The 60,004-nt window shown below is 39.4% G+C and overlaps 5 protein-coding genes and 1 long non-coding RNA gene across 6 annotated transcripts; all 6 read left to right on the top strand.

Moving 5' to 3' along the window:
* Positions 1-10,392: 10,392 nt before the first annotated feature.
* Positions 10,393-15,676, top strand: LOC131993952 (major histocompatibility complex class I-related gene protein-like). Its single transcript, XM_059360030.1, has 8 exons — positions 10,393-10,499; positions 10,652-10,671; positions 10,802-11,068; positions 12,150-12,428; positions 13,499-13,816; positions 13,973-14,077; positions 14,802-14,819; positions 14,974-15,676. The coding sequence occupies exons 1-8, from the start codon at positions 10,393-10,395 to the stop codon at positions 15,012-15,014; spliced, it is 1,155 nt and encodes a 384-aa protein (XP_059216013.1). The 3' UTR covers positions 15,015-15,676.
* Positions 15,677-18,399: 2,723 nt separating this feature from the next.
* On the top strand, positions 18,400-22,790 carry LOC131958727 (uncharacterized). The gene is made up of 3 exons (XR_009389261.1): positions 18,400-18,669; positions 21,994-22,096; positions 22,685-22,790. It is a non-coding gene; the product is annotated as an uncharacterized LOC131958727 (long non-coding RNA).
* A 409-nt stretch (positions 22,791-23,199) lies between these two features.
* Positions 23,200-26,076, top strand: LOC131993951 (NLR family CARD domain-containing protein 3-like). The gene is made up of 5 exons (XM_059360029.1): positions 23,200-23,267; positions 23,591-23,666; positions 23,829-23,949; positions 23,983-24,057; positions 24,311-26,076. Exons 1-5 carry the CDS (start codon positions 23,200-23,202, stop codon positions 26,074-26,076), a joined length of 2,106 nt encoding a protein of 701 aa, XP_059216012.1.
* Positions 26,077-26,430: 354 nt separating this feature from the next.
* On the top strand, positions 26,431-27,767 carry LOC131958726 (stonustoxin subunit beta-like). Its single transcript, XM_059323901.1, has 2 exons — positions 26,431-26,476; positions 27,125-27,767. The coding sequence occupies exons 1-2, from the start codon at positions 26,431-26,433 to the stop codon at positions 27,661-27,663; spliced, it is 585 nt and encodes a 194-aa protein (XP_059179884.1). The 3' UTR covers positions 27,664-27,767.
* A 7,220-nt stretch (positions 27,768-34,987) lies between these two features.
* Positions 34,988-41,702, top strand: LOC131993950 (major histocompatibility complex class I-related gene protein-like). The gene is made up of 6 exons (XM_059360028.1): positions 34,988-35,240; positions 36,834-37,112; positions 39,807-40,124; positions 40,290-40,394; positions 40,633-40,650; positions 41,253-41,702. Exons 1-6 carry the CDS (start codon positions 34,988-34,990, stop codon positions 41,291-41,293), a joined length of 1,014 nt encoding a protein of 337 aa, XP_059216011.1. The 3' UTR covers positions 41,294-41,702.
* Positions 41,703-48,879: 7,177 nt separating this feature from the next.
* Positions 48,880-53,451, top strand: LOC131993949 (NLR family CARD domain-containing protein 3-like). The gene is made up of 5 exons (XM_059360027.1): positions 48,880-48,968; positions 50,042-50,146; positions 50,939-51,017; positions 51,176-51,404; positions 51,638-53,451. Exons 1-5 carry the CDS (start codon positions 48,880-48,882, stop codon positions 53,449-53,451), a joined length of 2,316 nt encoding a protein of 771 aa, XP_059216010.1.
* Positions 53,452-60,004: the final 6,553 nt, after the last annotated feature.

The raw sequence follows: 60,004 nt of genomic DNA, 5'->3' as shown, positions 1-60,004 counted from the left end.
AGCCATCGAGCTAGCTAGCAAATGAGCTAGCTAGCATTTGCTTCCTGGGACAAGCAGTGCAGTGGACTGTCCATCAAGGTATGTCTAAATATTTTATTTCACCTGTTATAATTATGAATAAAATATGCTATGAACATCATAAAGGCTAAAGAGAAAAACAATCATCATGGGCCTTGGCGGAAAAGTAAATTAGCAAGATAGCAAAAATAGGTACTTAAGCTAGCTAGTTAGCTTGGAACATGTATCAGTGGCTGTTGGGTGTGAAAGTTTAATAAGACACTGTTAAATTATGTCCTGTGGAATGTGGACATCCCTCTCTGCACACACACACACACACACACACACAGGCACACACACACTATATGTAATATGTCTCCTTTGCCCATGTGGTTCTTTTTTTCTTTTTTTTAAATGTATTTTATAACTCCATCACAGTTAGTCAGGCGGCTTAGGACCAGATTTGAGAAGAAAGGGGACACCAAACATTTTCCACATGCTCTCTATCACCAAAGGTTTCAACTTTTGGTAGGAGCCACTTCATCAAGATTGCAGATAGGAGATGGCAGCCATATAAGCCATAAGTCTATGAGAACCAATATATCTTCCAAGCCACTTAGAAGGTCAATCTTGGTGTCAAAATATACATTTTCTGGGTCAAAGAATCATTTAAAGCTATTGAGAATATCACTGGATGACTCACTGTAAATAATTTGTTGATCAAGATCTGACATGAGATGAAAGCATACCCTTGATTTTTTTGAGCAGTGTACATGGCAGCTAATCCACACTCTCCCGTGAACATTGATTCCAAACAGTTTTAACTCAGGATACCCTGCTGCAGCACTTGAAGCGAGTTGCCCAGTCTGAGTGAAAATGAACATATCTTTTTGATCAAATAATCATCTAGTGATATTCTCAATAGCTTTAAATGATTCCTGGACCCAGAAAATGTATATTTTGACACCAAGATTGACCTTCTAAGTGGCTTGGAAGATATAGCATTTCTCATAGACTTTATATGGATGCCATCACCGCAATCTTGATGAAGTGGATGAAGTGAAACCTATAATGATAGAGAGTATGTGGAAAAAATGTGGTGCTTTTGTCTGGCGTGTCCCCTTTATTTGGCTAAGCCGCCTGACTAAGTCACACACCTCAGTACAAGGATTTTGCCAGAAAGAGTAACCTGCTGCAAGTAACCCTAGTAGAATTTTTAAAATGTATGATTTTTTTCTCTGTCTAAATGTGTTTTGTTTTTATTGTTGCAGGTCATACAATATTGAAAATTATTTTTTCTTTTTAAGGAGCAACAGAAGAATACAAGCCAAAGGGGAGGCCGTAGCCTGTGAATGGGAATATCAAGACCTAATAAAATGTTATACAAAGTTAATGTTCTTTTCTATTAGACTGTAATAAAGCTTTTGTCACTTTAACATGTCTCTAAATTATATTTGTGGTGCTGAAAACATGAAACAGCAGCTGTAGGGTAGGCAAAGCATTCCATGCCAGTAACCACCGGCCATTAAATTAAATGGCCATTTTTAAAAATGGCCGCCACAACCATCAGAATTTTTTTTTGCGATGGCCCAATATCCAGATTCCTTAAACATGTATTCAGCAATGAGTGTACCAAATTTGATGCTTTTATCACAAAATGAACGATTGTTCAGCTAATCCGCCCCACTACACAGGGGATGCACATTTTTGGGGGGTGCTACCCACACGTTTAGCCCCGTTGCTCATTCCATGAATGCACGATCCTTACAAGCTGTACCTCGTTGTAAAGGTGACTAATCAGGCTTTCCAACAATATACAATTCATCACCAGTTGGTATTATTAAAAGGGCAGTTTTTATTCATCATTGATTTATTCGTATAATAAATGCCTGCCACGGCCACTAGGGGGCGCTTTTGAGGTGGCCCAATATCCAGATTTGTTCGAAACATATTCACCAACACATCTACCAAATTTCATGCTTTTATCACAAAGTGAACGATTGGTGTAAAATATTGAGCTAATCCGCCCCACTAAAAGACAGAAGTTCGTTAGCTTGTTTTGGTGTTGGCTACGGCCCACAGTAGCCTGATAGTTCACCAATAAAGCACCGTGAAACCAGCTGATGGTAGTGAATGTACTGAGGAACTGTACAATATATTAAATATACCAACAATCACCTGCTATGCTAATTTCACTTGCCGGTTGGCGTTATGGTCGCGTCGGGCTCCTTCTGAGAAGCTTCATCTTCATCTGGCTGTTTGTTTTTTTCTCCGACCTCTTCTGCTGAAGCTGCAGTGTCACCTGAAGCGTCTGTGGGTTCAGTGGCAGCTTCGGAAAACACTGAAAAAGTGTCTGGCGTTGTTTTTGTTTCATGTCGTTGTAATTCACTCGCTGATTTTCTCCTTCGTGCCGAGAATGCCCGCGAAATGAATTTGTTGCTGTTTTCATCAACGGAAGCCTCAGAGGTCTAAAAATCATGTGAACACAGACTGGGTTGATTTAATGAATTAATCAACATGTGAAAACTGACACAAAATGATGTTGTTACTTATGCTCGCAAATCAAGTGGATACATTAAAAAAAAAATCTAACGAGTATATAGAGTGTATACCTGCGTATCATGTAGAATAAACCACTGGAATAGACGCTGTAGTGCAGCCTGAGTAATACAGCGGGACCCAGTCTTTTTACACTCAAACACTCTTCAACAAACACACACGCTCAACAACAATGGCCGCGTTTCCCAGATTCGCTCTTAGCGCTTAAGAAGCTCTTAAGAGCGTCCCTAAGACGCTCTTAAGAGCGTCTTAGGGACGCTCTTAAGAGCGTCTTAGGGACGCTCTTAAGAGCGCTGTGAAAGAAGGAAGTGTTTCCCAGAGTCGTTCTTAGCTTAAGAAGGTCTTTCACTAAGAAGGAAGTGTAAGATCGCCCTGACCCACTCTTAACAGCCTTCTTAGCGACCAAACGCTCAGTGCAGCCGCATCAGGGAAAGTTATATCGGACACAAAGGAATACTAAAACCCTGCGTAATGATGAATGTGCGCTCATAGCTGCAGAACATTGACGCAAGAAAAATAATAGCATAAGAAGAAAAATAACGATATAAAAATAAAGAATTGCCCATGTGTTCCTGTAGCTACATAAATAAAATAAATCATCATTACTATCACTCTTTACGTTTTCACACACATTCGGCATCTGCATATGAGTTTACAGTAGCTATAAAAACATCAACAACCCTGTGGTATTTCACAGATATGAGGGAAACTGACAGGTGTAATTGAACTCAGCTCATCAAGAGGGTCTCCACCTGCAAGTCTATATTAAGGCGTTGCCGAAGTCCACGCGTGTGAGACACCATGGCTGCAATACAGCATATTCTCGCTGCGAACCAACAGCGTCGCCGTGACACCGATCCTCCTGCGCCATGCCCGGAGACACATCAGGATGCCCACCACGCGGGACGAGGTCCGCCAGTGGGGTATATATGCGTTAATGGCTTGATTACTACTCGGATACACCTGTTAGCTGTGATCACACACACACACACACACACACACACACACACACACACACACACACACACACACACACACACACGTAGCCTTATTGCACAGGTGTGTGGGGTGACTTAAGCGCTGATAAAGTGGTGGGTGATCGATTTGCCTGGCATCGATTGATTTATATTTCAGCACCACGGCGATGGACAGCTCCCACTAAGAGCTTCTTAAGAAGCTTCTTTGGCGGGATCCTAAGAAGGCAGTTAAGAACGCATCTGGGAAACACCCCTATCTTAGCGCTCCTTCTTAGCCGAACCCTTCTTAAGAGCCTTCTTAAGTCCTTAAGAACGAGCGAATCTGGGAAACGCGGCCAATGTGTTTACATGGTACAGCAGCTTCAGCACTGCTTCTGCTTTTTCTTGTCGCCATGGAAACCTTCAGAAAGCAGCTGTTTGTTTGTCCTGCAGCGCCTCCTGCTGGAGGAGAGCAGCAGTGAGCAGCAGTCACAGCAGTCAGTGCTGCAGCTCAGAGACAGTCAGCTAACAGGCTTCTCTTTCACTCATTCAATCAACCTGATGGAGGAGAGAAATTCCTCCAGGATGATAATCAGACACACACAACATCAGGACTGTAAACAGTTAACACCGTCTGTCTTTTCTCTCTCTCTCTCTTTATTTAAATACTTAATATCTTTAGTGCTCCTTCAGATGGTAAAGTGATGCAGATGAACCTGAACATGTTTCAGAGTGAGACAACAGATAAACTATGGTGGTGCTGTCTGACCAGGCAGAGGTTTTACAGTTATAACTAATGACTTCATTAATGGTTTGTAACAAGATCCTTGTTGGGACACTTGAACACAACACAGCTGTTAATGTTATCAGTTCAACTTTTGCTTTTCCTGCTGAGACAAGTCAGATATGTGCTGTGAAAAAGGCCTTTGACTTACAGAAAGTGACAGTAAATCGATTAATAAAAGAGTCAAGAGTGTCATTTCACACTGAATCATCAGGTCTGTACATGTTCATGTTAGTACGTCATTGTTTCAGGATAGAGGGGAAGCAAAACAATCTGTATCCACGACACCTTGTACATCTAAATAACTGTGAATTTGTTTGTCGTGTTTCATCTCAGAACTTTGACGTTTTCACCATGTGTTTATTTGAACAATCAGATCATTTAAAATTATCTTGTTCAGCGTTTGGTTGTACTAACAGACAGGAGTCGGCTGTTTCTGATGCTTACATGTTTGTTCAGCAGGATAATCTTCAGATATTAACACCACTTTTTTGATGTTTGAAGCATTAATGCAGCCGACAGAAGTAAAAAGCTAACGTTATGCTATAGCGAGCTATGCCGCAGTCGCATGAAAAAACACGACTAGAGGCTGTGAGGTGGACTAGTGAGACAGTTACTGTCCGTGTTCGGTGTGATGACGTTTAATATCCCAGACAAAACACTGTAGTCTCATTTAGCTACTTGTTAGCAACCCTCTTTTAAGGACGCATAAAAACTTCAAAATTCATGCATATTTATATGTATTACTAACCAGTGGTGGCTCCTGACAAATTTTGAAGGGTGGGCAACTGTTCTGACGATGACTAAGGTGACCCGTTTAATGGGAAAATTAATAGGCAGCAAGAGAATTGCCACATCTTGTTATTTTCTGGTCAACTTACATAGCAATACCAAATGTAACAGCTACAGTGAAAAGTTACATCCAGGAGTCTTCAATTAATAAAATTACCTTGGCTCTACAAATGAAGATCAACAGAGAAATAAACTGTGAATCAGTTTACCTTCAATATCTTTGAACATGGATGGATATGCTTGCTTTACCATTAATTATGAAGGGGAATACATTTAAGTCAAAAAGTCAAAAACAAGTATAAGTCAAAAACAAGTATTTATTTACAGTTCTTTAAAGTATTGGGTTTTTTTAAAATTACAAATAGCCGTAACATTGTAACAAATAGTTGATATAAATCCAAATAAAGGGGTAGTGCATTCAAATTGCTCAACATTGCACAAACAATACTTTGTATTTGCAGAAACATAGTAAATAGAGTAAATGCACAGATTGCCATATCAGTAACAACATTTTAAAGATTTTGTGCAGTTTAATTATCTTTAAGTGAAAATAAAGTGCACACATTCAACAGTGAACTATATACAAATATAATCTCTGGCCAATTGTATAGATTTGCAAAAATGAAAACAAATATAAACAGATGAACATATTGCCTGAAATCAGCATTTGAATGAAAAAAACATTTAAAAACCAACATCAACAGTTTTTAGATTTTGTGTGTATATTTATACATGTGTGTGTGTGTGTGACAGAGAGAGACTAAGAATGAGAGTATTACTACACTACATTACTTGTATTGAAATTTTGCTCATCTCTCTTTCAAAGCAGCAAAGTGATCAATAACCCTCTCATTGAAATCAGGCATGTTCCTGACTAGCTCCCTCTCCACGGAGAGCATGGCCAGTGCATTCAGACGTTCCTGGCCCATTGCATTGCGCAGGAACGTCTTGATTCTCTTCAGGGTAGAGAAACACCGCTCAGCTTCAGCCGTGGTCATGGGAGTGGTTATGAGAATGTTCAACAGAGCCACAGTCTCAGAAAAGGTCTCCTGGAGGTTGTATCTCTGCAGAACCTGGCACAGTGCCAGAGCACCACAACAGCCCTTGAATTCAGGATTCTCTTGGATGAGAGAATGTTCTGTCCTGAGTTTTGCCTTGTTCAGCATGGGATATGCCCTCAGAGTGGCATTCAGAGCCTCAACAGGAAAAGTATGGCAGTGCTGCTCAAACATCTCAGCCTGTAGTAGTGTGGCACTCACAAGGTGGTCGCTGAAGGAGAACCTTTCTTTGGCGTGAGCCAGGATTGTGCTGCAGATCTCCCTTGACAGCCTCTGCTTGTCCTCTTCTCCCAAGGCCCTCCTTGGTCTTGTGGCTCTTGTCACTACTTCCTGCTGCTGTTGAGATGAGTCTCTGAGGGCAAGCAGACCAACAGTGTTAGTACATGAAAATATGAGTGTCTGGTAGCATTTAGAAAAGTGAAGAAAATGCTCATTTCAAAACACCAATATTTATCTAGCTATTAGTAACAATAGTATCTAGGTTTACTGTATGTATATACAGTCACCAGCTACTTAATTAGATACACCTGTGCAATAACATTCAATACAACAGCTGCTATAACTTCTGCTTTTACAAAGCATTTACATTTTCAGCTTTATTGACATTGTCAGAAAAGTGATAATTCTACTTTATCTTCATTATTGATGTTGTAGTGAGTGGTGATGGCGGTGTTGTAATAAATTGCATTATCTTGAAAAGTGTTTCTAATATTTTGTATGTTAATAGAGTGGACAACAGCTGCAGAAAAAACTGGAAGTCCTCATCCTGCAGCATCCTCAGGAAGCCAGATGCCTCCCTCACTGTGGTGCTGTCAAATGAACCCGATGTCGTGATGGACTCAAAACACTGCATGAGGTCATCAAGGTCATCATGTTGAATCCATAACAGGTAGAAACTCAAAGAAACGCTCCTGCACCGCATGTTTTGAGTCAACGTATCTCAACACAAGCACCAGCTGCGTCTGTGTTGAAACGTCGGTGGTCTCATCCGCTTGGATGGCAACAAATTTAGCGGACTTGACCTCCTCCGTGCTATGTTCTCTGATGACCGCTAGCATGCTTTCCAGGAGCTCATTCTGCACGGTCTTTGACGTCCCCTTGAAAACTGTGGCAGTTTTCAGGTGGTCCTCAAACACCTCATCCAGCGATGCCACCAAGTCAACCAAGCCATGAAAAACGCCTGGGTTGTTGGAGCCCTCACTTTCATCTTTCCCTCTCAAAGCTAACTCAAACACGCCACAAAATTTGACACAGTCGATGAGGCGGGCTAGGATGTGCCGGTTCTTGCTCACCTCATCGTTGTGACGACGAACCGCTAGCCTGTAGCTCTCATCCAGCTGCATTACGATGTTCACCCGCCCAAACGCAGAAAATCTCAGACAACTGTCCATGTGGATCTTAGAGGACTCATGTTTCTTCACCTTTTCGGACAGATGGTGCATGTCGGTGACTCCTGTAGTTGTCCATGCGGTGGTGTCTGCCGTGCTGCCATCAGGGTGAAACCCCATGTTCTGCTACCCCATGTGCAGGGGTAGCAGAACAAAGCGTTAGCTGCTTCACAGACTGCTAGCCAAGTTTTCCGTTCATACCAGCTCCGCGAAAATCCTCGGTTATACGATTTCCCTCCCTTTGTAGAAACGTGTTTTATGTTTAAATTTGGTCTGGGAGGTCCTAATTGTTTCGTTGCCAATTTTTCTTCGTTACTACGACGACTGAAGGGGACTTCTTTCAGTGAAATGATAGAGTTGCTCCGTACACTTGCCATGATGTCCTTGAATGCGACTTGCGCGGTAGCTACGTGGGCTATGCTCACGTTACGTATGACGAAAGCACGTTAGGGCGAGCCCTCCCTGAACCCATAGAGAATGCATTGTAACGACTGAAATATGAAAAAAACTGACATTACATGAGAGTCGATGAGAGCAGTCAGGGCGATTTTCATCCTGACTGAAATCGCCCAAAATGGGCGGTACTTCATGAAGCACAGCCCTACGCTGATTGGATAATGACATACAGAGCAGCTCCAACTGTCTAGAACTGTCACAACCGCTATAACACTGTAAAGAATATGATAGAAAAAAAATCCCTCCTTTTCCCACTTTGGTGGTGCGTCGCCCGATCACCCTTATGAACAAACCGCCACTGTTACTAACGTATTGCTGTACAACAAAACTTGAGCATCTCTTCAGCTTGTGTTAACCACAGACCTTTTTTCAGGCATCTGTTGCACCCTCAAGTAGACATGACTCGGTCTCACAGTTCTGGCAACTTTATTTGTCCCGGTTCGGTTATACATCCACTTTTCTGACGAGGCTTACACACAGGAAAACAATGCTGCTCCTCTAGTGCGCTGGCCGATGACATCACAGATGAACTACGACCTCAGTCCCGAAAATATAAAATATAAGCAAAATGAAAATACAACTTCAATGTATTAGTAAAGTTATTAAATGATTAAATTATATTAAGATATTAAAATGTCAAATATTGAAATGTAAATTAAATAATAATATTTATATCTAGGTCTCAACACATCAAACCAAAGACCCATTCAGAATCCTCAGTGAGTGTGAAAGCTAAAATGCCACCATATTTCAGGGTATAAGAACTCATTCCTGTGCATGTGAGAGACAAAGTCATTCAGTGCTCATGCACCGCCTCTGGTAGACAGGAAGGATTAAATTAATACACTCATATTCACAGGAGTGAAACAAGTTTCCCAACTTCTGCACCAGCCGCCCAACTCTCCTCAGATCAGAGACAACTCCCTCTATGAGGAAGAAACACAAAAGACAAAACGGCTTGGTCATTTACCAACACGTCTTTATCAAAACAAGATGGGAAAGTTACTTTTTTTGCTTTTCTTCTGTCAAGTTTCATCTCCTGGTAAGATCACATTTGAACTCTTTACCTCACTTTATACTGAGCTCTGCATTTTATCTTAGAACACACCCATGATTTACTTTTACTTTTACCTCAAATTGGTAAGTGATAGGTTTCATAAAAAGAGTGTGATGATAACATATATGGAATTATAACACTGCACAACATCATATTCATTACTAGGCACACATTCAATAAAAACATTAAGAATATGGCTATAATATGTTCTGTCTATTAGGCCTATTGTGACTGTAAAAAGAAAAATAATTTTGTGTTCAGAGAAGCAACAGCTATTTAAAACAAATGTTAAAAATAAATATATCAAATCAAACATCAATCAATCAAAATTACTTTATTTATCCCCACGGGAAAATTCAGTGAGTCTGTTAGCTCTGTTAGAATGAGCCTGATGGCTGTAGGAGCGAAGGATATTTTGAATCTCTCCGTCCTGCAACGGAGAGAGGAACCGTCCACTGCTGTTTTTTTTGGTCCAAAAGGCTTTGTGTAGCGGATGATCCGGATATTTCAAGATGGCCTCGAACATGTTGACAGGTCATCTCTCCACCACCTCATCCAGTGTGTCCAACCTGGCTCCAACCACAGAACCAGCTCTTTAGACCAGTCTGTCCAACCGCCTTCATCTCTGTGTGTGATGCTGCCTCCCCAGCAGACTGCAGCATAAAACAACACACTACCACCATAGACTGATAAAACATCTGCAGCATCTTACTACACATGTCAAGAGATCTGAGCTGCCTTAAGAAAAAGAGGCGGCTCTGCCCCTTTTTGTAGAGAGCGTCTGTGTTTAGGGACCAGTCCAACTTATTATCCAGGTATACACCTAGATACTTATAACTTGGCACCACCTCCATGTCCACCCCACAGGTATTCACTGGCTGAAGAGGGGGCTTGAACCTGCGGAAATCTCTGATCATTTCCTCTTTGAGGTGTTCAGTAGGAGATAGTTCTTGTGACTCCAGTCACTGAAGGCTTTTATCAGATCCCTATATTCAGATTCCTGTCCATTCCTGATACACGCCACAATAGCAGTGTCGTCCGAGTACTTCTGGATGTGGCAGGACTCAGAGTTGTATTTGAAATCCGCTCTGTACAGTGTGAACAGGAATGGAGCCAGAACAGTGCCTTGTGGAGCCCCTGTGCTGCTCATTAATGTCCCAGAAACACAGTTCCCCAACCTGACATACTGTGGTCTTCCTGTCAGGTAATCTGTGATCCAGGAGATAAAGGAAAGATCCACTCCCATCTCTGTCAGCTTGTTTTTAAGTATGTTGGGTTGGATGGTGTTGAATGCGCTTGAAAAATCAAAGAACACGATTCCCACATAAGCACCAGTTTCCTCCAGATGTGCAAGGGCACAGTGAAGCATGTAGAGGACAGCATCATTCGCTCCGATGTGTTGTTTGTATGCAAACTGCAGAGGGTTGAGTTTGTCTTTGAACTCAGCTCTCAGTAGGCGTAGAATCAGCCGCTCCAAGGTCTTCATGATGTGAGAAGTGAGGCCTACTGGCCTGTAGTCATTAAGTTCAGCTGGACATTTTATTTTTGGCACCGGCACTACACAGGAAATTTTCCATAGTGCCTCAACCCCATCTCTGTGACAGACAAGGGTGGAGGCTCATGTGTAAGGTGGGGGGTGGATGCTGCTTTGGAGATGTACACATGTTGAAGAGGAGGAGGAGGAGGAGGAGGAGGAGGAAGAGAAGCAACATTGGAATTACATTAAAATTTCTTGAATCCTGTTTGTTCCACAGCAAAACATTCCCTGGTGTTTTACATCATGCTGTCTTCTGGAGTCCCAAACATCCCAGAATTTATGATGAGAGCAAACATTGATGATGTGAATGTTGCTTACTATGACAGCAACATAAAAGCAAATGAACCCAGACAAGCTCGGTTAAAGAAGATAATAGAAGATCATCCACGTTTTGGGAAAATCATGCTTCAGCGCTCCAGGGATTATCACCAGCTATACAAAGCTGCAACTGACATTATCAAGCAACACACAAATGAAAGTGGAGGTAGGTTGATATATGTATTTTTTAAATGTGCTTTTATAGAAACCTAATGATGACCAGGGTGGGGGAGTACCTCATGGAATGCTAGTGACATATTTTAAATACAAAATATTAGGAAATCTATTCTGTTACAGTTTAAGTGCATGGTATTCTAAAGGGATTAATAATTACCTCCAACAAGGAGGTTAAGTTTCCAGTTCAGTTTTTTTTTTGTGTGTGTCTGCCAGCATCTGATGTCATGAAACTTGTTGAGAGGGTGTAGGAGGCCTACTCTGGGCCAAGAAATGTTATTGGAGCACTTCCTAATTACGGGGCAGATACATTTATTGTTTTTCACTTTTGTCACATTTTGAGGGAGGGCTAAGTTTTAGTTAAAGAAGGAATAGTTAATGTCAATAACTATTCCTGTAACATGTATTTAAACCATATACTGTATATATAACCACATACTGTATAAATAAGATTTAAACATGTAGCCTATGTAAACACCATTGTATTATCCACAATCAGTGAGATATCTGTTCTTGGCATGAAATACCTTTGAAATAAAACAAGTTCAGTGAAAGCACTGTCTCTATGACATGTATGAGGACAACACGTTTGAAAACAAGTGGAGCCACATTTTCAGTCCTGCTCAGTCTTGTCTCAGGTTTTAAGGAAAACAGATGGTTGATATGTATTTGGCATTTTAATATAAAATTATTACATGATTTTACCGCCTGTGAAAATGTTTAACTTTTCTGGTCTCTGGACGGGCTGACGACTGCTGTGTCTCAGATGGTGTCAAGAAAGATCAATCTTACTGCATCCAGACAGATCCATGTTTCTAATGAGAGGTGTTTCCTGGGGGAAGCTGATGTACAGTGATGCTTGCTGTGTATGGTAGACTGGGGAAGGGTTGAGCTGTCCTGTTCCATTTAGGAGAGGGATCAGGCTGCCTAGTCTCAGGCCAGCTTCACAGCTATTGATGAAAAATATGTTTTTTGATGTTGTGCAAATAAAAGTTAATTAAAATTTTAAAAAGTCTCTCTCTCTCTCTCTCTCTCTCTCTCTCTCTCTCTCTCTCTCTCTCTCTCTCTCTCAGGTGTTCAGATTAACCAGCAGATTGTGGACTGTGAATGGGATCATGAGACTGAAAATGTAGATGGTTATAACTTGTATGCTTATAATGGAGAGGACTTTATGTCATTTGACATGAAGACAGGGACATGGACCGCTCTAAACCCATGGGGTCAAATCATTAAAGAGGAATGGGACAAATCTGAAGATAACTATGTCTTTTGGAAGAGATATCTTGCCAGTTATTGTCCAATGTGGCTGAAAAAGTATTTACACTATGGGCAGAGTGTTCTCCAGAGAACAGGTAAATACATCTCTTCTGTTTCTAATTAAAGTAACTTTATAGTAAACATACTTCTTCTCACACCTTTCTTCATCTCTATTACCTTCCCTTTCATTTAAATTAGATTATTAACCCATTAAGCTTGTTTTGGAGTGTAATAGTAAGAAAAAGGCAGGCTTTGGTAGCCAAGCAACCAGGGCCAGGTGGCTGCCACCAATCAGAGCAGAGCAATCAAATGCAGCTGCTCCTGTGACATTTTACGCCACTGAGAGAGAGAGAAAAAATGCTGAAAGTGCCCCTCAGACAAGAAAGGATTTTTGGCCAAACCGTAGTTCCTATCATTGAACCGATTTCACTTTGAGCATCCTGAGTTCTTCCTGAACGTCTACATGTGCGTTTTGTGAAGAAAAATTAAAAACGTTTTTTTAGAGTGATCAGAAGAAACTGGTACCTCTGCTTTCCTCCAGAAATTTTCCCGCCTTTATAGCATGGCGGTTTATGAGGCTGTGGGTGCGTGTTGGTGGCACATCTGTGCGTCCTATGCCCAAACTATAGTTATTTTCCTAAGTGTCTATGTATAAATTATTTCTATGGAGTGGCATCTGTGGCCTCAAGCGCAGTTTCCAAATTATTATTATTATTATTTTTTAATTTCTCTCCTTCTGCACTCTAGCTATGATGTCATCCACTCTAGCCTTTCCATTAGGTTACATTGGGGAGATTTTTTGGTGTGTTTTTGCCAAATAATTTGAAAACTGTTTGCTGAAATCCTTAGAAGTCATAGCACACTTGTCATGGCCTAGCCAGTCAATTTAATACCTTTTTAGTGTATGTGCGACCAAAACTCCGGGAGGAGTAGTCGACCGAAAAAAATCACGGAAGAAACGTAAGAATAAGAAGAAGCCCGGTTTATAGTATATAGTGTGCTCTTACAAGCACACTCAATAATAATGGGCTGGGACAAGTTATACATTTTTTGTATAATTAATGAAACGTTATTAACAGTTGCATTTACACACAGTTATATTGACATGACATAAAATACAGTACATTGCAATAAACTCTCTGTTTTCTCTCTCTTTCCTCTGCAGACCTTCCCTCAGTGTCTCTCCTCCAGAAGACTCCCTCCTCTCCGGTCAGCTGCCACGCTACAGGTTTCTACCCTGGCAGAGCCATGATGTTCTGGAGGAAAGATGGAGAGGAGCTTCATGAGGACGTGGACCTCGGAGAGATCCTCCCCAACCCTGATGGATCCTTCCAGATGACTGTTGACCTGGACCTTTCATCAGTCACACCTGAAGACTGGACCAGGTACGAGTGTGTGTTTCAGTTCTCTGCTGTGAAGGAGGACAGTGTCACCAGACTGGACAAAGCAGTGATCAGGACCAACTGGAGCAAAACTGACAATGGTGAGTTGATTATCTTACATATTCTTTGGCTTCATTGTCAGTTTAACTCTCTCTCAGTTGTCACATTTTACTAACTTTTCACTGCTAAATAAAAATCCTGTACCTTTGTGGAAACAGCACAATCGTGATATTTAATTTTTTTGTTTTGTTGACCAGAGGAGCCCAGTAACAGGACCCCCCACATTACTGCTGCAGTGGTTGTTGTTGTTGCTGCCGTCGTCATTGCTGCTGTTGGATTTGTGGTTTACAAAAAGAAGAAAGGTGAGAGACTCAGAGGAGCTGAGCTGATGCTGTTATCTGAAGCAACATTTCAATCAATCAGTCAATCAGACTTTATTTGTATAGCACTTTTCATTCAAGAGAAATGTAACACAAAGTGCTTCACATAAATAAGAAAGCAAAAATAATAATAATAAAACATAGAAACAAGCAAACACCCTCCATCCACCCATCCTATTATAAACAAAGCACAAACTGAGGAAGCTCCATCTCAACGTGGAGCAGTGAGGAAACACTGGAGGCAGGTTAGAAATGAATTATATAAAATAAATAAAAATAAAGTAAGATAAGGCAAGATAAAATAAAAACAAAAGCAAATAATAATAATAATAATACCAATAAAAAGTAAATAAGCTAGATAAAAAATATGAAAATAATAAAAATACATAATTAAAAGGTAAAGCCTGATAAAATAGATATATAAAAATAGACAAGTAGAAAAATATTTAAAAATGGTTCAAGTAAAAGCCAAATTAAAAAGATAAGTCTTAAGTTTGTTCTTAAAAATATGAACATTTATTAGTGCACCAACATCTGAAGCAGCCACCAGTAACAGTAAAACATATCTACAGAATAATACACACACTACAGGGATGTTAAAAGGAAATGGGATGTATTTATAAATTTATATGAAAGAATGAGAACAAAAGATCTTTTGGCATGTTAACTGTGAAAAATGAATTCATTATTTAATTTCTTCTTTCAGCCAATCACCCTCAACCCCGTAAGTAGAACTTGTTTTTATTTGTAGTATTTTACATTTTTTCCTGATACCTTAAATAACCATTTCCTAAGTGATTGAGTCACTACTAGTCAGCTCTACTAATTAAACATTAAAAGGTCTTGCCATGACTAACAGTCTGTTTCTGACCTTACAGCTCCTGTCGAGCTCGCTGAGAAACTGAATCCAGAAACATGATGGCAGACACATCGCCCTGCACACTGTGATGTCATGTGGGTCAACAGAAGAGAAAATGTTGTGAGAAGTACTGACACCTCCAGTTCAACAAGCTGCAAGAATCTAACAGCAGAGAAACCTTTTGAGATTGTTTTGTCATTTACTGTAAAACTTCTGTCACATTATAGCTGTAAAGAACATATTAGACAGAGAGTGTTTCTATGACTGATTGGTTTTATATAGAGATGTTATTAAGTGACTGTTTTCTGATTCATCTGCACTGCCTTTTTATTAATTTTGTACAGATTTTTTATTTTTCTATTGTGTATTTGACTAAATGAATGGAGAGGTGTCAACTATGTTTTAGTAGGAAATGTCATGTTTGGTTTTCAAGTTTGTCCACTTTATTCTCTGCATCTGATATGTGGGTTGCAATTAGCATCACCTGAATAGAGGCCTTAATTCTGCCTTTTCTGCTTAAAACTATAAACTTTAAATAAAATGTATAGATCCTTTAAGCCAGTTGGCCCCCTCCTGACATGATGAAGAAGCCTGTGTGTTTCTGATGAGATGTCAAAGAGTTTAAGCTTTTTTCTTTATTTGCTGGTCAGCTGCAGTGTGTTTACACTCTCTGGGCTCCAGACAAAAGGATCCAAGTGGTTGAAATCATCACTGGAGTAAAAACGTTTTTTCAGGGGTAATAATGCTCATTATTCAGTTGGTGGCAAGTTATGCAGCTGCAATCATTTTTTAGGTGTTTCATGTACTCACATTTTATAACTCAACATATGGATCTAACTGTATTATATAGATCTAACAAACTGAATGTGATCTGGAAAAGGGTTCTGGTAAACATACTTGTACAAAATGGAAAGTTCAATAAATACTACTCTCTAAAGCAACTCAAGACACTCAAATTCATTCATAATAAAGGTTGAAGTTAATGAGGCTACATTAAATAGACAGATTTATCCTCCTTGATTCAATGTTATGAATTGTCTGACATGCTCAAGCAGCTGTCTCACTCTGTCCTTGTGTCTGTCTTAATAGCATTAGCATTTTCTTTTGCACATCACCTCTGTATTTATATCATATGTTCATGTCACAATATGAGGCCAAACACATGACAAACAATAATACATGTAAAATCACAACGAAGACTATATGTTAACTGATGTTGTCACCAAAGTATTCCTGCTTATTTCATAACATATTTACATATTGCACATATAATTCCATTACATATTTAAGAAAAAAACACTGATTTCAAAGCAGAGTTTGATGCTACTACATACTGTCATATAGTAAAGAAAGTAAGGCTGTCTAAAAGTGACACATTTGTAAATATTTCAAACCTTATAACTCAGCATTAGCTGTATTTATTTACTGAAAAGTGAGGGAGTTTTAGAGAAATGATAACATGCTGATCAGACTTCATTTCTGCAGCTGCAGAGATCACACAACACTCATATTCACCACTTCCATATACTGAATGTAACCTCTCTTATCTTTAGAAAATATGTTATGGCTACAGTGTCCTAATAATTCTTGTACTATAAGTGGACACATGTAAAGCTGTACATGTCTCACAGATACACAGATAAATCCACCATTATGTACAGATCTTATTTATACAGTCTATGGTACAGACAGGGATTTTAGTGTTGCACAAAGAGAAATCATAGACTTTTAGAGTCCTTTATTAAAATCTATTTTTACAAGTTTGACTATATCAGTTTCTATTTCCCCCCTAATGGAAGTAATGTTTAATCTAATGAATATAATAAAAATGGCACCTAAAAAAACCCTGAGCCAGATAGTGTCAACCCAGGAATACAGTTGTGTTTGTGGGTGTGAAGGCAAATAACAAAATTACTTTGTACAGTCTGCTGTGTGCTCTGTACCTGATGGAGCTTTACCTTGGTCACAGGTACATTAACATGCCACCTCAGTATTTTAAAGTTGAAATTCTGTTCAAGTTTCTCGTTGTATTAATGGCATTTTAGTCAGTCTTTAACAATTATGGCCCATACATTGAAAAGCTGCATTGATGTCAGGATGTTGTAGGATTTTTCCACCACCTGAGGGCGCTGAAAGGCAACACATGTCCAGGAAAATCAGAAAAAGAATCAAAACAAAATATGATTGAGAACATATGAACATATGTGACTTCAGGATTTCAATGGAAGAATCCTTTAATGACTATTAATATTCATATCTGTAGACCTGTTGGCTCATTATGAAAATAGTGAGCATTGATTCTTTTTATTGACCTTTTTTACATTTTTTGAATAAACTCATATTTATTGTTTTTATTGTTAGTCAGCACATGCTTAAAAAAACCTCCAACTAAATGTAAAATCTTCATAGTTAAATAAGAGCCATGACGTAATTGTGCAATTCTTTATATGAATTTTCGACTAATCGTTTCAATAATCGATGACTATTCGACTGTGAAGATAGTCTTTAGTTGCGGCCAGAGTATAAACTAACATTGCATATGTTTTATTTGGTAATTTTGCATTCGCAGGGGAAGCTGTTAGCTCTCAAGCTTTTGTTTTAAAGGGATTTAGAAGCAACAAAACTAGGAGAGCAGCAGAGAGTAAATAGCAGAATGAGCAGTAATAATTGGGGTGCCAAATTAGCAGTGAACTAGTAAAACAAAAAATAGCAAACCAAGAGGTGCGACAACAGCAGAATTGGCACCAACATACTCAGACAGTTTACTTGATCCCCAGAGAACAAACCCTGGTGTTACAGCAGCACAAAGACATTTTCCGGCGCCCGCTGCAAGCAGTCCCACCACCCCAACCAAGCTCCAGTACCCCTTACATTTTAAGACAGGTGTACAAGAAAGATAAAATCACCACTTGTCAACCACTTATAAACTACAATTGGCTTTATGCACAGCTGCACTACTTCCTGAACTTCAGCCAGCTCCTTTGTTTCCTGTCTGCCATTATTGGACAAACTGGTTTGCAACATTTAAAATTCTGTGTATTGAAGTATAACTTTCAAGATCAGATTTTATGTTTTCCTTTGTTTCTTTTGGGTTTTATCAAGTAAGTCAAAGTTAAAGATTAATTATCAGGACATATAGGTGAGGTAACACTGAAAAAAACTGATACCAACATGGCATGGTAAAGATTTTTAACAGATTTTTTAAAGGACATAATAGCCCAAGATTTAGAGGGTTAATGTAAATCATACAGTTGCTTGAATCATTTTGAGGTTTTTCAGGACACGAGCTTTTCTAGCGACGTCTGCATTTTTTTTAGTTAACCTAAGCGTTTATTGATATACACATCCGTTCCTCTAAGTTTCCTTCCTTGTTTTAAGAGACTGCGGTCAAGTCATTCAAGTCACGTTTTATTAGTGCTTGTTTTTTCTGTTTGTAAAGCGGAGGACTGTCGCCGGCGGTGTAGTTTAGTTCTTACTGGATAATGTGTAGCAAACTTGGATATGGTCGCAGTCGCTTGTAACTCCTGTAGTGTCCAGAAAGTTTCCTCGCTGTTGCTCCAGTGATTCCCTTTGGGCTTCGGTCTCCTCCGTTCCCCGGCCGGCAGCCCTTCCCTCAGCTGGAGCCTCCACACCCACACATGGTCTGTGCTTGGTTCTCACTCCACTGATGATCAGCTCGTCCTGCTCAGGGTCGTCCACTCGTTTTTCCACAAAGGTAATTCTTCTGTCTTTTTCCGTGTTCAGCTGCTTTAATGCCTGGATTTCGCCTACAAGGTTCATAATCGTGTTTTTTTTTGTTTTTTGTTTTTTGTTTTTTACAGTTAAGTGTTCAACAGTGTTTTAAAGTTTAAACACTTATCAAAACATATTAAAGTAGTCGCTTGTTTGTGACTTTATATATACGGCAGCTTGAACTTCAACAACACATCAGCTTTTATAAACTCTTTGTTTTGTCTGTAAAATCTTCATCTGTGGAGAAACTGTAACAGTCAGATAAATGTAGTGCAGTAAAAGGAGAAAGGAACACAAGATGGAAATACTCAAAGTACAAAAAACTGTCAAACTACTGAAATGCTTCATGTAGGCTATGTGTTATTTTGGACTATCAATTATTAATGAATGTATTTAAGATGAAAAATCAATAAATTATTATTTTTATGAGGTCCATGCAGTTCAAAGTGCTGCAGTAAATCCTCTCTTTATAACATTTAATAAAACTTTATTGATATTCAGAGAACAAATTCAGGTGTTGCAGCACGCAGACTAATCACACAGGAGTAATATGATGCCATCTACTATAATACATTAGACCTATAAATAAGATGATTCAGTAATAACAGTAAATCTAAAGTAAAATTATAATAGAAAGACATTTCAGTAACTGATAAAGCGATAACATATAACATTATGGTTGTTGTATGTACGTCATCGTACATACAACAACCATAATGTTATATGTTTGTCATCGTCATCGAAAAAAATATCTAATTATCAATAAAATACAAAAGTGTATGAAATGTTTTAATAGGATACATATTTTAAAATATAAAATATATTACACGTTATATTTGGGTCAAGATTATTATTTTTATTTATAAGGTTTCAAACCAGCTTAAATCTAAATCAGCTTTAACTCTATTTAAAAAAATAATGTTGAACCATTAACAATATTAATGTGCTATTATTTACAATAACTGATAGCTTAGTGAAATAACAATAACATTAGGTTATCAACAATAATAATAATAATAATAATAATAATAATAATAATAATATATATACATATATATATATATATATATATATATATATATATATATATATATATATATATATGACTTTATTACAGGCTCTAGAGCAAGACATACAACATACAAAAAAAACAACAGATACATAAACACATACAAACATACTCTTATTCATGAGAGTTTTAAAAGGCACCCATACCAATGTTTCCACAGATATGATTGATATCTGACTGAGCTGCACCTGGGGCTTGTGAGCATCATTATAATACAGTTTTGTGGCTCATCAAGTCAAGACATAAATTTAAACATCAGATTCCTCAAGAGAGCCTGTAAAGTGCTGAGCCCTGAGTCACAAAAGAGCTTACTAGCACTGCTACTCCTGGGCTTTTTCACTAGTATCCTCAGACAGTCATTGTATGCTACCTGAAGTTTACGCAGGGTCTCCTTTTTGTAGCTGACCCATAATGGGGCTGCATACATAGGGGTGCATTAAGCACGAAACAAGTTTACTTTCACATCATCAGAACAGTAGTGGAATTTCCTGACTAACATGTTTGCTTGGACATACAACATTCGTCTCTGCCTGTACATGTCAGCATCATCTTCCATCTTGTCAGTGATGATGTGCCCGAGATATTTCGTACAGTTAGATACACAGAGGGATTGCCCTGACAGGTAAAACACTGGGAAGTGCAGCTTCTGATCTTCCTTGGTCCTACATATCAATACACCACTCTTTTTTGCATTGTACTGTACGTCAAACTCAACCCCATACTTGGAGCATATATCCAACAGCATCTGATGTCTGCGTACATCAGATGGTTTTACAGATTGTTCCCTATCAGACAACCTGTTTTACACTTCCCCAACTGCTTTGACAGGTTGTCCATGTATAGGTTGAACAGGGCTGGGGACAGAAGCCCCCCCTGCCGTACCCCATTGCCTACACTGAAGGGAAAGGACAGGCTGTTTCCCCATTTCACCCACATACCTTGGTTGGCATACCAGTAAACCAGGATTCGTATGATGCATCCAGGCACACCCCTAAGCATGAGTTTAGTAAAAAGCTTATGGTGATTTACTCTATCAAATGCCTTGGACGCATCAATAAACCCTAGAAACATTGTAGAGCCCTGCCTTAAGAGAACATCTGACCTCCCACAATAATTTAGTTCAGCATAAAATAGTCTGGCGACCTGTCCAGGGTGTACCCCGCCTCTCGCCCAATGTCAGCTGGGATAGGCTCCAGCCCCCCGCGATCCGAATGCGGATAAGCGGTTAATGGTAATGAATGGATGAATGAATGAATAAAATAATAAAGCATTCATCGTTCAACAATAATGTTCAGTTATGAATAATAACAATGTCCACTTATGAACAATAATCAATGTTCAGTTAATCATGATTACTGTATGTCTGGTTATCAACACTATTTACATTAAACTGTAATAACGTTTTATTAAATGAAAATGATAATGTTGGTTATTAATAATAATAATGAATGCTTAGTTAATTACAATAAACCACAATATTGTACTGACTACAAAACAACAGGTTTTTTTTCAGTATTTTTTTCCATGATAAATCATGTAAGCTTGTTGTTGGCTAGTTGAGCAATTTTTTTAACCAGTTATAATCTAGTTGAGCTAGTTGTTGGCTAGTTCAGACAGTTTTTTTGCTAATTATTATCAAGTCTATCTAGTTGTAGTCCAATTGTGAGTTAGTTGTAAGCAAGTTAAGCTTATTATGAATTAGTTGTAGGTTATGAACTGCCTGTAAGATAGTTGTAAATTGGTTCAGCCAGTTCCTAGCTAGTTATAATCTAATTAAGCTATTTGTAGGATAATTAAGATAGTTATAATTTAGTTATACTTGAGTTGAACTAGTTATAAACTGGTTGTTGGCTAGTTGAGATAGCTGTTAGCAACTTCTTATCTGGTTGAAGCAGGTTGAGCAACCTGTAACTTAGTTGTGCACTTATGACCCATAATAATGTTATTAACGATAATATTTGATATTTGGAACTCAAATACTCTGCACCAGTTACAGTAGGAATAAATGAAATGTAAAGTAGACAAGAAATCAGAAAGGAAACAGTCGCTGCTGCTAAAGTCTTGAAGAATGAACTCACACTTTAATGTTGAGTTTGTGTTCAGGATACTAAATATCAGAGAGTTTAACAGAAAAGAAGAGCTGGTCACCTGTTTCACCTGAGCTTCTTTGACGCAGACAGGCTCATGTGTCTTCATCTCTCGTGTTGTTGCAGTGACAGAGTGAATCTCTCCCTGCAGGTGTGGACTCTGCTATGGATCAGTGTGAGGACAGAGAGGAGGGAGACCCTCCCTCTGAAACCACTCTGTGTGAGGAACATGACAGCCAGACCAAAGCTAAGAGGTGAGATGAGGATCTCTAACTGTCCAGGACTCTTCTCCATGTCAGAGCTCAGTAATCCAATCACCACCATCATTATTCACACTCACCAGCTCCTTTCAGACTTTGTTTCCGCAAAATTCACTCTATATTGCTGTATAAAAGCTGTGCTGGCTTTTCATCTTAGGATATTCATACAGATTCCACGAATATTGGAATCAAGTGAGGGCCGTGTTTCTGATGATACGTTACTTATTTTACATCTTACTGGCTCCGCTGGTTCACATCGATCCGGCCTTGAGCAGTCTTGACAATTTTACAATTCTGTTTCTACCTCTGAAGGCGTTACAGAGCTGGATCACTATCCCCCCAATCACACCTCTGGCGGGAATTTCTGAATGTGTATTTACACGTATGCATCTACTTATTGGACCACATTACTACCAACTATTGTGGTCACCCCACAGAATAAAATCCTACGGCACACTGCATTGAATACAGTTTTAAACTATACACTGAGGAGTGTCACAATTAAATGATTATCATGAATCATAGAAAATGTTACAAATATCTTGTGGGTTCAGTGCAGAATTTATCTTGTGTTTCTATCAGGAGGAAGCTGGAAAAACCTGAACCCAGCTGTGTATCCATGAAGAGTGACCGGTCTATGGATTATCCTTTAGTCTTCAAAGATGAACACCACTCTGTTGATCAAAGGTGAGGATTTCAAACTGATAATGAAAACGGGGGCCCTTCAGCAGTGTACAGTGAGGGAGGGAGAGTTATATGGAGGGTTGGTGAGAGCTGTTGGGACTAAACCAAACTGACTGATGAAGAAAACAGTGAGCTGAAAGCTACAAAAAGCTGCAGACTGAGCTGTTGATTCTCAGTTGAATCAGCAGGATGAGTAGCTTCAAAACTGAGCCCACTACAACCTCTAAGAGGAAGTAGTCGGCAAAAAGTTCAGACGGCCCACCAAAGTGGTTAAAATAAACACTGAAACATGTCTAAATAGAATATCGATCATGAATCAAGCAAAGCATGATGTTTGTTGTGGGTTCAGTGCAGAATTAATCATTTTTCTTATCAGGACGGAACTGGAAAAACCTGAACCTAGCTGTGTATCCATGAAGAGTGACCGGTCTATGGAACAACCTATATTCTTCAAAGATGAACGCCACTCTGATGATCAAAGGTGAGGATTTCAAACTGATAATGAAAACAGGGCACTTCAGCAGTGTACAGTGAGGGAGGGAGAGTTATATGGAGGGTTGGTGAGAGCTGTTGGGACTAAACCAAACTGACTGGTGTAGAAAACAGTGAGCTGAAAGCTACAAAAAGCTGCAGACTGAGCTGTTGATCCTCAGTGGGATCAGCAGGACGAGTAAACATTTATTACTACAGGGAGTCGTCTGATTCACTGTTCACGTCCACACATCTCTTCGTGGATCTTTACCTTGTGTGTGTCTCTGTTTGGACAGACATAATATGAGCTGATTGTTCATGATTCCTCCACAGAGTGGACCAGGAGAGCTCAGAGGTTCCTGGTGGTCCCTCTGCCCAGCAGCATCAAACACTGGACTCCATATTTGTGGTCTGTACATGTACAACAGCTACTTTTACATTTATTCTGTTCACAATCATCTCCATGCTGCACTGTTTAGACCAATGGACTGTTAGTCTGTCCAACATGGAGCTGATGTTTGCTTATGTGATTTTAGTTTGATTGTTTCATTCATATAATATTCTGTTCCAGCTGCTGGAGGAAAACATCATCACTTTTGTGAAGAACGCGCTGAAGAAGATCCAGAAGGTTCTGAGTTCAGATGACCCAGAATGCTTAGAGGACCAGTGGGAGAATGAGGAGGTGTTGGAGGGTGAGGATAAGAAGCAGGGGAGGAGAAGCAGAGAGGAGTTTCTGAACATCACGCTTCACTTCCTGAGAAGAATGAAGCAGGAGGAGCTGGCTGACAGTCTGCAGAGCAGTAAGTGGATTTCTCTACAATTTAACACGATGAAAGATGAAATAGAGGCAAAATGGGCCAAGTCACACAGTTCCAATTTCTGCTGTAAATATGCTGCACACATCTGCATCAGATCAGAAGCTGTTTGTCTTCAACTGGTGAGCTGAATAAAACTGATGGAGGAGCAGAAACTCTACAGTCACACTTACATGTTGCATTAAAGAACAAACTCACAGATTTGATTTGTTTGTTCATTCAGGAACTCGTGCTGCAGTGTGCCCACGTAAACTTAAGTCTAACCTGAAGAAGAAGTTCCAGTGCGTGTTTGAGGGGATCTCTAAAGCAGGAAACCCGACCCTTCTGAATCAGATCTACACAGAGCTCTACATTACAGAGGGAGGGACTGCAGAGGTCAATGATGAACATGAGGTCAGACAGATTGAAACAGCATCCAGGAAACCAGACAGACCAGAAACAACAATCAAACAAGAAGCCATCTTTAAAGCCTCACCTGGAAGAGATGAACCAATCAGAACAGTGCTGACAAAGGGAGTGGCTGGCATTGGGAAAACAGTCTTAACACAGAAGTTCACTCTGGACTGGGCTGAAGACAAAACTAACCAGGACATAATGTTCACATTTCCATTGACTTTCAGAGAGCTGAATGTGCTGAAAGAGAAAAAGTTCAGCTTGGTCGAACTTGTTCATCACTTCTTTCCTGAAACCAAAGAAGCAGGAATCTGCAGGTTTGAGAAGTTCCACGTTGTGTTCATCTTTGACGGTCTGGACGAGTGTCGACTTCCTCTGGACTTCCACAACACTGAGATCCTGACTGATGTCACAGAGTCCACCTCAGTGGATGTGCTGCTGACAAACCTCATCAGGGGGAAACTGCTTCCCTCTGCTCGCCTCTGGATAACCACACGACCTGCAGCAGCCAATCAGATCCCTGCTGACTGCGTTGACATGGTGACAGAGGTCAGAGGGTTCACTGACCCACAGAAGGAGGAGTACTTCAGGAAGAGATTCAGAAGTAAGAAGCAGGCCGGCAGAATCATCTCCCACATCAAGACATCACGAAGCCTCCACATCATGTGCCACATCCCAGTCTTCTGCTGGATCTCTGCTACAGTTCTGGATCTGTTGAAAACCAGAGAGGGAGGAGAGCTGCCCAAGACCCTGACTGAGATGTACATCCACTTCCTGGTGGTTCAGTCCAAAGTGAAGAACATCAAGTATTATGAAAGAGCTGAGACAGATCCACAATGGAGTCCAGAGAACAGGAAGATGATTGAGTCTCTGGGAAAACTGGCTTTTGATCAGCTGCAGAAAGGAAACCTGATCTTCTATGACTCAGACCTGACAGAGTGTGGCTTCGATATCAGAGCAGCCTCAGTGTACTCAGGAGTGTTCACACAGGTCTTTAGAGAGGAGAGAGGACTGTACCAGGACAGGGTGTTCTGCTTCGTCCATCTGAGTGTTCAGGAGTTTCTGGCTGCTCTTCATGTCCATCTGACCTTCATCAAGTCTGGAGTCAATCTGATGGAAGAAGAACAATCAACCTCCAAACCTGAACCAACACGTCTCTACCAGAGTGCTGTGGACAAGGCCCTACAGAGTCCAAATGGACACCTGGACTTGTTCCTCCGCTTTCTCCTGGGTCTTTCTCTGCAGACCAATCAGACTCTCCTCAGAGGTCTGCTGACACAGACAGAAAGTAGCTCACAGACCAATCAGGAAACAGTCGAATACATGAAGAAGAAGATCAGTGAGGATCTGTCTCCAGAGAGAAGCATCAACCTGTTCCACTGTCTGAATGAACTGAATGATTGTTCTCTAGTGGAGGAGATCCAACAGTCCCTGAGATCAGGACGTCTCTCCACAGATAAACTGTCTCCTGCTCAGTGGTCAGCTCTGGTCTTCATCTTACTGTCATCAGAAACAGATCTGGACGCGTTTGAGCTGAAGAAATACTCTGCTTCAGAGGAGACTCTTCTGAGGCTGCTGCCAGTGGTCAAAGCCTCCAACAAAGCTCTGTAGGTGCTCACATCACTATCCAGATTAAATGTAGTTTCCATTGTCTATATTTGTTCTCTCATGTTTTTCTGATTCCTCTCCAGGCTGAGTGGCTGTAACCTGTCAGAGAGAAGCTGTGAAGCTCTGTCCTCAGTCCTCAGCTCCCAGTCCTCTAGTCTGAGACACCTGGACCTGAGTAACAACGACCTGCAGGATTCAGGAGTGAAGAGTATTTCTGCTGGACTGAAGAGTCCACACTGCAGACTGGAAACTCTCAGGTTAGAATTAAACTGTTTTTAAACAGCAGGTCTCATTGTGTCTCTGGTTCATGTTTCATGGTGATATGAAGTTGATTGTGACTGTGTCTCTTCCTGCAGGATGGACCATTGTGGTCTGCAGTGGTTGAGACCTGGTCTGAGGAAGTGTGAGTGTGTTTCAGCCTAATTCATCAGAACTCAGCTGCACGTTACAGTACATTTAGACTTTTTCTTGACTGTAGTTGGACGACAACAAAACTAAAATTAATACATTTCATTAAGAGAGGAGCCAACAGAAAGCTGACTTTGTTTCTTCTTTCGACTCTCACTGATTTTATACAAGAGTTTTGTTGCTTTCAGGTGCTACTCGTAAACTTCACAAGTTTGACAGACAAAAGTTGTTGTGTTCCTTCACATTTCTTCTCTGGATATTTTTAATAAATCAGTGTTCAAAAATCTACAAGTCATAAACAAAACAGCATAATAAATGTGAAAAGATGTTGAGAAGTTGAATGAAGTGAGTTTAGGTAGATTTACCTTACCGTTTCTCCCTGACTGGAACCAGATGTACGACACATATGCACAAAAAAAAACAATGTCTTTGCATATTTGTGTGTTGAGTTTTTTGCTTCTGGCCACTGGTCAATGAAAAGCACCTTAAAGCCAGTTGGTGGAGCCACAGCCCTCTGATATTCATTTAAAAATCCAGACTGTAGTGAAGGTTTTCTGTAGCAGTGGACAGTTTGATATTTGATGGTCAAATAAATCAGCAAATGATAACCTGCAGCTGTTTTGTGTCTTGTTCTCTCCATCAGATGTCTGTGAACTGGAACTGGACACAAACACAGTAAACAGAAGACTCAAACTGTCTGACAACAACAGGAAGGTGACATGTGTGAGAGAGGATCAGTCATATCCTGATCATCCAGACAGATTTGACTACTGGCCTCAGCTGCTGTGTAGAACTGGTCTGACTGGTCGCTGTTACTGGGAGGTAGAGTGGAGAGGAGAGGTTTATATATCAGTGAGTTACAGAGGAATCAGGAGGAGAGGAGACAGTAATGACTGTGAGTTTGGAAGGAATGATAAGTCTTGGTGCCTGAGCTGTTCCAATGATGGTTACTCTGTCTACCACAATAATAGAAAAACATTGCTCTCCTCCTCCTCCTCCTCCTCTGGTAGAGTAGCAGTGTATGTGGACTGTCCTGCTGGCTCTCTGTCCTTCTACAGAGTCTCCTCTGACACACTGATCCACCTCCACACCTTCAACACCACATTCACTGAACCTCTTTATCCTGGGTTTAAGTTCTGTACATATGGTTCCTCAGTGTCTCTGTGTCCTCTGCAGGTCTGAGAGTCTCTCCTGTGGACAGAAACTCAACAGATCAGCTGCCAGAATACACTAATGTGGGGTTACTATTATTAATATAATGATTATAGGTTTGATTGCAAAACGTTCCACACTTAAATCATTAAAAAGATTTTAAGAGTTAAACTATCTATCTGTGATCGAAGTGTGAGCAAATCTAAAAGTTTTGTTTGTAAATCTAAAATTTGTGCTTGTTGTTTAAACTTTTGGATTCCAAAGCAAACCAAACTTTTGGATTTGCAAACTATTTTTTTTCTTCTTCGAATAACATCAATACATCATTATCACAAATATATTTTACTTTCCAATAAATGTTTTTATTTCCGTGTTGAGAGTTTTGCAATCAAAGCCGTTCTGTTTGGCTGCATAATAAAGACACTAAAGTAAGCCCATGCATGAAGCATGAAGTATGATATGTGCCTTAGCCTCTTAGTTTCTTTCTGTGAGGAGGCTCTGAGTGTTTGCAGGTTCAGATGAGACCTTGTAGATGTTCCAGACTCTCATGCAGAGATTTTGCTCGGTATGCATCCTGCGTCATTAATGCATTAACATCTGCAAAGGAGGCAGTAAACTCTGTCCATGCGTCCCAGGGATAAAACTCATTTTTCCCATGAACACAATATGAACAACAAAGTGTTGTTGATAAAATGACAGAAACAGGCAGAAAAACCTGCTGTCAGCAGACCAGACAAGTGATATCCCGCGTTCTCGGTCTCGCCGCGGTAGTTTAGCCACGTCACCAACAACTCACTAGTCAACATTGATTTAACTTCAACAATTAAGAACGTGAACTTCATAGTAGCAATGAAGCTGTTTCCACTGTTCGGCCATGTTTAAACCTCTAGGGGACGTGCTATTATGAAATAAAGAAAACACACTCTGGTGGCTGAGATAAAAAAAATACTTTCCCCATAAGATCAAGTTTTTCTCGATTATGAAGAATTTAAGATGAAAAAAAGTTTTCATTTGAATTTAGATTTTTTTTTTCCTCTACATGCAGTGGTGAAATGTAAATAAGTATGTTTACTCATGTAATGTCCTTAAGTACAAATTTGAGGTACTTGTTGTTAAATATTTCTATTTTATGTAACTTTATACTTCTACTTCACTAGATTTTGAGGCAAATATTTTACTTTTTACTCCACTACATTTAGCTGACAGCTTTAGTTACTTTTCAGGGCAAGATACAACATGACCTGTAGTGTAGTAATTTCAGTGTGGTATTTGTACTTTTACTTAAGCAAGCGATCTGAATACTGTTTCCATCAATGAATTTCACAAATAATGAAAGTTCTATAAGTAACTTTATTAATATACCAGCAAAATATTAAATCCCAAAAAATATTTAGAAAAAAAAACATTGCCCTCCTTTAAAATACTGATCTAAAAATGTATTTAAATATCATCGGAAACCTAAAACTCTATAATTGTAAATTGACAAAATATTAAGATTACTTTATCTTTTCAAATTTATTCCAACCCCTCATCAGACCCACCTTTTATTTTATTTTTTCCGATATTGTATTGTTTATGTATGTATGTAAATTCAGTCATCTTATAGCAAATGTTTGTTCTTTACTTTGTAACATGCAATTGACAATAAAAATACTGATACTTTTGCTTCATTAAGTTTTGACTGCAGTACTTTTACTTGTGTGGAGTAATTGTGTGGTATTAGTACTATAAATTATTGGTGGAATGGAGGCTTACTAAGTACATTTACTCAAATACTGTACTTAACTACACTTTTATAGTACTTGTAGTGTACTTGAGTATATCCAGACATGAAACTTTATACTTCTACTCCATTACATTTTAAAGGCAAATATTGTACTGTTACTTTAGTACATTTAGCTGGTAGCTTTAGTTATTTTTCAGGTCGAGATTTAACCATATTTTGTTATAAATCCAGTGAAATATGTTTCAAATAGTCTTATTTACTGAACAACAGGTCTAACTTCTATAAAATGTGAAAATGTTTTCTCACTAAGAGCTTTGAAGAATAAACTGATTCCATAATAAAGAGAAATATGAAGCAGGAGACATCAGAGAGGACTGTAGCTGTCTTTTACAAACTGATGCAGATGTTACAGTTTTCATCAGTGTCAGACTTCAACTCTGCTTGCTCTCAACAAGATGTATTTTAGTTCAAGAATAAAAACCATCTGAATCTGAATCACATTCACTAATGCATATCCTCCAGTATACATCTTGAGAGCATTCTGACAGACTGGGTGTGTTATCAACATGTTAGGATGCAACATCAGACACAAGGATGCAATGAGACTGGATATATCAGTTAGGAAAGCTGGCTCTGTGATTGGTTGGACACACAACCGTTCATAGTTCTGTGATTTCCCTGATGTTCATGAACACGACATACACGTAGGGGCTGAGAAGCCTGTCAGTCATTGTCGTTCCCATGACAACAGATTGTTTGGAGGTGGGCAGGACCTGGGGATGTCCTGAGAGCTAAAAGTTGGTCAGTTCATGACAAAGACAGAAGTTCGTCAGCTTGTTTTGGTGTTGGCTACGGCCCACAGTAGCCTGATAGTTCACCAATAAAGCACCGTGAAACCAGCTGATGGTAGTGAATGTACTGAGGAACGGTACAATATATTTAAATATACCAACAATCACCTGCTATGCTAATTTCACTTGCCGGTTGCTGTTATGGTCGCGTCGGGCTCCTTCTGAGAAGCTTCATCTTCATCTGGCTGTTTGTTTGTTTCTCCGACCTCTTCTGCTGAAGCTGCAGTGTCACCTGAAGCGTCTGTGGGTTCAGTGGCAGCTTCGGAAAACACTGAAAAAGTGTCTGGCGTTGTTTTTGTTTCATCTCGTTGTAATTCACTCGCTGATTTTCTCCTTTGTGCCGAGAATGCCCGCGAAATGAATTTGTTGCTGTTTTCATCAACGGAAGCCTCAGAGGTCTAAAAATCATGTGAACACAGACTGGGTTGATTTAATGAATTAATCAACATGTGAAAACTGACACAAAATGATATTGTTACTTATGCTCGCGCATCAAGTGGATATATGAAGAAAATAAATCTAGCGAGTATATAGAGCGTATACATGCGTATCATGTAGAATAAACCACTGGAATAGACGCTGTAGTGCAGCCTGAGTAATACAGCGGGACCCAGTCTTTTTACATTCAAACACTCTTCAACAAACACACACGCTCAACAACAATGTGTTTACATGTTACAGCAGCTTCAGCACTGCTTCTGCTTTTTCTTGTTGCCATGAAAACCTTCAAAAAGCAGCTGTTTGTTTGTCCTGCAGCGCCTCCTGCTGGAGGAGAGCAGCAGTCACAGCAGTCAGTGCTGCAGCTCAGAGACAGTCAGCTAACAGGCTTCTCTTTCACTCATTCAATCAACCTGATGGAGGAGAGAAATTCCTCCAGGATGATAATCAGACACACACAACATCAGGACTGTAAACAGTTGACACTGTCTGTCTTTTCTCTCTCTCTTTATTTAAATATTTAATATCTTTAGTGCTCCTTCAGATGTTAAAGTGATGCAGATGAACCTGAACATGTTTCAGAGTGAGACAACAGATAAACTATGGTGCTGCTGTCTGACCAGGCAGAGGTTTTACAGTTATAACTAATGACTTCATTAATGGTTTGAAACAAGATCCTTGTTGGGACACTTGAACACAACACAGCTGTTAATGTTATCAGTTCAACTTTTGCTTTTCCTGCTGAGACAAGTCAGAGATGTGCTGTGAAAAAGGCCTTTGACTTATAGAAAGTGACAGTAAATCGCTCAATAAAAGAGTCAAGAGTGTCATTTTACACTGAGTCATCAGGTCTGCACATGTTCATGTTAGTACACCATTGTTTCAGGATGGAAGAAAAGCAAAACAATCTGTATCCACGACACCATGTACATCTAAATAACCTTGAATTTGTTTGTCGTGTTTCATCTCAGAACTTTGACCTTTTCACCGTGTGTTTATTTGAACAATTAGATCATTTAAAATGATCTTGTTCAGCGTTTGGTTGTACTAACAGACAGGAGTTTGCTGTTAGATTTTTCTGGTAAGTAACGTACATTTTGTTTTAGCGTTAAGAGTTTTTTTTTTACCAACCGTCCTTGCACCTCTCCAGGCCAAATATGGTCTCTCCCAGATTCAAAAAACAAAGATATCGACAGCTGTAACGGCAAACTCGATGCTTCCTGCAACAGTTAAAAGAAAAAAGGCACAGATCCTCTGACTATACGGAAGATATAGAGAGCAAAACAATAACATATTTTTATAGGCCAACCCAGAAGAAGCATCACCATGAGGTCTATTGAGAATTCTCCTACGGGATTATGGATAATTGCAGAAAATAATCTCTGTGCCAGAGATACATTTCTGATGTTTACATGTTTTGTTCAGCAGGATAATCTTAACACCACTTTTATGATGTTTGAAGCATTTATGCAGGCGACCATGAGAGAAATGACTAGAGTTTGTAAGGCGGCCTAGTGAGAGAGTTGCCTTCTTCAAAATTCATGATATATTTATATGTATTTACTAACGTATTGCTGTACAACAAAACTTGAACATCTCTTCAGCTTGTGTTAACCACAGACTTTATTTCAGGCATCAAACCAAAGACCCATTCAGAATCCTTATTGAGTGTGAGAGCTAAAATGCCACCATACTTCAGGGTTTAAGAACTCATTCCTGTGGCGTCCTCTAGCCTGTCCGGATCACAGGAGACTTTGTTGCTATAAGAACTCATTCCTGTGCATGTGAGAGATGAAGTCATTCAGTGTTTATGCACTCTGGCAATCAGGAAGGATTAAATAGATACACTGATATTCACAGAAGTGAAACAAGTTTCCCAACTTCTGCACCAGCTGCCCCCACTCTCTTCAGATCAGAGACACTTCCCTCTATGAGGAAGAAGAACGAAAGACAAAGCAGCTGAACCAGCTCGGTCATTTACCAACACGTCTTTATCAAAACAAGATGAGAAAGTTACTTTTTTTGCCTTTCTTCTTTCAAGTTTCATCTCCTGGTAAGATCACATTTTAAATCTTTACCTCACTTTATACTGAGCTCTGCATTTTATCTAAAAACACACCCATGATTTACTTGTACTTTTACCTCAATTTGATAAGTGATAAGTTTCACTGAATGAGTGTGATGATAACGTTTATAGAATTATACAAACATTGTTTGTCATGTAGGAAAACACTACCAGGAGTTTTTCTTTATGGAATGTGCACCATATTATACTAATTTCCATGTCTCAAACTGGAGTACATGTGCCCTTTGCTATGTTAAAGGTATAGTTCAGGATTTTGGACATTAAGTTGCATGAAAGAATTGCCAGTACTGTAGTGGATGCACTTAGTAAGCTATTAGCTTACTGTCTGAGGTTCAGGAGTTCTGGCCGGTTCAGATTGTAGAATAGATAGTTCATTCCAGCTGGCAGTGTCACCAAACTACAAGGTTTTACTCCACAAACTACGTGTACACCGGGTCACCCATTCCACCACAAAACAATGGTCCTCATGCATAGAAACCTATTTCACTTGCCACTATTTTGTTTCATGAAAAAGCAGCTGGTACAGTGAACAGGCCAGTTTATAGCCCATAATGGAGGAAAGTAGGTGGAGAAAAGCAGGAAGATGCCAGGAAAGTTGATTCCTTTTGGGTCCAGTCCTGTACTGGGTCCAGTGGTAGACTGGTCAGTGTTGTCATCCAGTTGCTCAGTGCAAACTCACTCTGTTGGCTACTGTTGCCTTCAAAGTTAGCCTTGTGTTGTGGTCTCTAGGCCTACCTTGCTGCTATAACAAACTTTGGGCTAAATTATCAAAATCTCAATACAGACTTCTATGTGGCTACTGTCTGAGTAGGCCACATGCATAGGAATTATGAAAGCAGTCTAAAGCCGTGTTTCCACGAGGGGGAAAAGTGGCCACCGGGAAAGTCTCAGGCCACATCCTCTCTCCGCCACAAGTTAGCCCCAAGAGGATTTCCGAGAGTTGATGTGTGGCACAGGATATAACACGGGAGACTCAACTGTGGCCGCCGTTGTTAACTGTGCACAATGTCAGCAGCTGATCATAAAGAAGGCAGCATGGCGTCTCCACTGATCAAAAACATCGTGATCATGAATTAACCGGCATCGCTAACTATGCACAGGGTGTCCGGTGCTTGTTGCAAACAAACAGAGATTGCTAAGTGAACACCTCCTGCAGCAGCAGCACATACACACTGTACTGCTACAGAGCTAACTGTTAGCCTATTAGCAATTTGCAGACTGGACGCTAAGGGGTTACATTCCCTCTGGCTCTGTGGCTGCAGCTGGGAGAGACTGCTTCAGGAGGACTGTGCCACTTCGACTCATTCTTACTCTTCTTAACGAGCCCGCGGCTCATTAAGAAGAGTAAGAAGGAGTCTCCAATAACACCAGAAAAAGTCGCTGGATTTGTCGCCAGTCGCTTTCTTGAAAAATAGTCGCTGAGGGGGTCTGAAAAGTTGCTAAATATAGCAACAAAGTCGCTAGTTGGCAACACTGATTCACAGGCTTTTAGAAATGGCGTGTGTTGTTGTCGTGTAGAGTACTACGTCACATCCTGCTTAGCGTTCTATCCAATCAGTAACCAGGCTTTTTTCAGGGGAGAAAAAAAGCCCTGCTCATCTACAGGGACGAAAAAAGTCCTGACAAAAGTCTGCTCCGGACGGCTCATATCCAAATTAGGGGCGTTTCGGCTAGTGAGACCCACCTCATTCCGGGTATTGGGCGGTAGTGGAAATAACCCTAATGTAGGAGGTACAGGGAGGGAAGGGTGAGCCCTTGTGACTACACGCTCCGGGTTTCTGAAGTTCCCAGAGGGGAAGAATGGAGAAGAGAGTCTGAAGAAGAGGAGAAGATGAAGAGAACAATGGGAACCTGGAGACGCCCTGCTGTGGTACTTCCGACCAGATTGGGGCTGAGGTCCCCACACATAGGTGTGAAACTGTGAGGGATCCTGGGAGTTTGCTGGCTGACTCCTTTGTTGGAGCTCAAAAGAAATTCAGCTGCCATTTTAAGAGGTTGAAAAATGAATAATGTTGGTTTATTTACCATTAAAATGAGTCCAAGGTGCACAAAATCCATCTGTGGTATACCTGTAATCCCAACAAAGTAATAGGAATATGGCCATAATATGTAATTGGCCGATAGTGACTGAAAAAAGAAAATATACATTTTTGCCATCAGAGAGACAACTATTTAGAAGAAATGTTAAAAAATAAATATAAAGATATACATTTAAATATTTTGAATCTTGTTTGTTCAGCAAAACACCCCTATATGTTGTACTTCATGCTGTCTTCTGGAGTCCCAAACATCCCAGATTTTGTGGGCAACAAATACATTGATGAGGTGGTTGTGGCTCACTATGACAGCATCATGAACAAATATGAACCCAGACAAGCTTGGGTACAGAAGTTCATAGAAGATCATCCACAATACCTTGAAAACTTGCTACAGGAGGCCAAGGGTTATCACCAGATGTTCAAAGTTCAAACTGACACTTTCAAGCAGCACTCAAATGAAAGTGGCGGTAGGTTGATAAATTAATTTTTCTTAATTTGCTTTTAGAGAAAACTAATGATGACCAGAGTGGGGACTACTGGAAAACAAGTAACGTATTTACAATACAAACTATTAGTAAATTTATTCTGTTTTACAGATTTTAATTACACTTTAAACTCATGGTATTATAAATGCAGTTCCATCTTCAAGAATAGATTACCCTCCCAACTCTGACTATTACACATTTTAGAGGCACCTATTTTACTTTATACTCCATTTTATTTACCTGCCACCTTTAGGTACTAGTTACTTTTCAGGTCAAGCTCCAATATAAAAAACATGCGGTTCATTTGAACTGATAATAATTTGTATATATAAAACCACAAAACAGTATATTATGGAGCAATAATTGGAGTTACGTTTCAGGATGAAAGCCAATGATGGAATATGTTTACTTCAAAAATCATGACAAGTATTCTGCCCTACAAAGCCTAACTGCAGTAACTACGCAAAGGGTGAAACTGAGAAAAACTGCTTTAAAGTTTTTGAACTTTTCTGAACCGGCCAGCCAAATGGGTTATAGGTAGGTAAGTGATATGACACTTATTTCTGCATGTATTGGTGATGTAATTTTTATGCTCAAAAATCATGATGATTTTTTTTACCTTTGACCCCAAAAATGTAGTTACTGCACTCTGGTTTTGCATTGCTGTAAAAGGTTCTCATAGTAATGCAAAAGCAGAGTGCAGTAACTACAATGTTGTTGTCTTCTTTCAGCTTTTATATTTTGTTTTCAGTGAATAAACATTTTCAAATTGATTTTGTTATAAGTGTATTTAAAAGTGTTTAACAACTCTATTCAAAGATTTGTGTATTTTAGACTTGATATTATAAAGTTATGTTATAATTTAGTCTTAATATAATTTTATCTCACTTTTTTACTTAATCACTATATAGTGATAGTTTCCCTATCAAATAGACTTATAATTTCTGTTATTCTTGTCTTCACTATTCAACACAATGACCGTAAGTGAACTTACTGCGGTCTGCTTTGGTTTTATGTTTAAATTCGTATATATATCCAAAGCAGACCGCAGTAAGTGCAGTTACTGCGGTCTGCTTTGGTTTTGAGTTGGATTTTGTAGTTACTGCAATTTTTATATCATTATTTCTCTGAAAATAAGCAAAATTGAAATCTAAAAATTTGTCACAAGATAAAACAGACATCAAGGAGTTAATTTTTAGTTATAACTCAATTTCGACCAAAAATGTAGTTACTGCAGTTAGGCTTTGTAGGGCAGTATTCTCCTGACATGAAAATATATCAGGTCCTTTTGATGATAAACGATAGTCAACATTTGTGATCAAAACCACTGAATGTGTCACTCAGTAATAACTGATTAGTTAAAATAAATGCTCCATTTAGTGGATATGGAGTGCCAATAAAGTGGATATTTAGTCTGATAATTAAACAGTGACTGTGCATCTCTGTTAAAGTTGTAATATCAGCTGACTGTGATGGGACCTGACTGCAGCCTCTCTCTCTCTCTCTCTCTCTCTCTCTCTCTCTCTCTCTCTCTCTCTCTCTCTCTCTCTCTCTCTCTCTCTCTCTCTCTCTCAGGTGTTCACATTTACCAGCAGATTTCGGGCTGTGAATGGGATAATGAGACTGAAGAGGTAAATGGCTATAACTTGTATGCTTATAACGGAGAGGACTTTATATCATTTGACCTGAAGACAGAGACATGGATCGCTCTGAGCCCACGGGCTCAAATCATTAAAGAGGAATGGGACAAAAAAAAAGATGACATCGTCTTTTGGAAGAACTATCTTACCAGTTTTTGCCCAATGTGGCTGAAAAGGTTTTTACCCCATGGACAGAGTGTTCTCCAGAGAACAGGTACATACATCTCTTCTGTTGCCTATTAAAGTAACTTTATAGTAAACATACTTCTTCTCACACCTTCCTTCACCTCTTTTACCTTCCCTTTCACTTAAAATAGATTATTAACCCATTAAGGTTGTTTTGGATTGTAATAGTAAGAAAAATAATAATGGGCTGGGACCAGTTATACATTTTTTTTTAAAATGAATGAAACATAAATATATTGACAAAAAATTCAGTACAGGATGTCGTCCAGTTGAGCGAACGCTGGTGCGTCTGGCTGCCACTGCTCTCCGCCTGCTACCGATGCTCTCTGGCTTTTTTTTATGCTGACTTTTAATTGTCTGTTGCCCTGCTGATATATTGATGCTGATATCACATTATATTATCAGTTACACTGATATCAGATAAGCGTTGGTTGTGGCGCTAGTTGCTCACCTGTTGGACGCCCTGGCTCTCTCTGACTGCTCCGTCCATACCTGGCTACACCTGCCTCTCTACCTGGCCCTGTTGTCTTCGCCAGAATGTGGATCAACGAGTCAGCTATACTCATGTGGATTGCCGTGATTTTCCTGACAAGTTCCTCATCAGCCCTGTTCCAATACAGCTGTTGAGCTTCTCAAACTCCGCTTCAATCCGACTGCCCCAGCAGCTCTACAACCAACGCTGTACCCCGGCCCGGGAAAAGGTCACATACCTCGTTGGAGATATCTTCATCGTGGGTCCCGACGGAGTTTCAACATCGATGACTCCACTACAATCAACTCCTTCTGGTCCTCATCTCGCCGTCAACCGAGAACATCCAGCAGGAGGGTGGACCAATGTGTGTTAGCCAATCTAACCAGGTCGGCTAACGTTAGCATTGTCTCCCACGAGAGCAACCACAGTGATCACCACTTTTGATTATATAACATCCGCTCACTTTCGGGCAAAGGACATCTTCTCCAGGAACTCATTAATGACAGCAAGTATGACTTTTTTAGTCTGACAGAGACTTAGCAACAACAGAATGACTTTTCCCAGTTGAACGAAGCAACTCACCCTGGGTTTGTTTACAGCTGTCAACCTTGTACTACCGGTCACGGAGGAGGTCTCGTGATAATCTATCGCGAGAGCTGGAAAGTCTCTCCTGTCTCTGTGCGAGTCTACCAGTCAATTGAGTCACTTGCCATTAAACTGAATGGCCCATCCCTTATCACTGTAGCCACTGTTTATCGTCCAAGCCGGATTCATAATTCATCAAGGAATTTTCTGCTTTCGTCACATTTATTTCATCCCTCTCCCCTAATGTTATGCTCCTTGGTGAATGTAATATCCATATTCATAATGGCAATAACTATTTCACAAAAGACTTCATATCATGCCTTGATAATTTTGGTTTGCAGCAGTTTATTAATTTTCCCATTCATTCCAAAGGCCATACCCTGGACCTACTCTGCTGCCCTGGTACACCCCTGGACTGGTTTAAATCATATCTCTCAGGCCGTACTCAGTTTGTCTAACTTAAATCATTCAGATCCCACTCCTCCCCCCTCTCCTCTGGTGTTCCCCAAAGTTCTGTCCTTGGACCCCTTTTGTTCATTGTCCGTATTTTCCGTCAATAAAACATTCAGTTCCATTGCTATGCAAATGACACCCAGCTCTATCTGTCCACCAAACCCACCACGTCCCTCCCTCCCACCTCCCTATCCAACTGTCTTCAGGAAATCAGATCCTGGTTCACCCAAAACGTCCTCAAACTCGACAGTGAAAAAACAGAACTCCTCCTAATTGGCACAAAATCCATCCTTCCTAAAATAAATTACTTTTCAATCTCCATCGACTTTTTCTCTGTGTTCCACTCTCCCCAAGTTAAGAGTCTGGGTGTCATCCTAGATAGCTCCCTATCATTCCAGTCCCACATCAATAACGTCACTCGGACAGCATATTTCCACTTACGTAATATCTCTCGCTTGCGGCCATCTCTCTCCTCCGACAGTGCTGAAATTCTAGTTCACACCCTGGTCACATCACGTCTAGACTATTGCAACTCGCTTCTCTTTAGTTTACCTGACAAACTCATCCATAAACTACAACTGGTTCGAAACTCTGCTGCCCGTATCATCACCAGAACCCCCTCCACCAGTCACATAACACCTGTCCTACAGCAACTCCACTGGCTCCCCTTCAAATACCGCATAATCTACTAGATCCTCCTCCTTACTTTCAAGGCCATCAACAATCTTGCCCCTCAGTATCTCACCAAGCTTCTCCATATCAAGACACCCACCCGTTCTCTCAGGTCCTCTTCCTGCATCCAGCTCATCCTCCCACCTGCCCGTCTGGTCATCATGGGGTAAAGAGCTTGCAGTCGTTCAGCTCCCCACCTCTGGAACTCTCTGCCTCATTACATCCAAAAGTCCACTTCCATTACCACCTTCAAACCGCACCTGAAAACCCATCTTTTTAGACAGGCCTACTACGTTTAATTTAATTTGCTTTCACTTAAATTACCCCACTTTTCTCTTTGTTATTATCAGTATTATTATTATGTAGTTTTATTAGTATCTGTATGTGGTTTTATTGCCTGCTTTTATGACTGCTTGTTTTATTGTTGATTTTGTAAGGTGACCTTGAGTGTTCAGAAAGGCTCCAATAAATAAAATGATTATTATTATTATTATTATTATAGTATATGGCAATAATTTTCTCTCTCTCTTTCCTCTGCAGACCTTCCATCAGTGTCTCTCCTCCAGAAGACTCCCTCCTCTCCGGTCAGCTGCCACGCTACAGGTTTCTACCCTGGCAGAGCCATGATGTTCTGGAGGAAAGATGGAGAGGAGCTTCATGAGGACGTGGACCTCGGAGAGATCCTCCCCAACCCTGATGGATCCTTCCAGGTGACTGTTGACCTGAACCTTTCATCAGTCACACCTGAAGACTGGACCAGGTACGAGTGTGTGTTTCAGTTCTCTGCTGTGAAGGAGGACAGTGTCACCAGACTGGACAAAGCAGTGATCAGGACCAACTGGGTTGAAACTGACAATGGTGAGTTGATGTTTTTTTATATGGTACATATTCTTTGGCTTCCTTGTCAGTTTAGGTCTATATAAGTTGTCACATTTTACTCACTTTTCACTGCTAAATAAAAATCCTGTACCTCTATGGAAACAGCACAATAGTGATATTTCATGTTTTTGTTTTTCTGAGCAGAGGAGCCCAGTAACAGGACCCCCCACATTACTGCTGCAGTGGTTGTTGTTGCTGCTGCCGTCGTCATTGCTGCTGTTGGATTTGTGGTTTACAAAAAGGAGAAAGGTGAGAGACTCAGAGGAGCTGAGCTGATGCTGTTATCTGAAGCAACATTTATTAGTGAACCAACATCTGAAGCAGCCACCAGTAACAGTAAAATATATCTACAGAATAATACACACACTACAGGGATGTTAAAAGGAAATGGGATTTATTTATCAATTTATATGAAAGAATGAGAACAAAAGATCTTTTGGCACGTTAACTGTGAAAAATGAATTTATTATTTGATTTTTCCTTTCAGCCAATCGCCCTCAACCCTGTAAGTAGAATTGTTTTTATTATATTGTTTCTGATTTTACTTTGAATTTGTAGATTCAAAATGGTTTTATTGATAATTGTGAAGTCTTTCTGTGCAATTCATATGATATCCTACTAAATGTGACATGGGAATTCCACTGCATTGCTTTTCATAGGAAATCATACCTGAACAAGCTCCTTTAACATTATTCAGTCATGGTAATAACAATTTTAGAATCAAAAATTGATTTTTCACTTGTTTGAATTCCAAGGCAACATTGTTCATAATGTAATTTGAATGTGGAGAGGCTGATTAAAGATATTTACAATTCATTTTTCACTAGTCAAAATGATTATCCTTGATTTATTTTACAAATGGAAATGTTAATTTTAGATAAATTAAACTTAATTCCAAGTTGATAATTCAAACTCAATTACAGTACTAAGGAATCACTGGAATCTATCGCCTCTATTTAAGACTTGCAAATCAGTTTAAGACATTTTGACAAGTTAATTTGACAAATGACTTTTCCACTAGTGAAAACTAAGTCACTACTAGTCAACTCGACTAATTAAACATTAAAAGGTCTTGCCATGACTAACAGTCTGTTTCTGACCTTACAGCTCCTGTCGAGCTCGCTGAGAAACTGAATCCAGAAACATGATGGCAGACACATCGCCCTGCACACTGTGATGTCATGTGGGTCAACAGAAGAGAAAATGTTGTAAGAAGTACTGACACCTTCAGTTCAACAAGCTGCAAGAATCTAATAGCAGAGAAACCTTTTGAGATTGTTTTGTCATTTACTGTAAAACTTCTGTCACATTATAGCTGTAAAGAACATATTAGACAGAGAGTGTTTCCTATGACTGATTGGTTTTATATAGAGATGTTATGAAGTGACTGTTTTCTGATTCATTTAAACTGCCTTTTTTATTAATTTTGTACAGATTTTTTATTTTTCTATTGTGTATTTGATTAAATGAATGGAGAGGTGTCAACTATGTTTTAGTAGGAAATGTCATGTTTGGTTTTCAAGTTTGTCCACTTAATTCTCTGCATCTGATATTTGGGTTGCAGCCTTTAATCTGCTTCTTCTGCTTAAAACTATACTTATATAATAAAAATGTATAGGTCCTTTAAGCCGGTTGGCCCCCTCCTGCTGGTCAGCTGCAGTGTGTTTACACTCTCTGGGCTCCATATAAAAGGATCCAATTGGTTGAAATCATCACAGGAGTAAAAATGTTTTTTGATGTGATTATACTGATTATTCAGTTGGTGGCAAGTTATGCAGCTGCAAGGATTTTTTTAGAGGGCCAATTACTGTGTTTGTCCAAGATGTTTAGCAATTTCAGTTTTGAAAAGTATTCTAAACATGTACTCACATTTTATAACTCAACATATGGATCTAACTGTATTATATAGATCTAACTAACTGAATGTGATCTGGAAAAGGGTTCTGGTCTAAACATACTTGTACAAAATGTACTTGTTAATGAGGCTACATTAAATAGACAGATTTATCCTCCTTGATTCATTGTTATGAATTGTCTGACATGCTCAAGCAGCTGTCTCACACTGTCCTTGTGTCTGTCTTAATAGCATTAGCATTTTCTTTAGCACATCACCTCTGTATTTATATCATATGTTCATGTCACAATATGAGGCCAAACACATGAAAAAACACTAATACATGTAAAATCACAACAAAGACTATATGTTAACTGATGTTGTCACCAAAGTATTCCTGCTTATTTCACAACATATTACATATTGCACATATAATTCCAATATATATTTAAGAAAAGTCACTGAGTTCAAAAGCAGTTTGCTGCTACTACATAATGTCCTTTAGTAAAGAAAGTAAGGCTGTCTAAAAGTGACACATTTGTGAAGATTTCTTACCTTATAACTCAGCATTAGCTGTATTTATTTACAGAAAAGTGAGGGAGTTTTAGAGAAATGATAACATGCTGATCAGACTTCATTTCTGCAGCTGCAGAGATCACACAACACTCATATTCACCACTTCCATATACTGAATGTAACCTCTCTTATCTTTAGAAAATACGTTATGGCTACAGTGTCCTAATAATTCGTGTACTATAAGTGGACAAATGTAAAGCTGTAGATACACAGATAAATCCACCATTATGTACAGATCTTATTTATACAGTCTATGGTACAGACAGGGATTTTAGTGTCACAAAGAGAAATCATAGACTTTTAGAGTCCTTTGTTAAAATATAGTTTTACAAGTTTGACTATATCAGTTTCTATTTCCCCCCTAATGGAAGTCATGTTTAATCTAATGAATATAATGAAAATGGCACCTAAGAAAACCCCTGAGACAGAGAGTGTCAACCCAGGAATACAGTTGTGTTTGTGGGTGTGAAGGCAAATAACAAAATTACTTTGTACAGTCTGCTGTGTGCTCTGTACCTGATGGAGCTTTACCTTGGTCGCAGGTACATTAACATGCCCCCTCAGTATTTAAAAGTAAAAATTCTGTTCAAGTTTGTCGTTGTATTAATGCCATTTTAGTCAGTCTTTAACAATTATGGCCCATACATTGAAAAGCTGCATTAATGTCAGGATGTTGTAGGATTTTTCCACCACCTGAGGGCGCTGAAAGGCAACACATGTCCAGGAAAATCAGAGAAAGGATCAAAACAAAATATGATTGAGAACATATGAACATATGTGACTTCAGGATTTCAATGGAAGAATCCTTTAATGACTATTAATATTCATATCTGTAGACCTGTTGGCTCATTATGAAAATAGAGTAGTAGTATATAGTATTGATTATTTTTATTGATCTTCTTATTTACATTTTTTGAATAAACTCATATTTATTGTCCTTATTGTTAGTCAGCACATGCTTAAAAAACCTCCAACTAAATGTAAAATCTCCATAGTTAAATAAGAGCCATGAAGTAATTGTGCAATTAATTATCCGATTATTCGACTAATCCTTTCAATAATCGATGACTATTCGACTATGAAGATAGTCATTAGTTGCGGCCAGAGTATTAACTAACATTGTATGTGTTTTATTTTGGTATTTTGCACTCGCAGGGGAAGCTGTTACCTCTCAAGCTTTTGTTTTAAAGGGATTTAGAAGCAACAAAACTAGTAGAGCAGCAGAGAGTAAATAGCAGAATGAGCAGCAATAATTGGGGTGCCAAATTAGTAGTGAAATAGTAAAATAAAAAAATAGCAAAACAGGAGGTGAGACAACAGCAGAATTGGCACCAACATACTCAGACAGTTTACTTGATCACCAATGAACAAATGCAGGTGTTACAGCAACACAAAGACAGAAGGAAGTACAGAAACTGAATTTATGTTTTTGTGATCAACCTTGATATGTTTCAGAAGATGTGTGTAGATGGAGCTGTTTGTAGTTCGAGGGGACTAAACTGGTTCACTACCTGTGAAAAGGACTTTTAATGTTTTATATGTGTTAGGTTGGTCTCTTTTTTATTAGTGTGTCATAAAGTGCTGTAACTGGCTCCATAGACATGTTTTGATGAGGGAGATTAAAAGTCAAAGTCTCTCTGGTTCCTTCAGTCTGTCCCTCGTTGTGACGCAGATGATTCCTCCGTGTTAAACTTTTGGTAAGTGACACTTGTTGAATGATTCTCAGCTGATCTCTGATCTCATGTTAGTTTAATCAAACTGTGAAAATCAGAAATTCAGGTGTTTGTGTGTGTAAAGCTGCAGTTTGTAATAAGAAGAGCTCAGCTCTGTGCTAACAGTTAGCCTCCATGTTCAGGATCACCAGCTGCTCCAACAACAGAAGCACAATGATTTCTGTTCAACAGTGTTTCAAAGTTTAAACACTTAAACCTATTAAAGTTGTTGCTTGTTTGTAACTTTATATATATGGCAGCTTGAACTTCAACAACACATCAGATTTTATAAACTCTTTGTTTTTTCTGTAAAATCTTCATCTGTAGAGAAACTGTAACAGTCAGATAAATGTAGTGCAGTAAAAGGAGAAAGGAACACAAGATGGAAATACTCAAAGTACAAGAAACTGTGAAACTACTGAAATGCTTCATGTAGGATATGTGTTATTTTGTACTGTCAATTATTGATGAATGTATTTCAGATGAAAAATCAATAATTTATCAGTTCATGAGGTCCATGCAGTTCAAAGTGCTGCAGTAAATCCTCTCTTTTTAACATTAAATAAAACTTTATTGATCAGAGAACAAATTCAGGTGTTTCAGCACGCAGACTAGTTACGCAGAAGTAATAAGATGCCATCTACTATAATACATTAGAGCTATAAATAAAATGATTCAGTCATAACAGTAAATCTAAAGTAAAATTATAATAGAAAGATATTTTTATTATCTGATAAATAGACAACATATAACATTATGGTTGGCGTATGTACGTCATTTCATGTAAAATATATTTAATTATCAATAAAATACAAAAGTGTATGAAATGTTTTAATAGGATACATATTTTAAAATATAAAATATATTACACTTATATTTGGGTCAAGATTATTATTTTTATTATTTTTATTTATAGGGTTTCAAACCAGCAAACTGAAAACTCTATTAAAAATAATAATGTTGAGCCATTAACAACAATAATAATGTGCTATTATTAACAATAATTGGTAACTTAGATAAATAAAAATAACATTAGGTTATCAACAATAATAATGTTCAGCCATTCATATCTCAAAGACAAAAAAAACACAACACGCTCCCTCCGCTCCACCCACTCAAACCGCCTCCACAGACCCAGACGGCTTACCCACGGCTGTGGAACGCCCTTCCTTACACCCTGAGGGCACCATAGTCCATAGACACTTTTAAAAAAGGACTCAAACCTTTTTAGCAAAACTTTTGGTTCCTCCCGTCCAGATGGTTTTTAGCTTGTGAATGTATGAATATATATGTATACTTTCCCCCCGTTTTTAGCTGTTTTATCCTTTTTCATCCTTTTTATTATTAGACTGTTATGCTTTTAACCTGTAGCACTTTGATTTTAATGTAAAGTGCATTACAAATAAAATGTATTATTATTATTATTATTATTATTTGGTTAAAAATAATATTAACATTTAGTTCAGCATAAAATAATAAAACATTCCATCTTTCATCAATAATGTTCAGTTATGAACAATAACAATGTCGACTCATGAAAAATGAATCAATGTTCAGCTAATCATCATTACGTTTGGTTATCAACAATATTGACATTAAACTGTAATACAGTTTAATTAAATGAAAATAATAATGTTAGTTATTATTAATAATATTAATTAATGCTTAGTAAATTACAATAAACCATAACATTGTACTGAATACAAAACAGCTCTTTTTCAGTATTTTTTTCCATGATAGATCATGTAAGCTTGTTGTAGGCTAGTTGAGCCATTTTTTTTAGCCAGTTATAATCTAGTTGAGTATAGCTGTACGATAGTTGTAGGCTAGTTCAGCCAGTTTTTGCTCGTTATAATCTAGTTGAGCTCGTTGTTGGCTAGTTCAGATGGTTTTTTGCGAGTTATAATCAAGTTTAGCTATATGTAGGCCCATTGTGAGCTAGTTGTAAGCAAGTTAAGTTTATTATAAATTAGTTGTAGGTTATGAGCTGCCTGTAAAATAGTTCCTAGCTAGTTATAATCTAAGCTATGTGTAAACTGTTTGTAGGGTAATTAAGAATAATTAGTAATTAATTATAATCGAGTTATAATCGAGTTAAACTAGTTATAAACTGGTTGTTGGCTAGCTGAGATAGCTGCTAGCAACTTCTTATCTGGTTGAAGCAGGTTCAGCTACCTGTAACCTAGTTGTGCACTTATGACCCACAATAATGTTATTAGGGCCACGGGGCAATCACACCGAGCACTGGTCCCATACAGCAATAGCTGTAGGGACCAGTGCTCGGGGCAAAGCCCCGTGGCCTTACTGTTATACTGTGGATTTCTTCTTCTTCCTCTTCCGGACGCAATTTCGTCCCGCTACTAGTCCTACAACTTGAAGAGTTGCCCAAAATTTTGCATTGAAATGAATGGGACGGCCGAAAAAAAATGAGCGAAAAAGAACAATAATTGGAGATTTTTAAACGTCTACTTCTCCGGCATAATTTCACCTAGAGACTCCATTTAAACTTTAAACAGTAGACACAAGTCTTGTGTATCGGTGTATTAATCCACGTTTCAATAGGTCATATAGTTTTTTATCAATCCGTGTTCAATGACCATGATCATTTTTGGAGAAATTCTGAGATTATAATGGGTGTGTATTGCACGAAATGTTCGTGTCACAGTGTGTGACATCATCGCCAGAGTGTAGAGGGAGAGAAAAAATTGTCAAAAAATAAATTTGAAAACTGCGCTCCAGGCCGCAAATTCCACTCTAGGAAAATGTGTCTTCTCACTCACAATCCTCTGGTAAAGCTGTCAGAGTTATAGTTTGGGCGTAGGACGCACAGATGCGCCACCAACACGCACCTACAGCCTCATTGGCTGCCATATTAAAAACGCAGGAAGATTTTGGAAAAAGGGAGATGTAACAGTTTTTTTTAGATCACTCTAACAAAGCTATATTTTCATTTTTCTTAAAAAAAAACCCACATGTAGACGTTCAGGAAGAACTCAGGACGCTCAAAGTGAAGTCAGATCAATGATAGGTATTATGGTTTTGCCAAAAATGCTTTCTGTTCGACAATTCCACTCTGCCCACCTCTGGCTGCTGTCACTGTGCCAGAAGATTCCACAGCTGTTAATTCCGTTGATTGCTCTGCTCTGATTGGTCGACCCCAACGCTTTGATGCTTTGATGTGATTACAGTTACAGTTACAGATACATGCACGCACACACACACTGGTCATTTAATGTAATAACAGTTAAAGATACACGCACGCACACACACACTGGTCATTTAATGTAATAACAGTTAAAGATACACGCACGCACACACACACTGGTCATTTTATGTTATAACAGTTAAAGATACACGCACGCACACACACAGGTCATTTAATGTAATAACAGTTACAGATACACGAACGCACACACACACACACACACACACACACACACACTGGTCATTTAATGTAATAACAGTTAAAGATACACGCACGCACACACACACTGGTCATTTAATGTAATAACAGTTAAAGATACACGCACGCACACACACACACTGGTCATTTAATGTAATAACAGTTAAAGATACACGCACGCACACACACACTGGTCATTTAATGTAATAACAGTTAAAGATACACGCACGCACACACACACTGGTCATTTAATGTTATAACAGTTAAAGATACACGCACGCACACACACAGGTCATTTAATGTAATAACAGTTACAGATACACGCACGCACACACACACACTGGTCATTTAATGTAATAACAGTTAAAGATACACGCACGCACACACACACTGGTCATTAAATGTAATAACAGTTAAAGATACACGCACGCACACACACACACTGGTCATTTAATGTAATAACAGTTAAAGATACACGCACGCACACACACAGGTCATTTAATGTAATAACAGTTACAGATACACACACGCACACACACACACACTGGTCATTTAATGTAATAACAGTTAAAGATACACGCACGCACACACACACTGGTCATTTAATGTAATAACAGTTAAAGATACACGCACGCACACACACACACACACTGGTCATTTAATGTAATAACAGTTAAAGATACACGCACGCATGCACACACACACACACACACACACACACACACACACACACACACACACACGCGCGCGTAAGCGCGCACACTCCTCCAGATACAAATGTTTCACACACACACACACATTTTGAGGTTAAAGGTCATAGGTTGCTGTATAAATAAATACTTGAAAAGGAATGCTTGTTGTAGGTGTGCTCCTTGTATATTATGTAGTATTATAACATTACTAGTATTAATTGTTTGAAATCTCTGAAGAATCTCATCATAGTGTACACACACAGGCAGTAGCCCCCGTGGCCCTCTCAGAAAAAAACAAAGAAAGGAAACAGTTGCTGCTGCTAAAGTCTTGAATAATGAACTCACACTTTAATGTTGAGTTTGTGTTCAGGAAACTAAATATCAGAGTTTAACAGAAAAGAAGAGCTGGTCACCTGTTTCACCCGAGCTTCTTTGATGCAGACAGGCTCATGTGTCTTCACCTCTCGTGTTGTTGCAGTGACAGAGTGAATCTCTCCCTGCAGGTGTGGACTCTGCTATGGATCAGTGTGAGGACAGAGAGGAGGGAGACCCTCCCTCTGAAACCACTCTGTGTGAGGAACATGACAGCCAGACCAAAGCTAGGAGGTGAGATGAGGATCTCTAACTGTCCAGGACTCTTCTCCATGTCAGAGCTCAGCAATCCAATCACCACCATCATTATTCACACTCACCAGCTCCTTTCAGACTTTGTTTCCGCAAAATTCACTCTATATTGCTGTACAAAGCTAGCCTGGCTAACACAAGACTATTCTCAAATGAGGGCTAGTCTGGCAACGAGCAATGTATTTTTCTGTAGAGGAGGTGTGTGGTTGTGGTGTGGTGAGGGTGGTTTACGATCCTCCAGAGGCGTTTATTGGACGCTTAGAATGTCTATCAAAAGCGTCTGTAGGTAGCTCTTAGCCAATCAGATCAGTTATACCAGATGACGTAGTAGAGCAACAGAGATGGATGTTTGTTGTGACCAACTTTCGCTCTAAGCTATTTAAAACACCGTCTACAGCTAAAGAGAGTTTCGCGTCTGCAGCAGCCCTGTTGGATCCGGAAAACTACAAGCTTCCAAGTGCCGAGTAGTACGCGTCATCGTCTTGCCGTCCCTCCCCGTTCTGTGATTGGATCCCTAAAACAGGGCTAAGAATCCTTCCTGGTTTCCAGACTCCGCCGCAGTTCGAAATTAAATTCGAGCGTGCAAGGCAGTCTGGGTATACCCAGGCTAGTATAAAGCTGTGCTGGCTTTTCATCTTAGGATATTGATACAGATTCCATGAATATTGGAATCAAGTGAGGGGTGTGTTTCTGTTGATACGTTACGTATTTTACATCTTACTGGCTCTGCCGGTTCACATCGATCCGGCCTTCAGCAGTCTTGACAATTTTACGATTCTGTTTCTACCTGCGAAGGTGCTACAGAGCTGGATCACTTAATCCCCCCAAACACACCTCTGACGCAAACTACTGAATGTGTTTTGATACGTATACATCTACTTATTGGACCACATTACTATCAACTATTGTGGTCAAATTCCTACGGCACACTGCATTGAATACAGTTTTAAACTATACACTGAGGAGTGTCAAAATTAAATGATTATCATGAATCATAGAAAATGTTACAAATGTCTTGTGGGTTCAGTGTAGAATTTATCTTGTGTTTCTATCAGGAGCAAGCTGGAAAAACCTGAACCCAGCTGTGTATCCATGAAGAGTGACCGATCTATGTATCTACCTATATTCTTCAAATATGAACGCCACTCTGTTGATCAAAGGTGATTTCAAACTGATAATGAAAACAGGGAGCTTCAGCAGTGTACAGTGAGGGAGGGAGAGTTATATGGAGGGTTGGTGAGAGCTGTTGGGACTAAACCAAACTGACTGGTGAAGAAAACAGTGAGCTGAAAGCTACAAAAAGCTGCAGACTGAGCTGTTGATCCTCAGTTGAATCAGCAGGACGAGTAGCTTCAAAACTGAGCCCACTACAACCTCTTAGAGGAAGTAGTCGGCAAAAAGTTCAGACAGCCGACCAAAAGGGTTAAAATAAACACTGAAACATGTCTAAATAGAATATTGATCATTAATCAAGCAAAGCATGATGTTTGTTGTGGGTTCAGTGCAGAATTCATCTTTTTTTCTATCAGGAGGAAGCTGGAAGAACCTGAACCCAGCTGTGTATCCATGAAGAATGACCGATCTATGTATCTACCTATATTCTTCAAAGATGAACACCACTCTGTTGATCAAAGGTGATTTCAAACTGATAATGAAAACAGGGCCCTCCAGCAGTGTACAGTGAGGGAGTGAGAGTTATATGGAGGGTTGGTGAGAGATGTTGGGACTAAATCAAACTGACTGGTGAAGAAAACAGTGAGCTGAAAGCTACAAAAAGCTGCAGACTGAGCTGTTGATTCTCAGTGTGATCAGCAGGACGAGTAAACCTTTATCACTACAGGGAGTCGTCAGATTAACTGTTCACCTTCAAACATTTAGTCATTGATCTTTACCTTGTGTGTCTCTGTGTGGACAGACATAATGTGAGCTGATTGTTCATGATTCCTCCACAGAGTGGACCAGGAGAGCTCAGAGGTTCCCGGTGGTCCCTCTGCCCAGCAGCATCAAACACACCTGGACTCCATATTTGTGGTCTGTACATGTTTTAAACTTTTACATCTATTCTGTTCATAATCATCTCCATGCTGCACTGTTTAGACCAGTGGACTGTTAGTCTTTCCAACATGGAGCTGATGTTTGCTTCTCTGATTTTAGTTTGATTGTTTCATTCATATAATATTCTGTTCCAGCTGCTAGAGGAGAACATCATCACTTTTGTGAAGAACGAGCTGAAGAAGATCCAGAAGGTTCTGAGTTCAGTTGACCCAGAATGCTTAGAGGACCAGTGGGAGAATGAGGAGGTGTTGGAGGGTGAGAATAAGAAGCAGACGAGGAGAAGCAGAGAGGAGTTTCTGAAGATCACACTCGATTTCCTGAGAAAAATGATGCAGGAGGAGTTGGCTGACTGTCTGCAGAGCAGTAAGTGGATTTCTCTACAATTTATCATGATGGAAGATGAAATGGAGGCAACATGGGCAAAGTTTACCAATTTCCAATCACTGCTGTAAATATGCTGCACACATCTGCATCAGATCAGAAGCTGTTTGTCCTCAACTGATGAGCTGAATAAAACTGATGGAGGAGCAAAAACTCTACAGTCACACTTACATGTTACATTAAAGGATGCACTCACTGATTTAATTTGTTGTTTGTTCATTCAGGAACTCGTGCTGCAGTGTGCCCACGTAAACTTAAATGCAACTTGAAGAAGAAGTTCCAGTGTGTGTTTGAGGGGATCTCTAAAGCAGGAAACCCAACCCTTCTGAATCAGATCTACACAGAGCTCTACATCACAGAGGGAGGGACTGCAGGGGTCAATGATCAACATGAAGTCAGACAGATTGAAACAGCATCCAGGAAACCAGACAGACCAGAAACAACAATCAGACAAGAAGACATCTTTAAAGCCTCACCTGGAAGAGATGAACCAATCAGAACAGTGCTGACAAAGGGAGTGGCTGGCATTGGGAAAACAGTCTTAACACAGAAGTTCACTCTGGACTGGGCTGAAGACAAAACCAACAAGGACATAATGTTCACATTTCCATTCACTTTCAGAGAGCTGAATGTACTGAAAGAGAAAAAGTTCAGCTTGGTGGAACTTGTTCATCACTTCTTTCCTGAAACCAAAGAAGCAGGAATCTGCAGGTTTGAGAAGTTCCACGTTGTGTTCATCTTTGATGGTCTGGACGAGTGTCGACTTCCTCTGGACTTCCACAACACTGAGATCCTGACTGATGTCACAGAGTCCACCTCAGTGGATGTGCTGCTGACAAACCTCATCAGGGGGAATATGCTTCCCTCTGCTCGCCTCTGGATAACCACAAGACCTGCAGCAGCCAATCAGATCCCTGCTGACTGTGTTGACATGGTGACAGAGGTCAGAGGGTTCACTGACCCCCAGAAGGAGGAGTACTTCAGGAAGAGAATCAGAAATAAGAAGCAGGCCGGCAGAATCATCTCCCACATCAAGACATCACGAAGCCTCCACATCATGTGCCACATCCCAGTCTTCTGCTGGATCTCTGCTACAGTTCTGGACCTGTTGAAAACCAGAGAGGGAGGAGAGCTGCCCAAGACCCTGACTGAGATGTACATCCACTTCCTGGTGGTTCAGTCCAAAGTGAAGAACATCAAGTATGATGAAAGAGCTGAGACAGATCCACACTGGAGTCCAGAGAACAGGAAGATGATAGAGTCTCTGGGAAAACTGGCTTTTGATCAGCTGCAGAAAGGAAACCTGATATTCTATGACTCAGACCTGACAAAGTGTGGCTTCGATATCAGAGCAGCCTCAGTGTACTCAGGAGTGTTCACACAGGTCTTTAGAGAGGAGAGAGGACTGTACCAGGACAGGGTGTTCTGCTTCGTCCATCTGAGTGTTCAGGAGTTTCTGGCTGCTCTTCATGTCCTTCTGACCTTCATCAAGTCTGGAGACAATCTGATGGAAGAAGAACAATCAACCTCCAGGCGATGGACCAGACTGAGGAACAAACCTGAACCAACACGTCTCTACCAGAGTGCTGTGGACAAGGCCTTACAGAGTCCAAATGGACATCTGGACTTGTTCCTCCGCTTCCTCCTGGGTCTTTCTTTGCAGACCAATCAGACTCTCCTCAGAGGTCTGCTGACACAGACAGGAAGTAGCTCAGAGACCAATCAGAAAACAGTCGAATACATCAAGAAGAAGATCAGTGAGGATCTGTCTCCAGAGAGAAGCATCAACCTGTTCCACTGTCTGAATGAACTGAATGATCATTGTCTAGTGGAGGAGATTCAACAGTCCCTGAGATCAGGAAGTCTCTCCACAGATAAACTGTCTCCTGCTCAGTGGTCAGCTCTGGTCTTCATCTTACTGTCATCAGAAACAGATCTGAATGTGTTTGACCTGAAGAAATACTCTGCTTCAGAGGAGGCTCTTCTGAGGCTGCTGCCAGTGGTCAAAGCCTCCAACAAAGCTCTGTAGGTGCTCACATCACTGTCCAGATTAAATGTAGTTTCCATTGTCTATATTTGTTCTCTCATGTTTTCCTGATTCCTCTCCAGGCTGAGTGGCTGTAACCTGTCAGAGAGAAGCTGTGAAGCTCTGTCCTCAGTCCTCAGCTCCCAGTCCTCTAGTCTGAGACACCTGGACCTGAGTAACAACGACCTGCAGGATTCAGGAGTGAAGAGTATTTCTGCTGGACTGAAGAGTCCACACTGCAGACTGGAAACTCTCAGGTTAGAATTAAACTGTTTTTAAACAGCAGGTCTCATTGTGTCTCTGGTTCATGTTTCATGGTGATATGAAGTTGATTGTGACTGTGTCTCTTCCTGCAGGATGGACCATTGTGGTCTGCAGTGGTTGAGACCTGGTCTGAGGAAGTGTGAGTGTGTTTCAGCCTAATTCATCAGAACTCAGCTGCACGTTACAGTACATTTAGACTTTTTCTTGACTGTAGTTGGACGACAACAAAACTAAAATTAATACATTTCATTAAGAGAGGAGCCAACAGAAAGCTGACTTTCTTTCTTCTTTCGACTCTCACTGATTTTATACAAGAGTTTTGTTGCTTTCAGGTGCTACTCGTAAACTTCACAAGTTTGACAGATAAAAGTTGTTGTGTTCCTTCACATTTCTTCTCTGGATATTTTTAATAAATCAGTGTTCAAAAACCTACAAGTCATAAACAAAACAGCATAATAAATGTGAAAAGATGTTGAGAAGTTGAATGAAGTGAGTTTAGGTAGATTTACCTTACCGTTTCTCCCTGACTGGAACCAGATGTACGACACATATGCACAAAAAAAAACAATGTCTTTGCATATTTGTGTGTTGAGTTTTTTGCTTCTGGCCACTGGTCAATGAAAAGCACCTTAAAGCCAGTTGGTGGAGCCACAGCCCTCTGATATTCATTTAAAAATCCAGACTGTAGTGAAGGTTTTCTGTAGCAGTGGACAGTTTGATATTTGATGGTCAAATAAATCAGCAAATGATAACCTGCAGCTGTTTTGTGTCTTGTTCTCTCCATCAGATGTCTGTGAACTGGAACTGGACACAAACACAGTAAACAGAAGACTCAAACTGTCTGACAACAACAGGAAGGTGACATGTGTGAGAGAGGATCAGTCATATCCTGATCATCCAGACAGATTTGACTACTGGCCTCAGCTGCTGTGTAGAACTGGTCTGACTGGTCGCTGTTACTGGGAGGTAGAGTGGAGAGGAGAGGTTTATATATCAGTGAGTTACAGAGGAATCAGGAGGAGAGGAGACAGTAATAACTGTGAGTTTGGAAGGAATGATAAGTCTTGGTGCCTGAGCTGTTCCAATGATGGTTACTCTGTCTACCACAATAATAGAAAAACATTGCTCTCCTCCTCCTCCTCCTCCTCCTCCTCTGGTAGAGTAGCAGTGTATGTGGACTGTCCTGCTGGCACTCTGTCCTTCTACAGAGTCTCCTCTGACACACTGATCCACCTCCACACCTTCAACACCACATTCACTGAACCTCTTTATCCTGGGTTTAAGTTCTGTACATATGGTTCCTCTGTGTCTCTGTGTCCTCTGCAGGTCTGAGAGTCTCTCCTGTGGACAGAAACTCAAAAGATCAGCTGCCAGAATACACTAATGTGGGGTTACTATTATTAATATAATGATTATAGGTTTGATTGCAAAACGTTCCACACTTAAATCATTAAAAATATTTTAAGAGTTAAACTATCTATCTGTGATCGAAGTGTGAGCAAATCTAAAAGTTTTGTTTGTAAATCTAAAATTTGTGCTTGTTGTTTAAACTTTTGGATTCCAAAGCAAACCAAACTTTTGGATTTGCAAACTATTTTTTTTCTTCTTCGAATAACATCAATACATCATTATCACAAATATATTTTACTTTCCAATAAATATTTTTATTTCCGTGTTGAGAGTTTTGCAATCAAAGCCGTTCTGTTTGGCTGCATAATAAAGACACTAAAGTAAGCCCATGCATGAAGCATGAAGTATGATATGTGCCTTAGCCTCTTAGTTTCTTTCTGTGAGGAGGCTCTGAGTGTCTGCAGGTTCAGATGAGACCTTGTAGATGTTCCAGACTCTCATGCAGAGATTTTGCTCGGTATGCATCCTGCGTCATTAATGCATTAACACTGCAAAGGAGGCAGTAAACTCTCTGTCCATGCGTCCCAGGGATAAAACTCATTTTTCCCATGAACACAATATGAACAACAAAGTGTTGTTGATAAAATGACAGAAACAAGCAGAAAAACCTGCTGTCAGCAGACCAGACAAGTGATATCCTGTGTTCTCGGTCTCGCCGCGGTAGTTTAGCCACGTCACCAACAATTCACTAGTCAACATTGATTTAACTTCAACAATTAAGAACGTGAACTTCATAGTAGCCATGAAGCTGTTTCCACTGTTCGGCCATGTTTAAACCTCTAGGGGACGTGCTATTATGAAATAAAGAAAACACACTCTGGTGGCTGAGATAAAAAAAATACTTTCCCCATAAGATCAAGTTTTTCTCGATTATGAAGAATTTAAGATGAAAAAAAGTTTTCATTTGAATTTAGATTTTTTTTTTCCTCTACATGCAGTGGTGAAATGTAAATAAGTATGTTTACTCATGTAATGTCCTTAAGTACAAATTTGAGGTACTTGTTGTTAAATATTTCTATTTTATGTAACTTTATACTTCTACTTCACTAGATTTTGAGGCAAATATTTTACTTTTTACTCCACTACATTTAGCTGACAGCTTTAGTTACTTTTCAGGGCGAGATACAACATGACCTGTAGTGGAGTAATTTCACAGTGTGGTATTTGTACTTTTACTTAAGCAAGCGATCTGAATACTGTTTCCATCAATGAATTTCACAAATAATGAAAGTTCTATAAGTAACTTTATTAATATACCAGCAAAATATTAAATCCCAAAAAATATTTAGAAAAAAAACATTGCCCTCCTTTAAAATACTGATCTAAAAATGTATTTAAATATCATCGGAAACCTAAAACTCTATAATTGTAAATTGACAAAATATTAAGATTACTTTATCTTTTCAAATTTATTCCAACCCCTCATCAGACCCACCTTTTATTTTATTTTTTCCGATATTGTATTGTTTATGTATGTATGTAAATTCAGTCATCTTATAGCAAATGTTTGTTCTTTACTTTGTAACATGCAATTGACAATAAAAATACTGATACTTTTGCTTCATTAAGTTTTGACTGCAGTACTTTTACTTGTGTGGAGTAATTGTGTGGTATTAGTACTATAAATTATTGGTGGAATGGAGGCTTACTAAGTACATTTACTCAAATACTGTACTTAACTACACTTTTATAGTACTTGTAGTGTACTTGAGTATATCCAGACATGAAACTTTATACTTCTACTCCATTACATTTTAAAGGCAAATATTGTACTTTTACTTTAGTACATTTAGCTGGTAGCTTTAGTTATTTTTCAGGTCGAGATTTAACCATATTTTGTTATAAATCCAGTGAAATATGTTTCAAATAGTGTCTTATTTACTGAACAACAGGTCTAACTTCTATAAAATGTGAAAATGTTTTCTCACTAAGAGCTTTGAAGAATAAACTGATTCCATAATAAAGAGAAATATGAAGCAGGAGACATCAGAGAGGACTGTAGCTGTCTTTTACAAACTGATGCAGATGTTACAGTTTTCATCAGTGTCAGACTTCAACTCTGCTTGCTCTCAACAAGATGTATACTGTGTAGGCTATGCAATAGTGAATGTGATTCAGATTCAGATGTTTTTTAGTTCAAGAATAAAAACCATCTGAATCTGAATCACATTCACTAATGCATATCCTCCAGTATACATCTTGAGAGCATTCTGACAGACTGGGTGTGTTATCAACATGTTAGGATGCAGCATCAGACACAAGGATGCAATGAGACTGGACACCGTTCATAGTTCTGTCATTTCCCTGATGTTCATGAATGCGACATACACTTCGAGTCTGAGAAGCCTGTCAGTCATTGTCGTTCCCATGACAACGGGTTGTTTGGAGGTGGGCGGGACCTGGGGATGTCCTGAGAGCTAAAAGTTGGTCAGTTCATGACAAAGACAGAAGTTCGTTAGCTTGTTTTGGTGTTGGCTACGGCCCACAGTAGCCTGATAGTTCACCAATAAAGCACCGTGAAACCAGCTGATGGTAGTGAATGTACTGAGGAACGGTACAATATATTTAAATATACCAACAATCACCTGCTATGCTAATTTCACTTACCGGTTGGCGTTCTGGTCGCGTCGGGCTCCTTCTGAGAAGCTTCATCTTCATCTGGATGTTTGTTTTTTTCTCCGACCTCTTCTGCTGAAGCTGCAGTGTCACCTGAAGCGTCTGTGGGTTCAGTGGCAGCTTCGGAAAACACTGAAAAAGTGTCTGGCGTTGTTTTTGTTTCATCTTGTTGTAATTCACTCGCTGATTTTCTCCTTTGTGCCGAGAATGCCCGCGAAATGAATTTGTTTCTGTTTTCATCAACGGAAGCCTCAGAGGTCTTAAAATCATGTGAACACAGACTGGGTTGATTTAATGAATTAATCAACATGTGAAAACTGTCACAAAATGATTTTGTTACGTATGCTCGCGAATAAAGTGGACATATGAAAAAAATAAAAAATCTAGCGAGTATATAGAGTGTATACCGGCGTATCATAATAAACCACTGGGCAGTGGCGGTTCTAGACCAGTTTACCTGTGGGGGCCAAGCAGGGGCCAGTGTTTAATCAGAGGGGCACATTAAAAAACGTCAAAAATGATATTTAAGCATTCAAAACCTTTATTTTAGCCAAAAGTGTCATTTAAGTATATTTGGAAAAACTACATCGATTGAAACAATGAGACTTACCAACATTAACAATTATTTTTGTACGACAATGACATTTCTAATTTTTGTGCACAATTACTTTTTTATAATTTTGAACGTGCAGTACAGTGAGAATGATCTTTAAATTTAGCTTTTATTGCACAATTAAACTATCATACAATGTACACATTCTGGGTTCCTTTTGTGTACAATGAGATATTGTTTGAACAAAAAATAGGTAAAAATTGTTCCGTCATTCATTGTTATAAATTGATCATTTTATTATTAATTTGACACAGGGGCCACAGCAGGGGCCAAGGGCTTCTTCACAGGGGCAGTGGCCCCTGTAGGCCCCTGTGTAGAACCGCCACTGCCACTGGTTATACGCAAATCACTCCCCTTTTCCAGTAGGTATACGGCGTATTCCTGTGTATCACGTAGACTACACCACTGGTGCCATAGTTATTGCATCATTGTACAGTGCTGTATGATAGGTGAGTGGTAGGCATAACCTCCATTCCCTGTGACGCATTTCTGCTACACTGAAAAGTCAGAAGATCTCAGAAAGGCAGGTGCTGGAGAGGCTCCTTATTGTGCTCTATGATCTCTAATGGGTCATATTGGTTCAAAACGAAGTCTTGGAAATTTGGTAAAATATCATGGAAAAGTTATGGAAAAGTTTTGAAAATTCATTGGTGAAAAAGTGTGGGAACCCTGTTCTAGGACTATGTTTGCTGCATTTCTCATGTCAATGATAATGATGGCTGATCAAGGCTCTGTTGAAGATTCAACACTTTATACAAGTGTTTTGTATAAAATGTTTTATACAAACATGGTTCATTACTCGAGGCTTCAATGGCTCAAGGTGCTCCAGTAGGACATCTAGTGGTCAATAAAATGAAGTGCAATCGAGACGTGTCATTGATTGGTTCATGGATTCGTTTCAACTACACTAGATGACTGTATGTTTCAAGTGGATACAGCAATAATATTACTAATAATAATAAAGACAATAATAATTGAAGACCATGTTTCTTATTTGACATGTCGGTACCCTATATACTCTTGAAACATTTAAATGGTGCTGCTACAATTTTCACACGGGGCTGGTGCAAATACAGATTATAATATGGATTTTGGCAGTGTTTTGGGGTTCATTGGTAAAGAGGTTCATGGGTGGGTGGAGAAAGAGATTGTGCTTGAAAAACAGGGCAGTTACTGTGTTTGTTTAACTTTTTATGATTTTTTATTTAGAAACAACAGTTTTTCCTCAGTTCTTTTTTTGATACAATTTTCCCAGTCTGCTCAGACGGCACAGATGAGGCTGGGCTGCATAAGAAATGTTTTGCAACCTGATAAAGATTGGGGTAAACATTTTTGTGGTTCGTCCAGTATGTGAGCAGGTCTGCAGTTTTTTCTAGTGGAGGATCAGCGAGGTAGCACTTCACTTCCACTATAGCGCTGGTGATTTGGTGACGTTCGAAGCACTTAGCTGCTTGGTGACCAAACCACGCCTCGGCACAGTGCTTCGGGACGTTTGCTTCATCAAATCAAATCAAACTTTATTTAGCGCTTTTCATACATATAAATGCAACACAAAGTGCTTTACAAAAAATAAGAATAAAAACAGACAATAAAAATGACAAAACCCACCCCTCCCTCCCCTGTGTACATACACATCTGTATGTACACAAACAC

This window comes from Centropristis striata, chromosome 20 (genome assembly GCF_030273125.1).
Source record: "Centropristis striata isolate RG_2023a ecotype Rhode Island chromosome 20, C.striata_1.0, whole genome shotgun sequence".
NCBI classification, from domain to species: domain Eukaryota; kingdom Metazoa; phylum Chordata; class Actinopteri; order Perciformes; family Serranidae; genus Centropristis; species Centropristis striata.
This window is presented reverse-complemented; position numbering and strand designations above follow the sequence as displayed.

Bases quoted from the DNA above. Each gene is read 5' to 3' on its own strand.
- LOC131993952 (XM_059360030.1), top strand. From the start codon at position 10,393: ATGTGCAAGGGCACAGTGAAGCATGTAGAGGACAGCATCATTCGCTCC. The intron at 10,500-10,651 runs GTAGGCGTAGAA...TCTCTGTGACAG, and splicing joins GTCTTTGAACTCAGCTCTCA to ACAAGGGTGGAGGCTCATGT. The intron at 11,069-12,149 runs GTAGGTTGATAT...TCTCTCTCTCAG, and splicing joins ACACACAAATGAAAGTGGAG to GTGTTCAGATTAACCAGCAG.
- LOC131993951 (XM_059360029.1), top strand. From the start codon at position 23,200: ATGAAGAGTGACCGGTCTATGGAACAACCTATATTCTTCAAAGATGAA. The intron at 23,268-23,590 runs GTGAGGATTTCA...ATTCCTCCACAG, and splicing joins CGCCACTCTGATGATCAAAG to AGTGGACCAGGAGAGCTCAG. The intron at 23,950-23,982 runs GTGAGGATAAGA...GGAGAAGCAGAG, and splicing joins GAATGAGGAGGTGTTGGAGG to AGGAGTTTCTGAACATCACG.
- LOC131958726 (XM_059323901.1), top strand. From the start codon at position 26,431: ATGGACCATTGTGGTCTGCAGTGGTTGAGACCTGGTCTGAGGAAGT. The intron at 26,477-27,124 runs GTGAGTGTGTTT...TCTCTCCATCAG, and splicing joins GAGACCTGGTCTGAGGAAGT to ATGTCTGTGAACTGGAACTG.
- LOC131993950 (XM_059360028.1), top strand. From the start codon at position 34,988: ATGTTGTACTTCATGCTGTCTTCTGGAGTCCCAAACATCCCAGATTTT. The intron at 35,241-36,833 runs GTAGGTTGATAA...TCTCTCTCTCAG, and splicing joins GCACTCAAATGAAAGTGGCG to GTGTTCACATTTACCAGCAG. The intron at 37,113-39,806 runs GTACATACATCT...TTTCCTCTGCAG, and splicing joins GAGTGTTCTCCAGAGAACAG to ACCTTCCATCAGTGTCTCTC.
- LOC131993949 (XM_059360027.1), top strand. From the start codon at position 48,880: ATGGATCAGTGTGAGGACAGAGAGGAGGGAGACCCTCCCTCTGAAACC. The intron at 48,969-50,041 runs GTGAGATGAGGA...TGTTTCTATCAG, and splicing joins AGCCAGACCAAAGCTAGGAG to GAGCAAGCTGGAAAAACCTG. The intron at 51,018-51,175 runs GTCTGTACATGT...ATTCTGTTCCAG, and splicing joins ACCTGGACTCCATATTTGTG to CTGCTAGAGGAGAACATCAT.